The 72,089-nt window shown below is 34.5% G+C and overlaps 5 protein-coding genes and 1 long non-coding RNA gene across 7 annotated transcripts; 3 read left to right on the top strand and 3 right to left on the bottom strand.

The window, feature by feature from the left end:
* The first annotated feature begins 5,295 nt into the window (after positions 1–5,295).
* LOC110934278 (transcription factor MYB26) lies at positions 5,296–8,206 on the top strand. The gene is made up of 3 exons (XM_022177445.2): positions 5,296–5,401; positions 7,544–7,673; positions 7,788–8,206. Exons 1-3 carry the CDS (start codon positions 5,296–5,298, stop codon positions 8,170–8,172), a joined length of 621 nt encoding a protein of 206 aa, XP_022033137.1. The 3' UTR covers positions 8,173–8,206.
* A 25,421-nt stretch (positions 8,207–33,627) lies between these two features.
* On the bottom strand, positions 33,628–36,163 carry LOC110935508 (54S ribosomal protein L34, mitochondrial). 2 transcript variants are annotated; one of them, XM_022177887.2, is made up of 3 exons: positions 35,854–36,143; positions 34,571–34,667; positions 33,628–33,902 (listed from the first exon to the last, which is right to left on the bottom strand). In XM_022177887.2, the coding sequence occupies exons 1-3, from the start codon at positions 36,080–36,082 to the stop codon at positions 33,830–33,832; spliced, it is 399 nt and encodes a 132-aa protein (XP_022033579.1). In that variant the 5' UTR covers positions 36,083–36,143; the 3' UTR covers positions 33,628–33,829. The 2 variants fall into 2 exon arrangements, with proteins under 2 accessions (XP_022033579.1, XP_022033578.1); XM_022177886.2 differs by lacking the exon at positions 33,628–33,902 and adding an exon at positions 33,909–34,046 and having other exon boundaries at positions 35,854–36,163.
* Positions 36,164–37,543: 1,380 nt separating this feature from the next.
* LOC110935507 lies at positions 37,544–40,252 on the bottom strand. The gene is made up of 2 exons (XM_022177883.2): positions 40,105–40,252; positions 37,544–37,954 (listed from the first exon to the last, which is right to left on the bottom strand). The coding sequence occupies exons 1-2, from the start codon at positions 40,222–40,224 to the stop codon at positions 37,754–37,756; spliced, it is 321 nt and encodes a 106-aa protein (XP_022033575.1). The 5' UTR covers positions 40,225–40,252; the 3' UTR covers positions 37,544–37,753.
* Positions 40,253–44,276: 4,024 nt separating this feature from the next.
* On the bottom strand, positions 44,277–44,865 carry LOC110934277. The gene is made up of 3 exons (XR_002588198.2): positions 44,786–44,865; positions 44,594–44,679; positions 44,277–44,429 (listed from the first exon to the last, which is right to left on the bottom strand). It is a non-coding gene; the product is annotated as an uncharacterized LOC110934277 (long non-coding RNA).
* A 5,429-nt stretch (positions 44,866–50,294) lies between these two features.
* Positions 50,295–52,489, top strand: LOC110935395 (probable phospholipid-transporting ATPase 7). Its single transcript, XM_022177784.1, has 5 exons — positions 50,295–50,411; positions 51,637–51,730; positions 51,828–51,939; positions 52,002–52,263; positions 52,397–52,489. The coding sequence occupies exons 1-5, from the start codon at positions 50,295–50,297 to the stop codon at positions 52,487–52,489; spliced, it is 678 nt and encodes a 225-aa protein (XP_022033476.1).
* Positions 52,490–68,143: 15,654 nt separating this feature from the next.
* LOC110935506 (probable phospholipid-transporting ATPase 5) lies at positions 68,144–70,044 on the top strand. The gene is made up of 5 exons (XM_022177882.2): positions 68,144–68,225; positions 69,110–69,319; positions 69,397–69,522; positions 69,635–69,733; positions 69,905–70,044. The coding sequence occupies exons 1-4, from the start codon at positions 68,169–68,171 to the stop codon at positions 69,707–69,709; spliced, it is 468 nt and encodes a 155-aa protein (XP_022033574.1). The 5' UTR covers positions 68,144–68,168; the 3' UTR covers positions 69,710–69,733; positions 69,905–70,044.
* The last annotated feature ends 2,045 nt before the right edge of the window (positions 70,045–72,089 follow it).

The following is a 72,089-nucleotide window of genomic DNA, read 5'->3' as shown; positions in this document are numbered from 1 at the left end:
CTTTCATACTATCTTATCTTAAAGGCAAAAGTCGGTGAAAATTCCACCGACAACCTCCAAAAACTTGATAAAATGCAGTTTTAGTCCCTTGCTTTTTATAATATAACCCTTTAACTTACGTATTTATGCCACCAACCCTCTACTTTTTCATTTATACTACCACCCCCCTCGTCTTTTACCCCCAGTTTTATATTTTGCTACAATCGCCCCATTTACTCTAAATTTCCATAATATAGCCCTCACTTTTCAAACTTTGCTGTTATCACCCTCTACTTTGATTTTCCACCACCCCTCAACTTTTACGTATTTACGCCACCAACCCTCTACTTTTTCATTTATACTAACACCCCCTCATCTTTTACACATTTCCGCCACCACCCCTCTACTTTTACACTATACCTTTTCCGCCACCACCCCTCAACGCTTTTCCGCCACCATCCCTTTACTTTCATACTTTCCGTTTTAACCTTTCTACTTTTATTTTCCCTCAAATTTTAGACTTTGCGTTTTTATCCCTTGCAATGTTACCCTATTTTAACCCCTAGACTACTACTCTTACTTTGCAAATATCAATGCATTGTGTTTTACGAAATGTCTTTGTCATTGTGTTTTACACTTCATGTCTACCTTTGTATTTCACTTTTTTTTTTTTTGTAATTGTGTTTTATTCATTATGTTTACACTTTTTTTAATTGTCTATTACACATTACGTTTTACGAATCATGTGTTGTAAATTTGTGAAAATAGCATTTTTCATAAATATAGAAAAATGATTTTTTCATATTTTTGGACTAGAAAAAATATAATAAAATGAGCGGGTTTTATATATTTATTTGTGGGTTTGTGTTCTATGTCGGAAGAGCTTCGCAACGAACTAAACCACGTCCAAAACGGAGCTAAGATGAATGAGATATCGATGCTCAAAGTTTGGTGTTTGGAACTTAAATGCTGAAATAAGTGGGAAAGTGGCACCTTGTCCCACATCGGATGAGAGATGAAACTTAAAAGGGTATTTAAGTGGGAACTCTCCAATCCTTATTGTTTCATGGAAGCACTCACTAGTGTACTCGTGAAGGGTGCTGAGCACCCTAACACGCACACGCGCGCGCGTGGCGTGGGCAATGAGGTGCAATGTGGCGCTTTGATGGCGCACTTTGCACGGCCGCTTGAGAGCTGGCTTTGTATTTTTGACCGTGTGCGCGTGGTGGAGCACAAGGGTTGCTAGGATCAAGTGGTTGGTGATGTGGCATGCAGTGGCGCATGACGTGGCAGTCATGCGCATGCGAGCATGAGTACACATGGCGTGATGGCGCGACTGTGTGGCGTGCTCGTAGAGGCTACCAGGTGACGTGGCGCACGCGCCCAGGTGCGAGTGGGACTGAAGCGCACGCGCGCATGAGGGTGCAGACCTGCGCGCGCGCGCACAGAAGCTTCCGGCAGCAGTTAATGCTGTGCAGTTACGTTTCAGCATTCGAAACTGACGAAGTTAATGCGTTTGACTGAGAATTTAATGACGAATTAAAGTGCATTGAAGACGTTTAATGCAGTTTAATTCTCCCATTAAATTCGTTTTTCAGTTTCGACCTTCATCTGCAGTATAAATAGAGGTTCGAGCTGCAGAATCAAGTACACCGAATTTACACAGCAAATTCAATCTTCGTCTCTGAATTCTTCTCTCGTCTTCAAGAATCAAGGTACTCGTTCGGGTTGGAGTCAAGACCGGCAGTGCAACTGCTTTGGGTTGTTGTATCCTGGAAACAAACGTGATCTCCTGAGAGACACGAAATTTGTTTTAAGGGACCCGTGTCTAACACGATCCTCAGCCAAGAACCGTTTTCTGTTTTGTAATTCTGTTCTTGTTCTTCATTCATTAGTTGTAATTGTAATTTTACTTTTAGTTTGATTCTGTAATAGTTCAGTAATTCAAGTTAGTAAATTTTATTTAATTTTACACGAACGGATTCTTACATCATGTATTGCCTTACTACATGTTTCCACCCGTCGCGTGCCGCCGCAACGCGCGGCGTGGACAAATACCAGTTGTATCTTAAATACGTGAAGTAAATGACTTTACTTGTTTTATGATCGGCATACTAAACATGTGTCATGGGAAAATATATGTAAATATTTTTTTTTCAAAAAAATTCAAAAATAAAATGCAGATATATAATATATATGCGGAAAAATAATTTGTGTTGAAACCTATAAACTAGGAGTGTTCATCGAATTGAATAACGAATTTTCGAACTATTCGAATCGAATTTTTCGAATTTTTATTATTTTTACATGAATTCGTATTCGATTCGATTCGATTAATATTTGAAACTCGAATTCGAATTGAATTCGAACCGAATTCGAATAAATTCGATTTAATACAAATCGCCCTAAACAATAAATTATTTTACTTTCATTTATTAAAATACTACATACTAATTATATTCAACATAAAATATAATAATCTGCAAATTAATTAACTATCAATATGTCAAAACACCAAAAATTAGAAGATAGGTTGGTTACCGGTAGCGATTTGAGTTAGGTAAAAATATAGAAATAAGTAGCATGGACTATTTGTCAGTAGGTTTGGTAATGTTATGAATAATAAACTTATCACTTATTACGGTAGTTCATATATTTTGACAAGTTTAGAAGTTATATGTGTGTATATATGTTTGTGTGTGTATACATATATCAAAAAATTATATATAAATTGAATTCGAATTTCGAATCGAATCGAATTCAAAGTCATAAATTCGTATTCGATTCTAATTCGATTACTGGACTCGAATACGAATCAACTCGAATTCGAACTTTTTTAAATCGAATTCGAATCAAGTCGAATTTCGAATTTTTCGAATTCGAATCGAATTCTGAACACCCCTACTATAAACGCGATTAGTCGCATGACATGACACACTATTTCCACAAACGCTTTTCAAGCAATGCATTCATCAGTCATCACATGAATATCCTTAACCTTTTCACATTATCAGTACTTTTTACATTTATTTTTCGTAACCAAATAAATATAAATTATTAAATATATGTAGATATACGGAAATTTCAATAAGTTTAATTCTTAATTGATAATTTTTTGACCATTTGATATTCTTCTAATTTAAATTAATCTTTTAATTGTTACTTAGGTTAGTTAACCACTAAAGATTAATTTAACACCTCAATTAAATAATTAGGGTAAAGTTCTTGTACAAATAATCTTAACATACTAAACATACAAATTGAAGGAAAACTCAAAAAGACAAGGTGACATTTTTGTAATTATCAATAACTATCAAAGTTACTCTACAAATACCTCTAAGAAAACCTAACCACTCCCCCACCCCCAAAAAAAACCTAAACCCCCCACCCCCCAAAAACCTAAAAAAAACCTACCCCCCCCCACCCCCCAAAAACCTAAAAAAATCTAACCCCCCCCCCACCCCACCCCCCAAAAACCTAAAAAAAAATCCTAACCCCCCCCCCACCCAAGTTAAAATGCTAAAAACTAAACCCCCAAAAAACCTAAAAAATCTAAAAAAAAAAAAAAAACACACACAAATTATTTTATTTTATTTTTTTAACATTTTTTTATTAAAAATTCGCTACTTTTAGTAGCAGCAAAAAAAAAAATTTTTTTTTTTGCTAACGAAATGTAGCGATTTTTTAATAAAAAATGTTAAAAAAATGTGTTTTTTTAGGTATTTTTGGTTGTAACTTTGATAGTTGGTGGTAATTACAAAAATGCCACCTTGTCTTTTTGGGTTTTCCTTCAATTTGTATGTTTAGTATGTTAAGATTATTTGTATTTGATCTTTTGCCTAAATAATTAAATATGTTGAAAGTAAGCTAAGTAACCATATCTTACAAACTGTGTAAAAAAAAAGGCCCACGCCAGCTGTTCGTATCCATCCGTCCCCTCGAAATTTTATGCAAAAAAACACCCAAAATGAGGCAACGCCACACATAATTCGTGGGTCACTGCATCCATAGGTCTTTACCAGCATTCGTGAGCATTCGCAAGACCCGTTATTGGTGATCTAAGTTAATTTGAAATAAAACCTTTAGCTTATTAAACTTTTGAGAAAAATCTCACGTTTTAAATTGACTTTAGATGGGATCACTCGAACATAGGGTTGTATGTTGTATATGGTTCACTTAGACTCGATTGTTTTCGGTTATTGCTTGATCATATCAAAAGATTCAGTTATTTTCGGGTATTTTTAGTTATATAAAACGGTTTGGTTGTGATTCATTAATCAATTATTGGATATCATTTGGGTTTGTTTTAATTGGGCAAGTTTTATATAGATTTATAAGGTTTAATAAGTGTCAAAGATTGCAAATTTTAACACACATATAAGCTTGAATTTTTAATTTCATCATTACATCAAGAAATGTTAAAACTATGATATTATCAAAACAATAAGTTAAAGATTTTATTTCAAATTAGGGATGATATTGTTATACTACCTATATCTGTACTCGTATAGGTACCAATACCGGTATATAATATATTGGTATGGTGTCATTGCAGGTACTGGTATCGATACCTGCTTTGGTGCCACGTTGTTTTATGTATTTTTTGAGTGCTCGTACGAGCATCAAATAGGTAAAATTGGTACGAGTACCAAACAAGTAGAATTGGTACGGGTACCAAATAGGTAAAATCGATATGACCACCATAATAAGAAAATAAAGCCTAATATCAAATCTCAAAAATAACTTTTTGGAATTTCGTACTTAAATTCAGTACCAATGCCAAATATTACTGAAAAAAGTATATATACCCATAACGTCGTAAGTATTAGATACCGAAATACCAATAACTTGGTAGCAATACATGTATTGAATAAGAAAATTCGATACGGGTATTCGGGAACAAAATCTTATCCCCAAAGCAAATTACAAGGAATGGAAATCAATATTATTCGTAGTGTAACTTTTACAAAAAATTAAATCTAAAAAAAATTATATGTATTGAGTCCGACCCTCTAAATTTTCGGGTCTCGTGGCTTTCGGCCCCCTCAGATTTTTGTGTCAAGCTCCACCACTGGACGAGACCATTTTATGTTTTAAATGAATAGGACGAGTGAATGAAGACTACGAGGCCCCTTTAGATACATCTTACTTTTATCTTTTAAATTTGCCACCTACTAAAATGTATGATTCCTTACATTTCACTATCATCATCATTACACATATGATAACGATATTGTAATGTATCATATATATAAAGACGACATATAACATTGTTTGTTTGTCAATTACCTCCTTCATTTAAGAGAGACAGAAAATATGTTGAAAAGAGGATTATGGTCACCTGAAGAGGATGAAAAACTGGTTAATTACATTTCTACCCATGGTCGCGATTGTCGTTGGAGCTCCATTCCTAAACTCGCCGGTCTCTCTCTCTCTCCCTCTCTCTCTTATGATATATATTTTGAATATATAATGTTTGATAGGGTCTGGTTCTATAGTGAAAACTAGTGTATTTGTGAACTGAGTGAACAGATCCTGGCTATTGATTTACATCATCAAATCGTAAAATACGCTAGTGTATTTTTATCATCAAATCATGACCATTGATTTACACTTGTGTATTGATATTGATAATCAAGGGCTACGATTAGTTCAGTAGTGGTCACAATGAAAGGGGTTGTTCACAAATGAACCTAACCCATGTTTGATATTCTCTTATAATATATGTTTTTAATATATAATGTTTGATATTAAATGATGATAGGTATCACAAGTGGTTTTTGATATCCTTATCGTTTTTTTCTATAAATTTAGAATAAGTGACTTCAGAGACTGCTTATTTACAAATATTTAAGGCACACACTATTCGTATACTGGTGCTGTCTATTTGCACACTTAGGGTTTATATACACTGCGTATAGCTCTATACGCAGCGTATAGGTTGCATAGAATTCAGAGACTACCCAGCAATCATAGGCACAGACAACTAGGGTCTGACTGAGTGGTCGTGTACGAACCCTTTACCTACGCTGTGTATAGACCTATACGCAGAGTCTGCGTATAGGTCTATGCACAGCGTAGGTACAGATAGGATTTAATGTGCAAATAGCCATGTTAGTGTGCAAATATGTAGGCTCATATTTAAATAAACAGGTACCCATGGCATTATAGCCTAGTGGTATCTTGGTGGTGGGATAAGGCTTTTGACTATTAGGTCATGGGTTCGATTCCCACAAAGGGGGTTTTTCCCAAATTTATTGGGTTTCCTCCTGAATTGGTGTATAGTGGAGATGGATATGATCGGGTGGTTCTGCTCGTGGCACGATGATACTCCAGTGGTCCGTCAGTGATCCAAATTTGCCGTTCAAAAAAAAAAAATTTAAATAAACAGGTTGGATAAGTTAGCTCAAACGCCCTTAAAACAAGAGAAAATCCCCAAAATGGCTATGTTGACTTCGTTTTCCTCAAAAACGTCCTTGCAACAACTTATTCGTGGATCAAATTGTGTCGTACTCTTGGGAGAAGGACCCCTTTCTATTATTTATTTCATTTACAAAGTTTATCGGTATCGTACTCTTTAAAAATGCATCACACACGCCTACGAATTTGGTCAAATCATAATATGACTATTTACTTTTTTTTTTTTTTTTTTTTTTTTTGCAATTTGAAGAAAACAAATTCAAACAACATGATATAGCCAAGAGTTTTTTTATTGTTTTAGTAAAATTGGTTATGTATTAGCGTGCGCTCAATACATAACCAATTTTAGGTAGAGAATTTTCAATTCATATAACATTTGTACACGGTGTTTGAAAAATATAGCGAGAAGTAAAGAGTGAGAGGGTTAACGATTATATAACTGTCCTATGTATTGATAGTTAAGAGGTACAAGTGTTGATGCGGTTTTATAAGTTCTTTACTGAAAATTGTTTTTGTATTTAAATTATAGTGAAGTGGTTGTAAACAAACTGAACGTTCAGCGAACAGTTCGTGAACCGTTCGGCGGGAAGTTCGTTTATGTTCGTTCGTTTAGTTAATGAACGAACACCCAACAAGGGAACAAGATATTCCGTTCGATTAATTACATGAACGAACACGAACAAAGGTCTCATTCATTCGAATGCATTCGTGAACGTTTAGTAATATGGTCGTTTACGTTCGTTCATGTTAGTTCGTTTACGTTCATTCATGTTAGCTCGTTTACTTTCCTTGGTATTCATTTGTTTATGTTAATTTGTTAAAAGTTTTTAACGTTTTTTAATGTCAAGTTTAATGTTCATTTGTGTTCGTTTGCGTTTGTTTTTGTTCGTTCATGTTCGTGACCAGCTTTCACGAATTGTTCGCGAATAACTAAAACTCCTTAACAAATGAACAAGAACATAAACTAATGTTCCACATGCGTCCGCGAACAGTTCATGGACATAAGCATTTCCTTAACAAACGAACATAAACATGACCCTGTTCGTGTTAATTTGATTCGTTTACAGCCCTAGTGAAGAGCATGTAACATTATTCGATATGATTTCTAAAACTATTACAATATTTAAAATTGTTTTTAATGCAGGGTTACCTAGAAGTGGCAAGAGCTGCAGATTAAGATGGATAAATTATCTACAACCAGGTTTAAAGAGAGGAAACTTTTCTTTTCAAGAAGCCATGCTGATAATCAATCTACACAATAACCTGGGAAACAAGTATAAGATACTAAATTTTTAGTACATTTTTATTATTATTTTTATTTTTTAATAATATTATTATCGTTTTTGTTTTCTAAATATTGATTTATTTTGTTATTTCTTTGAGAATAGATGGTCAGAAATTGCCAAACACTTGCCCGGAAGAACCGATAGCGCGGTAAAGAACTTCTGGAATTCCAACATGAAGAAGAAGTTTCTTGCTGTTAACCATGAAAATAAAGAGATTGGTGTTACTTATGGCTATGATCACCCGCAAACAGTCAACGGTCAAGATCTTCGGGTCAATGGAATGTGGTCATTGATCAATCATGGCCAAAATATTGAAACTGGTATTAATGTTGATCTTCCTCCACTTCCACCGTCATTCATCGGTGATTCATGTCATCTACCGAATACTTTTGACTCGAGTTTTGGTCGAAATTGGGATATGAATCATCTTACGATGCAATTTGAGTCAAGTGAAATGAACAATATGGAGTTGATTAGTGATAAGTGAGATCTTCGTGTTGATTATTCATCATTATTCACTTAATTATGATCGGATCGCTTTGTAACGAACATATTAGACTAGCTATGTAATTATGTGTCATTACCATAGTCTAAAGGGTATCTATAATCTATGTGTTTTGTATGAGGGGGGTATATATAGAGGCATACATAACCATATCTTAGGAACCCCTCGGTTTGGAAAAAAAATGAAAAAAATTAGTAGAAACCTTGTATGATTTGAAAAAAAAAATTAGTGAGAATCTACCAAAAGGAACATCTGGAAAAAATTTCTGGATTCGCCACTAGTCAGAACAGTTGCTCCGCTCTCAACAGTTCATAAACAAATTTGGACAGGCCCAAAACTAGATACAAGACACCACCAACACCACTATGTAAACAAATTTGGACTGAACCCACCAAATTTCTCAACAGCAAGATAAGTGTCGGCCCATAAAATCACGACGGGTTCCTTTTTTTATCCTGTGTTGCGCGTCTTTGTCACCAGCAACACAGTTGTCTGTCGTCGTCGACCGGTTTCCAATACAGGTGATACAGGTGATCAGTTATAAGTAAACCTATATTCACCATGGATTAAATTGCTGCATTTACAAAAAAAAAAAAAAAAACACTCACAACTCGTAAAAGTTCGCTTCCACTATGTACTGTACCATCTACGGTTACCGGAAGGTTATTGTTCAACCATTCCATCTCAACAATAAATTTCGTTCGTTTATGTTCGTGAACGTTCGGTAACGTATTCGTTTGTGTTCGATAGTTCATTAGTGTTTTTAGTTTTTATATTTATTTAAATACTTCAAAATTCCAACAAATTAAATATTTAATAAGTGTCAGTGTATTATATATTCTGTTTATGAACGATTGTTTGTGTTCCTTTGTTTCCATTTGTGTTCATGAACATTAGTTTGTGCTCATTTGTGTTCGTCAACGTTCGTTGCCTAAAATTAACAAACAAACACAAACGAACACGAACAAGTTCATTTCCTTAACAAACGAATACGAACACAAATTCTCGTTAGATAAGTGTTCGTGAACGGTTCGCGAACACATATATTTCTTAACAAACGAACACGAACAAAGCCTTGTTCGTGTTCGTTCGGTTCGTTTGCAGCCCTATTCACAATCATACCGCCTCTATTGCTTCAATTACATGCATTGTTAGATAACTCCTGATTCCACATGTCTAGATTACCCGGAGGTATATTGGCTAGATACGTAGGACTTTTTGTCTATTCGATATCCTTCATGTACCTGGATGTGCGATAACCAAAATCTTGTTTCATTCAAAAGTCGTCTTAATCTTCACCTTTTTTTGTAAAGGACGAGTCTACATGCACTGCCATGTTCATAAGCCTAATTGATGTAGACTAGGAAATGGGATACGAAATCGGACCTGTTGATTCACTCAGAATACCAGGAACAATTCTTCCAAAATTCGTTGATTCTCGTAGAATACCGAAAATTGGGGGTTTCACATTCAAAACACTCACAAGTGGATTGGGAGAGAAAAATGAATTTTCATAAACTTCAAAACTGATTATCTTCCTCCCATTACATTCATATAAATAACAACGTAAATTCAAAACGGACCTCAAAACACACTTGGGCCAAAAGCTAGAACCAAATAAAAGTCCACGAAAAGCACTAAAAAACATAAAAATATAAATAACTCATAGAAATAAGCGTTTTTTTGGCCTGAACGTTGACCCAAACCACCTACGGTGTTTGTAGAAAGATGGGCTTCGTTCTCACGATCGTTTCGCCTGGTCGCACGCCCAAAACAGACACCTGTAGCCCAAGTTAGAGCCATTTTAGTGAAGCCCCTTTTGTCACGCGATCTTGGGCCTCCAAATACAATATGGCCCGCTCCTTCACACTTGGGCCCGCATCACTAATGAATATGAACTCTACTTGGTTTGTCTTCCTCAACTCCAGTTGGCCCATAAATATTTGTTTTTTTGTACTGATAGTGTATCTTCTACAGTTTGGCATAGGAGACCAAGTCATCCACATCATTGTTTTTACATTAGATGTTTTCTAGACTTTATGTTCCATTTACAAAGATCTGCACATACAAAAAAGTAACAAGAAACTACACAGGGTAGCATGGGTTGGTTTGGATCAATACTCGGCTAAAACCGAACCCAAACTGAATATTTTGCCATTTTGGTTTGGGCCCAACAAGCAAGAGCCAAGAAGTAAAGTTTATGGGTTTTGGGCCTTTGGAAGTTATAAAACAAAGAGTAAACTTCCGTTTTGCTCCCTGTGGTTTGGTCACTTTAACGGTTTTGCCCCAAACCTTTAAAAATAGTCATTTTACTCCCTGATGTTTTGGTTTTGTTGCCAGTTTGCTCCCTGCGGGGAGCAAAATGGAAAAACAAACAATTTGGATGGAGTAAGAGGCGGGGAGCAAACTGGCAAAAAAACCGAAACATCAGGGAGTAAAATGGCTATTTTTAAAAGTTTGGAGCAAAACCGTTAAAGTGACCAAACCACAGGGAGCAAAACGGAAGTTTACTCTAAAACAAATAAGTAAGAGAAATAGCATGATCTAACTTACAATAACCATGAACAGTGAAAAAACTAGGAAGATAAAAATAATATTAATATTAATAAATTAAAAATATATAAAAGGAAAAGAAGTTGCAAAAATAACATTGTATTAAAGGATATAACGTAGTTTGGTTCTTTTGTTTGGATCATATTTTGTTTTTTTTGCAACAATCATTTAATCAATCAGTAATAGTCGATCGTATTAATTTAATAGAGCTTTGCATCAGCGTTGAATTATAAAAGATGAACATAATACATAAAAGACATTTAAACTATTAAAATGCAAAATTCTTCAACAGAAAGATGTTTGTGAATGTCCAACTAAGGATCACAATGCAAAATTCTTCAAAAGAAAGCAGCATTCCACGATTTGTTATGGGTTGACCACTCAACAAGTCAACATCTAGTGATAACATAAAATGCTTAAAAAGGAAGAAAAAGATTTACTTAGTTAAGCTGTAATTCTATAGCGGCCCTTAGCAATCCTCCGTGCAATGACTCGCCTGCCCCCCTTAGTCGCTTTGCTGTATCGCAATAAATAAAAACACGAGTTGAGAACAAGAATGTTTAAGGTTGTTTTGAATAATCGAAATCATATGTAATAGAACGGTCTATTGAATATTGTGTTTGGATGCGCCTTTTGAAAGAGGTAAGGTAGCCTTGTAGAACTGAAATCAAAAGTAATAAAACTTCTATAGGATAAGGTGTTTGGATGCGCTCATGTTGTTTTAAGTTGAAGAATTGTGATTATTTAATGAAGAGTTAATAGCCAAAATGGTCCCTGAGGTTTGCTCACTTTTGCCACTTTAGTCCAAAAATCCAAAATTTTTAAATCTGGGTCCCTGAGGTTTGCATTTTGTTGACATTTTAGTCCAAATTTTAAAAACCCCCTTTTTTGACTGTTGCAACCAACCTATTTGTCCTTTTGCGCAAGGGTATTCTGGGTTCTTGATCTGAGTTTGTTATAATAACTCATAAAAATGACCAAAATACCCCTGCACAAAAGGACAAAATAGGCTGGTTGCAACAGTCAAAAAAGGGAGTTTTTGAAATCTGGACTAAAATGGCAACAAAATGCAAACCTTAGGGACCCAGATTTAAAAATTTTGGATTTTGGACTAAAGTGGCAAAAGTGAGCAAACCGACCATTTTGGCTATTAACTCTTTAATGAATCTATGGCTAAAATGCCTAAAATGGCATTTGTGAAGGAAAAAAAAGGACATTTTTGTAAAATGGATAAAAAGAATCTCGAATTAGATAAAAAGAAAAGATAAATAGGTAATTTAGTTTTACTGATAAAAACACATTAGATGAGGGCGAGAACAACAAATTTAAAAGGAATGCCAAAAAAACATAACCATTAAGAAGCAACAAGAATAGGCATGCACAAAGCATAATATATATTTATGTGTATATAAAAACAGAAAAAAAATATACCGAGCCAAGTATAAATAAAATAAAAAAAAGGGGAGTTGAAAGATTCACTCACAAGTTTACGTTAGCGATTCCTTGCAAAACTAAGCGTATGAATAGGATTTGGAGACTTGGATCAATGAAGATTATCCTATAAGTTATTTTATTTACAGGATTTGGAGACATGGATCAACGAAGACTTGGGTCAATACAATATTGGCGTGCATTCAATACATAACCAATTTTATGCAGAGAATTTTCAATTTGATGCGGTTTTATAAGTTCTTTACTAAAAATTGTTTTTGTATTTAAATTATAGTGAAGTGGTCGTAAATAAACTGAACGTTCAGCGAACAGTTTGTGAACCGTTCGGCGGGAACTTCTTTTATGTTCATTCGTTTAGTTAATGAACGAACACGAAGAAGATATTTCGTTCGATTAATTAAATGAACGAACATGAACAAAGGTCTCTTTCATTCGAATACGTTCGTGAACGTTCAGTAATATATGGTCGTTTACGTTCGTTCATGTTAGTTCGTTTACGTTCATTCATGTTAGCTTGTTTACTTTCCTTGGTATTCATTTGTTTATGTTAACTTGTTAAAAGTTTTTAACGTTTTTTAATGTTCATTTGTGTTCGTTTGCGTTTGTTTTTGTTCATTTATGTTCGTGACCAGCTTTCACAAATTGTTCACAAATAACTAAAATTCCTTAACAAATGAACAAGAACATAAACTAATGTCCCACATGCGTTCGCGAACAGTTCACAGACATAAGCATTTCCTTAACGAACGAACATAAACATGACCCCGTTCGTGTTAATTTGATTCGTTTACAGCCCTAGTGAAGAGCATGTAACATTATTCGATATGATTTCTAAAACTATTACAATATTTAAAATTGTTTTTAATGCAGGGTTACCTAGAAGTGGCAAGAGCTGCAGATTAAGATGGATAAATTATCTACAACCAGGTTTAAAAAGAGGAAACTTTTCTTTTCAAGAAGCCATGCTGATAATCAATCTACACAATAACCTAGGAAACAAGTATAAGATACTAAATCTTTAGTACATAATTATTATTATTTTTAATTTTTAATAATATTATTATCGTTTTTTTTTTCTGAATATTGATTTATTTTGTTATTTCTTTGAGAATAGATGGTCAGAAATTGCCAAACACTTGCCCGGAAGAACCGATAGCGCGGTAAAGAACTTCTGGAATTCCAACATGAAGAAGAAGTTTCTTGCTGTGAACCATGAAAATAAAGAGATTGGTGTTACTTATGGCTATGATCACCCGCGAACAGTCAACGGTCAAGATCTTCGGGTCAATGGACCATGGTCATTGATCAATCATGGCCAACATATTGAAACTGGTATTGATGTTGATCTTCCTCCACTTCCACCATCATTCATCGGTGATTCATGTTCGGTTCTTGACCATCTACCGAATACTTTTGACTCGAGTTTTGGTCAAAATTGGGATACGAATCATCTTACGATCCAGTTGGCCAGTCCCACCTCTACTCTTCATAGAGACCCGGGTTCGAGTCCAGGCAGGGGGTATTCTGCCACCTTCTTCCCAGAGGGAAACGGACTCAGCTCGGGATGGGGTATTCACCGCCAGGCAGCATTGGGACGTTGCTAGCTTGTGGAGTGTGATCACTCCAGCGGCCGGGAGGTCCGTGCAATAACCCCCCCCCCCCCAACAATATGGAGTTGATTAGTGATAAGTCGATATCCAGTTGTTTGATGTAGTACCGTGAGATCTTCGTGTTGATTATTCATCATTATTCACTCAATTATGATCGGATCACTTTGTAACAAACATATTAGACTAGCTATGTAATTATGTGTACATTACCATAGTCCAAAGGGTATCTATAATCTATGTGTATTGTATGAGGGGGTATATAGAGAGGCATACATAACCATATCTTAGGAACCCCTCGGTTTGGAAAAAAAAATGAAAAAAATTAGTAGACACCTTGTATGCTTTGAAAAAAATTAGTGAGAATCTACCAAAAGGAACATCTGGAAAAAAATTCTGGATCCGCCACTAGTCAGAACAGTTGCTTCGCTCTCAACAGTTCATAAACAAATTTGGACAGGTCCAAAACTAGATACAAGACACCACCAACACCACTATGTAAACAAATTTGGACTGAACCCACCAAATTTCTCAACAGCAAGATAAGTGTCGGCCCATAAAATCACGACGGGTTCCTTTTTTTATCCTGTGTTGCGCGTCTTTGTCACCAGCAACACAGTTGTCTGTCGTCGTCGACCGGTTTCCAATACAGGTGATACAGGTGATCAGTTATAAGTAAACCTATATTCACCATGGATTAAATTGCTGCATTTACAAAAAAAAAAAAAAAAAACACTCACAACTCGTAAAAGTTCGCTTCCACTATGTACTGTACCATCTACGGTTACCGGAAGGTTATTGTTCAACCATTCCATCTCAACAATAAATTTCGTTCGTTTATGTTCGTGAACGTTCGGTAACGTATTCGTTTGTGTTCGATAGTTCATTAGTGTTTTTAGTTTTTATATTTATTTAAATACTTCAAAATTCCAACAAATTAAATATTTAATAAGTGTCAGTGTATTATATATTCTGTTTATGAACGATTGTTTGTGTTCCTTTGTTTCCATTTGTGTTCATGAACATTAGTTTGTGCTCATTTGTGTTCGTCAACGTTCGTTGCCTAAAATTAACAAACAAACACAAACGAACACGAACAAGTTCATTTCCTTAACAAACGAATACGAACACAAATTCTCGTTAGATAAGTGTTCGTGAACGGTTCGCGAACACATATATTTCTTAACAAACGAACACGAACAAAGCCTTGTTCGTGTTCGTTCGGTTCGTTTGCAGCCCTATTCACAATCATACCGCCTCTATTGCTTCAATTACATGCATTGTTAGATAACTCCTGATTCCACATGTCTAGATTACCCGGAGGTATATTGGCTAGATACGTAGGACTTTTTGTCTATTCGATATCCTTCATGTACCTGGATGTGCGATAACCAAAATCTTGTTTCATTCAAAAGTCGTCTTAATCTTCACCTTTTTTTGTAAAGGACGAGTCTACATGCACTGCCATGTTCATAAGCCTAATTGATGTAGACTAGGAAATGGGATACGAAATCGGACCTGTTGATTCACTCAGAATACCAGGAACAATTCTTCCAAAATTCGTTGATTCTCGTAGAATACCGAAAATTGGGGGTTTCACATTCAAAACACTCACAAGTGGATTGGGAGAGAAAAATGAATTTTCATAAACTTCAAAACTGATTATCTTCCTCCCATTACATTCATATAAATAACAACGTAAATTCAAAACGGACCTCAAAACACACTTGGGCCAAAAGCTAGAACCAAATAAAAGTCCACGAAAAGCACTAAAAAACATAAAAATATAAATAACTCATAGAAATAAGCGTTTTTTTGGCCTGAACGTTGACCCAAACCACCTACGGTGTTTGTAGAAAGATGGGCTTCGTTCTCACGATCGTTTCGCCTGGTCGCACGCCCAAAACAGACACCTGTAGCCCAAGTTAGAGCCATTTTAGTGAAGCCCCTTTTGTCACGCGATCTTGGGCCTCCAAATACAATATGGCCCGCTCCTTCACACTTGGGCCCGCATCACTAATGAATATGAACTCTACTTGGTTTGTCTTCCTCAACTCCAGTTGGCCCATAAATATTTGTTTTTTTGTACTGATAGTGTATCTTCTACAGTTTGGCATAGGAGACCAAGTCATCCACATCATTGTTTTTACATTAGATGTTTTCTAGACTTTATGTTCCATTTACAAAGATCTGCACATACAAAAAAGTAACAAGAAACTACACAGGGTAGCATGGGTTGGTTTGGATCAATACTCGGCTAAAACCGAACCCAAACTGAATATTTTGCCATTTTGGTTTGGGCCCAACAAGCAAGAGCCAAGAAGTAAAGTTTATGGGTTTTGGGCCTTTGGAAGTTATAAAACAAAGAGTAAACTTCCGTTTTGCTCCCTGTGGTTTGGTCACTTTAACGGTTTTGCCCCAAACCTTTAAAAATAGTCATTTTACTCCCTGATGTTTTGGTTTTGTTGCCAGTTTGCTCCCTGCGGGGAGCAAAATGGAAAAACAAACAATTTGGATGGAGTAAGAGGCGGGGAGCAAACTGGCAAAAAAACCGAAACATCAGGGAGTAAAATGGCTATTTTTAAAAGTTTGGAGCAAAACCGTTAAAGTGACCAAACCACAGGGAGCAAAACGGAAGTTTACTCTAAAACAAATAAGTAAGAGAAATAGCATGATCTAACTTACAATAACCATGAACAGTGAAAAAACTAGGAAGATAAAAATAATATTAATATTAATAAATTAAAAATATATAAAAGGAAAAGAAGTTGCAAAAATAACATTGTATTAAAGGATATAACGTAGTTTGGTTCTTTTGTTTGGATCATATTTTGTTTTTTTTGCAACAATCATTTAATCAATCAGTAATAGTCGATCGTATTAATTTAATAGAGCTTTGCATCAGCGTTGAATTATAAAAGATGAACATAATACATAAAAGACATTTAAACTATTAAAATGCAAAATTCTTCAACAGAAAGATGTTTGTGAATGTCCAACTAAGGATCACAATGCAAAATTCTTCAAAAGAAAGCAGCATTCCACGATTTGTTATGGGTTGACCACTCAACAAGTCAACATCTAGTGATAACATAAAATGCTTAAAAAGGAAGAAAAAGATTTACTTAGTTAAGCTGTAATTCTATAGCGGCCCTTAGCAATCCTCCGTGCAATGACTCGCCTGCCCCCCTTAGTCGCTTTGCTGTATCGCAATAAATAAAAACACGAGTTGAGAACAAGAATGTTTAAGGTTGTTTTGAATAATCGAAATCATATGTAATAGAACGGTCTATTGAATATTGTGTTTGGATGCGCCTTTTGAAAGAGGTAAGGTAGCCTTGTAGAACTGAAATCAAAAGTAATAAAACTTCTATAGGATAAGGTGTTTGGATGCGCTCATGTTGTTTTAAGTTGAAGAATTGTGATTATTTAATGAAGAGTTAATAGCCAAAATGGTCCCTGAGGTTTGCTCACTTTTGCCACTTTAGTCCAAAAATCCAAAATTTTTAAATCTGGGTCCCTGAGGTTTGCATTTTGTTGACATTTTAGTCCAAATTTTAAAAACCCCCTTTTTTGACTGTTGCAACCAACCTATTTGTCCTTTTGCGCAAGGGTATTCTGGGTTCTTGATCTGAGTTTGTTATAATAACTCATAAAAATGACCAAAATACCCCTGCACAAAAGGACAAAATAGGCTGGTTGCAACAGTCAAAAAAGGGAGTTTTTGAAATCTGGACTAAAATGGCAACAAAATGCAAACCTTAGGGACCCAGATTTAAAAATTTTGGATTTTGGACTAAAGTGGCAAAAGTGAGCAAACCGACCATTTTGGCTATTAACTCTTTAATGAATCTATGGCTAAAATGCCTAAAATGGCATTTGTGAAGGAAAAAAAAGGACATTTTTGTAAAATGGATAAAAAGAATCTCGAATTAGATAAAAAGAAAAGATAAATAGGTAATTTAGTTTTACTGATAAAAACACATTAGATGAGGGCGAGAACAACAAATTTAAAAGGAATGCCAAAAAAACATAACCATTAAGAAGCAACAAGAATAGGCATGCACAAAGCATAATATATATTTATGTGTATATAAAAACAGAAAAAAAATATACCGAGCCAAGTATAAATAAAATAAAAAAAAGGGGAGTTGAAAGATTCACTCACAAGTTTACGTTAGCGATTCCTTGCAAAACTAAGCGTATGAATAGGATTTGGAGACTTGGATCAATGAAGATTATCCTATAAGTTATTTTATTTACAGGATTTGGAGACATGGATCAACGAAGACTTGGGTCAATACAATATTGGCGTGCATTCAATACATAACCAATTTTATGCAGAGAATTTTCAATTTGATGCGGTTTTATAAGTTCTTTACTAAAAATTGTTTTTGTATTTAAATTATAGTGAAGTGGTCGTAAATAAACTGAACGTTCAGCGAACAGTTTGTGAACCGTTCGGCGGGAACTTCTTTTATGTTCATTCGTTTAGTTAATGAACGAACACGAAGAAGATATTTCGTTCGATTAATTAAATGAACGAACATGAACAAAGGTCTCTTTCATTCGAATACGTTCGTGAACGTTCAGTAATATATGGTCGTTTACGTTCGTTCATGTTAGTTCGTTTACGTTCATTCATGTTAGCTTGTTTACTTTCCTTGGTATTCATTTGTTTATGTTAACTTGTTAAAAGTTTTTAACGTTTTTTAATGTTCATTTGTGTTCGTTTGCGTTTGTTTTTGTTCATTTATGTTCGTGACCAGCTTTCACAAATTGTTCACAAATAACTAAAATTCCTTAACAAATGAACAAGAACATAAACTAATGTCCCACATGCGTTCGCGAACAGTTCACAGACATAAGCATTTCCTTAACGAACGAACATAAACATGACCCCGTTCGTGTTAATTTGATTCGTTTACAGCCCTAGTGAAGAGCATGTAACATTATTCGATATGATTTCTAAAACTATTACAATATTTAAAATTGTTTTTAATGCAGGGTTACCTAGAAGTGGCAAGAGCTGCAGATTAAGATGGATAAATTATCTACAACCAGGTTTAAAAAGAGGAAACTTTTCTTTTCAAGAAGCCATGCTGATAATCAATCTACACAATAACCTAGGAAACAAGTATAAGATACTAAATCTTTAGTACATAATTATTATTATTTTTAATTTTTAATAATATTATTATCGTTTTTTTTTCTGAATATTGATTTATTTTGTTATTTCTTTGAGAATAGATGGTCAGAAATTGCCAAACACTTGCCCGGAAGAACCGATAGCGCGGTAAAGAACTTCTGGAATTCCAACATGAAGAAGAAGTTTCTTGCTGTGAACCATGAAAATAAAGAGATTGGTGTTACTTATGGCTATGATCACCCGCGAACAGTCAACGGTCAAGATCTTCGGGTCAATGGACCATGGTCATTGATCAATCATGGCCAACATATTGAAACTGGTATTGATGTTGATCTTCCTCCACTTCCACCATCATTCATCGGTGATTCATGTTCGGTTCTTGACCATCTACCGAATACTTTTGACTCGAGTTTTGGTCAAAATTGGGATACGAATCATCTTACGATCCAGTTGGCCAGTCCCACCTCTACTCTTCATAGAGACCCGGGTTCGAGTCCAGGCAGGGGGTATTCTGCCACCTTCTTCCCAGAGGGAAACGGACTCAGCTCGGGATGGGGTATTCACCGCCAGGCAGCATTGGGACGTTGCTAGCTTGTGGAGTGTGATCACTCCAGCGGCCGGGAGGTCCGTGCAATAACCCCCCCCCCCCCAACAATATGGAGTTGATTAGTGATAAGTCGATATCCAGTTGTTTGATGTAGTACCGTGAGATCTTCGTGTTGATTATTCATCATTATTCACTCAATTATGATCGGATCACTTTGTAACAAACATATTAGACTAGCTATGTAATTATGTGTACATTACCATAGTCCAAAGGGTATCTATAATCTATGTGTATTGTATGAGGGGGTATATAGAGAGGCATACATAACCATATCTTAGGAACCCCTCGGTTTGGAAAAAAAAATGAAAAAAATTAGTAGACACCTTGTATGCTTTGAAAAAAATTAGTGAGAATCTACCAAAAGGAACATCTGGAAAAAAATTCTGGATCCGCCACTAGTCAGAACAGTTGCTTCGCTCTCAACAGTTCATAAACAAATTTGGACAGGTCCAAAACTAGATACAAGACACCACCAACACCACTATGTAAACAAATTTGGACTGAACCCACCAAATTTCTCAACAGCAAGATAAGTGTCGGCCCATAAAATCACGACGGGTTCCTTTTTTTATCCTGTGTTGCGCGTCTTTGTCACCAGCAACACAGTTGTCTGTCGTCGTCGACCGGTTTCCAATACAGGTGATACAGGTGATCAGTTATAAGTAAACCTATATTCACCATGGATTAAATTGCTGCATTTACAAAAAAAAAAAAAAAAAACACTCACAACTCGTAAAAGTTCGCTTCCACTATGTACTGTACCATCTACGGTTACCGGAAGGTTATTGTTCAACCATTCCATCTCAACAATAAATTTCGTTCGTTTATGTTCGTGAACGTTCGGTAACGTATTCGTTTGTGTTCGATAGTTCATTAGTGTTTTTAGTTTTTATATTTATTTAAATACTTCAAAATTCCAACAAATTAAATATTTAATAAGTGTCAGTGTATTATATATTCTGTTTATGAACGATTGTTTGTGTTCCTTTGTTTCCATTTGTGTTCATGAACATTAGTTTGTGCTCATTTGTGTTCGTCAACGTTCGTTGCCTAAAATTAACAAACAAACACAAACGAACACGAACAAGTTCATTTCCTTAACAAACGAATACGAACACAAATTCTCGTTAGATAAGTGTTCGTGAACGGTTCGCGAACACATATATTTCTTAACAAACGAACACGAACAAAGCCTTGTTCGTGTTCGTTCGGTTCGTTTGCAGCCCTATTCACAATCATACCGCCTCTATTGCTTCAATTACATGCATTGTTAGATAACTCCTGATTCCACATGTCTAGATTACCCGGAGGTATATTGGCTAGATACGTAGGACTTTTTGTCTATTCGATATCCTTCATGTACCTGGATGTGCGATAACCAAAATCTTGTTTCATTCAAAAGTCGTCTTAATCTTCACCTTTTTTTGTAAAGGACGAGTCTACATGCACTGCCATGTTCATAAGCCTAATTGATGTAGACTAGGAAATGGGATACGAAATCGGACCTGTTGATTCACTCAGAATACCAGGAACAATTCTTCCAAAATTCGTTGATTCTCGTAGAATACCGAAAATTGGGGGTTTCACATTCAAAACACTCACAAGTGGATTGGGAGAGAAAAATGAATTTTCATAAACTTCAAAACTGATTATCTTCCTCCCATTACATTCATATAAATAACAACGTAAATTCAAAACGGACCTCAAAACACACTTGGGCCAAAAGCTAGAACCAAATAAAAGTCCACGAAAAGCACTAAAAAACATAAAAATATAAATAACTCATAGAAATAAGCGTTTTTTTGGCCTGAACGTTGACCCAAACCACCTACGGTGTTTGTAGAAAGATGGGCTTCGTTCTCACGATCGTTTCGCCTGGTCGCACGCCCAAAACAGACACCTGTAGCCCAAGTTAGAGCCATTTTAGTGAAGCCCCTTTTGTCACGCGATCTTGGGCCTCCAAATACAATATGGCCCGCTCCTTCACACTTGGGCCCGCATCACTAATGAATATGAACTCTACTTGGTTTGTCTTCCTCAACTCCAGTTGGCCCATAAATATTTGTTTTTTTGTACTGATAGTGTATCTTCTACAGTTTGGCATAGGAGACCAAGTCATCCACATCATTGTTTTTACATTAGATGTTTTCTAGACTTTATGTTCCATTTACAAAGATCTGCACATACAAAAAAGTAACAAGAAACTACACAGGGTAGCATGGGTTGGTTTGGATCAATACTCGGCTAAAACCGAACCCAAACTGAATATTTTGCCATTTTGGTTTGGGCCCAACAAGCAAGAGCCAAGAAGTAAAGTTTATGGGTTTTGGGCCTTTGGAAGTTATAAAACAAAGAGTAAACTTCCGTTTTGCTCCCTGTGGTTTGGTCACTTTAACGGTTTTGCCCCAAACCTTTAAAAATAGTCATTTTACTCCCTGATGTTTTGGTTTTGTTGCCAGTTTGCTCCCTGCGGGGAGCAAAATGGAAAAACAAACAATTTGGATGGAGTAAGAGGCGGGGAGCAAACTGGCAAAAAAACCGAAACATCAGGGAGTAAAATGGCTATTTTTAAAAGTTTGGAGCAAAACCGTTAAAGTGACCAAACCACAGGGAGCAAAACGGAAGTTTACTCTAAAACAAATAAGTAAGAGAAATAGCATGATCTAACTTACAATAACCATGAACAGTGAAAAAACTAGGAAGATAAAAATAATATTAATATTAATAAATTAAAAATATATAAAAGGAAAAGAAGTTGCAAAAATAACATTGTATTAAAGGATATAACGTAGTTTGGTTCTTTTGTTTGGATCATATTTTGTTTTTTTTGCAACAATCATTTAATCAATCAGTAATAGTCGATCGTATTAATTTAATAGAGCTTTGCATCAGCGTTGAATTATAAAAGATGAACATAATACATAAAAGACATTTAAACTATTAAAATGCAAAATTCTTCAACAGAAAGATGTTTGTGAATGTCCAACTAAGGATCACAATGCAAAATTCTTCAAAAGAAAGCAGCATTCCACGATTTGTTATGGGTTGACCACTCAACAAGTCAACATCTAGTGATAACATAAAATGCTTAAAAAGGAAGAAAAAGATTTACTTAGTTAAGCTGTAATTCTATAGCGGCCCTTAGCAATCCTCCGTGCAATGACTCGCCTGCCCCCCTTAGTCGCTTTGCTGTATCGCAATAAATAAAAACACGAGTTGAGAACAAGAATGTTTAAGGTTGTTTTGAATAATCGAAATCATATGTAATAGAACGGTCTATTGAATATTGTGTTTGGATGCGCCTTTTGAAAGAGGTAAGGTAGCCTTGTAGAACTGAAATCAAAAGTAATAAAACTTCTATAGGATAAGGTGTTTGGATGCGCTCATGTTGTTTTAAGTTGAAGAATTGTGATTATTTAATGAAGAGTTAATAGCCAAAATGGTCCCTGAGGTTTGCTCACTTTTGCCACTTTAGTCCAAAAATCCAAAATTTTTAAATCTGGGTCCCTGAGGTTTGCATTTTGTTGACATTTTAGTCCAAATTTTAAAAACCCCCTTTTTTGACTGTTGCAACCAACCTATTTGTCCTTTTGCGCAAGGGTATTCTGGGTTCTTGATCTGAGTTTGTTATAATAACTCATAAAAATGACCAAAATACCCCTGCACAAAAGGACAAAATAGGCTGGTTGCAACAGTCAAAAAAGGGAGTTTTTGAAATCTGGACTAAAATGGCAACAAAATGCAAACCTTAGGGACCCAGATTTAAAAATTTTGGATTTTGGACTAAAGTGGCAAAAGTGAGCAAACCGACCATTTTGGCTATTAACTCTTTAATGAATCTATGGCTAAAATGCCTAAAATGGCATTTGTGAAGGAAAAAAAAGGACATTTTTGTAAAATGGATAAAAAGAATCTCGAATTAGATAAAAAGAAAAGATAAATAGGTAATTTAGTTTTACTGATAAAAACACATTAGATGAGGGCGAGAACAACAAATTTAAAAGGAATGCCAAAAAAACATAACCATTAAGAAGCAACAAGAATAGGCATGCACAAAGCATAATATATATTTATGTGTATATAAAAACAGAAAAAAAATATACCGAGCCAAGTATAAATAAAATAAAAAAAAGGGGAGTTGAAAGATTCACTCACAAGTTTACGTTAGCGATTCCTTGCAAAACTAAGCGTATGAATAGGATTTGGAGACTTGGATCAATGAAGATTATCCTATAAGTTATTTTATTTACAGGATTTGGAGACATGGATCAACGAAGACTTGGGTCAATACAATATTGGCGTGCATTCAATACATAACCAATTTTATGCAGAGAATTTTCAATTTGATGCGGTTTTATAAGTTCTTTACTAAAAATTGTTTTTGTATTTAAATTATAGTGAAGTGGTTGTAAATAAATTGAACGTTCAGCGAACAGATCGTGAACCGTTTGACGGGAAGTTCGTTTATGTTTGTTCGTTTAGTTAATGAACGAACACGAACAAGATATTTCGTTCGATTAATTAAATGAACGAACACGAACAAAGGTCTCATTCATTCGACTATGTTCGTTAACGTTCAGTAATATGGTCGTTTACGTTCGTTCATGTTAGTTCGCTTACGTTCGTTCATGTTAGCTCCTTTACTTTCCTTGGTATTCATTTGTTTATGTTAACTTGTTAAAAGTTTTTAACGTTTTTAAATGTCAAGTTTAATGTTCATTTGTGTTCGTTTGCGTTTGTTTTTGTTCGTTCATGTTCGTGACCAGCTTTCACGAATTGTTCGCGAATAACTAAAATTCCTTAACAAATGAACAAGAACCCCATAAACTAAGGTTCCACATGCGTCCGCGAACAGTTCATGGACATAAGCATTTCCTTAACAAACGAACATAAACATGACCCTGTTCGTGTTAATTTGATTCGTTTACAGCCCTAGTGAAGAGCATGTAACATTATTCGATATGATTTCTAAAACTATTACAATATTTAAAATTGTTTTTAATGCAGGGTTACCTAGAAGTGGCAAGAGCTGCAGATTAAGATGGATAAATTATCTACAACCAGGTTTAAAGAGAGGAAACTTTTCTTTTCAAGAAGCCATGCTGATAATCAATCTACACAATAACCTGGGAAACAAGTATAAGATACTAAATTTTTAGTACATTTTTATTATTATTTTTATTTTTTAATAATATTATTATCGTTTTTGTTTTCTAAATATTGATTTATTTTGTTATTTCTTTGAGAATAGATGGTCAGAAATTGCCAAACACTTGCCCGGAAGAACCGATAGCGCGGTAAAGAACTTCTGGAATTCCAACATGAAGAAGAAGTTTCTTGCTGTTAACCATGAAAATAAAGAGATTGGTGTTACTTATGGCTATGATCACCCGCAAACAGTCAACGGTCAAGATCTTCGGGTCAATGGAATGTGGTCATTGATCAATCATGGCCAAAATATTGAAACTGGTATTAATGTTGATCTTCCTCCACTTCCACCGTCATTCATCGGTGATTCATGTCATCTACCGAATACTTTTGACTCGAGTTTTGGTCGAAATTGGGATATGAATCATCTTACGATGCAATTTGAGTCAAGTGAAATGAACAATATGGAGTTGATTAGTGATAAGTGAGATCTTCGTGTTGATTATTCATCATTATTCACTTAATTATGATCGGATCGCTTTGTAACGAACATATTAGACTAGCTATGTAATTATGTGTCATTACCATAGTCTAAAGGGTATCTATAATCTATGTGTTTTGTATGAGGGGGGTATATATAGAGGCATACATAACCATATCTTAGGAACCCCTCGGTTTGGAAAAAAAATGAAAAAAATTAGTAGAAACCTTGTATGATTTGAAAAAAAAAAATTAGTGAGAATCTACCAAAAGGAACATCTGGAAAAAATTTCTGGATTCGCCACTAGTCAGAACAGTTGCTCCGCTCTCAACAGTTCATTAACAAATTTGGACAGGCCCAAAACTAGGTACAAGACACCACCAACACCACTATGTAAACAAATTTGGACTGAACCCACCAAATTTCTCAACAGCAAGATAAGTGTCGGCCCATAAAATCACGACGGGTTCCTTTTTTTAATCCTGTGTTGCGCGTCTTTGTCACCAGCAACACAGTTGTCTGTCGTCGTCGACCGGTTTCCAAAACATGTGATCAGTTATAAGTAAACCTGTATTCACCATGGATTAAATTGCTGCATTTACAACAACAACAAAAAAAAAAAAAAAAAAAAAAAAAAAAAAAAAAAAACCCTCACAACTGGTAAAAGTTCGCTTCCTACTGTACCATCTATGGTTACCAGAAGGGCGGAAGGTTATTGTTCAACCATTCCATCTCAACAATAACTTATTTGGATGTGTAGATGGAACATACCTTAAGACGCAACTTTTTAGATTGAGATGAAAGGTGATGAAACCAGGGGCGGTTCTTAGAAGAGCCGTGGCAGGGCCACGGCCCGGGCAAGTTTTTCGGGCGTAGTGCTAATTTTCCGCATTTCGATCGAAATTTTTTATATATAATATGTTTGGCCCGGGCTTGTCCGGGCTTTTTTTAGTGCCCTTGTCTTTCGGCCCTGGCATGTTCAACGGGCAAGATCCGCCATTGGATGAAACTCCATCTACTTATCTCAATCACGTTAGGGACTGTGTTGACACTCTTAACCTCCGATCGTACCTGTTAAAGATAGAGACCTCGTTATGCTTCTTATCTCTGATCTTCGTGAAAAATACTATGGCCTTAAATCTTACAATCACTGCACGCCAATTTCCTACCGCATTTAATGAACTTCATGCTTTTCAACGATCCACGACTACATGTTTGGGAAAACCCTGCTTAACCACTCTCTTTATACACATCATCTGCAACTTTTGGATTCTTTTCACAATAATCCCAACTATTAGTCGCTCTACAACTCACTACGCAACTTGGTTTTCAATTAATACCCACCAACCCATCTAGTTCCCACGCCTTTTATGGTTTCTATCAACCTGGAAACCGTCAACGCAAGAACTCTTGTGGTAACAACTATGGTCGTGGTGATGGACGCCAATTTGGTTGGTCGTCACTCGAAACACAATAGACGTTGAAAATTGCAATGAGTGTGGACGTGTGTATTCTGCACGTCTCATCACCATACCCTAATTGGGACCCCTTTACCATCTATGTTAGGCCTACATCCAACTATGTTCACAATTAGGGCTGCAATCGAACCAAATGTTCGGCGAACAGTTCGTGAATCGTTCGGTGGGAAGTTCGTTTATTAAACAAACAAACACGAACAAGAAATTTCGTTCGTTTATGTTCGTGAACGTTCGGTAACGTATTCGTTTGTGTTCGATAGTTCATTAGTGTTTTTAGTTTTTATATTTATTTAAATACTTCAAAATTCCAACAAATTAAATATCTAATAAGTGTCAGTGTATTATATATTCTGTTTATGAACGATTGTTTGTGTTCCTTTGTTTCCATTTGTGTTCATGAACATTAGTTTGTGCTCATTTGTGTTCGTCAACGTTCGTTGCCTAAAATTAACAAACAAACACAAACGAACACGAACAAGTTCATTTCCTTAACAAACGAATACGAACACAAATTCTCGTTCGATAAGTGTTCGTGAACGGTTCGCGAACACATATATTTCTTAACAAACGAACACGAACAAAGCCTTGTTCGTGTTCGTTCGGTTCGTTTGCAGCCCTATTCACAATCATACCGCCTCTATTGCTTCAATTACATGTATTGTTAGATAACTCCTGATTCCACATGTCTAGATTACCCGGAGGTATATTGGCTAGATACATAGGACTTTTTGTCTATTCGATATCCTTCGTGTACTTGGATGGGCGATAACCAAAATCTTGTTTCATTCAAAATTCGTCTTAATCTTCACCTTTTTTTGTACAGGACGAGTCGATCTACATGCACTGCCATGTTCATAAGCCTAATGAATATGAACTCTACTTGGTTTGTCTTCCTCAACTCCAGTTGGCCCATAAATATTTGTTTTTTGTACTGACAGTGTATCTTCTACAGTTTGGCATAGGCAGCCAAGTCATCCACATCATTGTTTTTACATTAGATGTTTTCTAGACTTTCTGTTCCATTTACAAAGATCTGCACATATAAAAAAGTAACAAGAAACTGCACAGGGTAGGCATGGGTTGGTTTGGATCAATACTCGGCTAAAACCGAATCCAAACTGAATATTTTGCCATTTTGGTTTGGGCCCAACAAGCAAGAGCCAAGAAGTAAAGTTTATGGGTTTTGGGCCCTTGGCAGTTATAAAACAAATAAGGGGCTATTTGTTTACCTCTTAATGAGGCTCTTAATGGTTCAGATCTCTTACTGGTTCAGCACTTAATGGTTCAGACTGTTTGTTTCGTGAGCAGATATCTGAATGGTTCAGACATTTGCCTCTGAATGGTGAAGTATTATACTGAGTCTGAATGGTTAAGACCTCTAATCTGAATTGGTCAGACATTTGCCTCTGAAGGGTTAAGCATTATACTGGCTCTTAATGGTTCAGACCTCTTACTGGTTCAGCACAGTGAAAAAACTAGGAAGATAAAATTAATATTAATATTAATAAATTGAAAATATATAAAAGGAGAATAAGTTGCAAAAATAACATTGTATTAAAGGACATAACGTAGTTTGGTTCTTTTGTTTGGATCATATTTTGGTTTTTTTGCAACAATCATTTAATCAATCAATAATAGTCGATCGTATTAATTTAATAGAGCTTTGAACATAATACATAAAAGAAATTTAAACTATTAAAATCATATTCTCCAGAATTCATCCAGAAAATAAAAAAGATGTTTGTGAATGCCCAACTAAAGATCGCAATGCAAAATTCTTCAAAAGAAAGCAGCATTCCACGATTTGTTATGGGTTGACCACTCAACAAGTCAACATCTAGTGATAACATAAAATGCTTAAAAAGGAAGAAAAAGATTTACTTAGTTAAGCTGTAATTCTATAGCGGCCCTTAGCAATCCTCCGTGCAATGACTCGCCTGCCCCCCTTAGTCGCTTTGCTGTATCGCAATAAATAAAAACACGAGTTGAGAACAAGAATGTTTAAGGTTGTTTTGAATAATCGAAATCATATGTAATAGAACGGTCTATTGAATATTGTGTTTGGATGCGCCTTTTGAAAGAGGTAAGGTAGCCTTGTAGAACTGAAATCAAAAGTAATAAAACTTCTATAGGATAAGGTGTTTGGATGCGCTCATGTTGTTTTAAGTTGAAGAATTGTGATTATTTAATGAAGAGTTAATAGCCAAAATGGTCCCTGAGGTTTGCTCACTTTTGCCACTTTAGTCCAAAAATCCAAAATTTTTAAATCTGGGTCCCTGAGGTTTGCATTTTGTTGACATTTTAGTCCAAATTTTAAAAACCCCCTTTTTTGACTGTTGCAACCAACCTATTTGTCCTTTTGCGCAAGGGTATTCTGGGTTCTTGATCTGAGTTTGTTATAATAACTCATAAAAATGACCAAAATACCCCTGCACAAAAGGACAAAATAGGCTGGTTGCAACAGTCAAAAAAGGGAGTTTTTGAAATCTGGACTAAAATGGCAACAAAATGCAAACCTTAGGGACCCAGATTTAAAAATTTTGGATTTTGGACTAAAGTGGCAAAAGTGAGCAAACCGACCATTTTGGCTATTAACTCTTTAATGAATCTATGGCTAAAATGCCTAAAATGGCATTTGTGAAGGAAAAAAAAGGACATTTTTGTAAAATGGATAAAAAGAATCTCGAATTAGATAAAAAGAAAAGATAAATAGGTAATTTAGTTTTACTGATAAAAACACATTAGATGAGGGCGAGAACAACAAATTTAAAAGGAATGCCAAAAAAACATAACCATTAAGAAGCAACAAGAATAGGCATGCACAAAGCATAATATATATTTATGTGTATATAAAAACAGAAAAAAAATATACCGAGCCAAGTATAAATAAAATAAAAAAAAGGGGAGTTGAAAGATTCACTCACAAGTTTACGTTAGCGATTCCTTGCAAAACTAAGCGTATGAATAGGATTTGGAGACTTGGATCAATGAAGATTATCCTATAAGTTATTTTATTTACAGGATTTGGAGACATGGATCAACGAAGACTTGGGTCAATACAATATTGGCGTGCATTCAATACATAACCAATTTTATGCAGAGAATTTTCAATTTGATGCGGTTTTATAAGTTCTTTACTAAAAATTGTTTTTGTATTTAAATTATAGTGAAGTGGTTGTAAATAAATTGAACGTTCAGCGAACAGATCGTGAACCGTTTGACGGGAAGTTCGTTTATGTTTGTTCGTTTAGTTAATGAACGAACACGAACAAGATATTTCGTTCGATTAATTAAATGAACGAACACGAACAAAGGTCTCATTCATTCGACTATGTTCGTTAACGTTCAGTAATATGGTCGTTTACGTTCGTTCATGTTAGTTCGCTTACGTTCGTTCATGTTAGCTCCTTTACTTTCCTTGGTATTCATTTGTTTATGTTAACTTGTTAAAAGTTTTTAACGTTTTTAAATGTCAAGTTTAATGTTCATTTGTGTTCGTTTGCGTTTGTTTTTGTTCGTTCATGTTCGTGACCAGCTTTCACGAATTGTTCGCGAATAACTAAAATTCCTTAACAAATGAACAAGAACCCCATAAACTAAGGTTCCACATGCGTCCGCGAACAGTTCATGGACATAAGCATTTCCTTAACAAACGAACATAAACATGACCCTGTTCGTGTTAATTTGATTCGTTTACAGCCCTAGTGAAGAGCATGTAACATTATTCGATATGATTTCTAAAACTATTACAATATTTAAAATTGTTTTTAATGCAGGGTTACCTAGAAGTGGCAAGAGCTGCAGATTAAGATGGATAAATTATCTACAACCAGGTTTAAAGAGAGGAAACTTTTCTTTTCAAGAAGCCATGCTGATAATCAATCTACACAATAACCTGGGAAACAAGTATAAGATACTAAATTTTTAGTACATTTTTATTATTATTTTTATTTTTTAATAATATTATTATCGTTTTTGTTTTCTAAATATTGATTTATTTTGTTATTTCTTTGAGAATAGATGGTCAGAAATTGCCAAACACTTGCCCGGAAGAACCGATAGCGCGGTAAAGAACTTCTGGAATTCCAACATGAAGAAGAAATTTCTTGCTGTTAACCATGAAAATAAAGAGATTGGTGTTACTTATGGCTATGATCACCCGCAAACAGTCAACGGTCAAGATCTTCGGGTCAATGGACCATGGTCATTGATCAATCATGGCCAACATATTGAAACTGGTATTAATGTTGATCTTCCTCCACTTCCACCGTCATTCATGGGTGATTCATGTTCGGTTCTTGATCATCTACCGAATACTTTTGACTCGAGTTTTGGTCGAAATTGGGATATGAATCATCTTACGATGCAATTTGAGTCAAGTGAAATGAACAATATGGAGTTGATTAGTGATAAGTGAGATCTTCGTGTTGATTATTCATCATTATTCACTTAATTATGATCGGATCACTTTGTAACGAACATATTAGACTAGCTATGTAATTATGTGTCATTACCATAGTCCAAAGGGTATCTATAATCTATGTGTATTGTATGAGGGGGGTATATATAGAGGCATACATAACCATCTTAGGAACCCCCTCGGTTTGGAAAAAAATGAAAAAAATTAGTAGAAACCTTGTATGATTTGAAAAAAAAAAAATAGTGAGAATCTACCAAAAGGAACATCTGGAAAAAATTTCTGGATTCGCCACTAGTCAGAACAGTTGCTTCGCTCTCAACAGTTCATTAACAAATTTGGACAGGTCCAAAACTAGATACAAGACACCACCAACACCATGTAAACAAATTCGGACTGAACCCACCAAATTTCTCAACAGCAAGACAAGTGTCAGCCCATAAAATCACGACGGGTTGCTTTTTTATCCTGTGTTGCGCGTCTTTGTCAACCAGCAACAGTCTAGTTCCCACGCCCTTTATGGTTTCTATCAACCTGGAAACCGTCAACGCAAGAACTCTTGTGGTAACAACTATGGTCGTGGTGATGGACGCCAATTTGGTTGGTCGTCACTCGAAACACAATAGATGTTGAAAATTGCAATGAGTGTGGACGTGCGGTATTGTACACGTCTCATCACCATACCCTAATTGGTAACTATGTTCACAATCATACCGCCTCTATTGCTTCCATTACATGTATTGTTAGATAACTCCTGATTCTACATGTCTAGATTACCCGGAGGTATATTGGCTAGATACATAGGACTTTTTGTCTATTCGATATCCTTCATGTACTTGGATGGGCGATAACCAAAATCTTGTTTCATTCAAAAGTCGTCTTAATCTTCACCTTTTTTTGTAAAGGACGAGTCGATCTACATGCACTGCCATGTTCATAAGCCTAATGAATATGAACTGTACTTGGTTTGTCTACTTGGTTTGTGATGTAGCGCGTGATACGGAAAATGAAGATCAACACGTTGATTCTACGAATACCCGTGTAGTTCTTCCCCAACCCCCAAATTGCAACCCAAAGGCCACGGAATTTGAAGTGAAAAATTTGATAGTTTCAAAATTCAATTCTGCTTCTTCATATTACTAGAGGGACATATAAATAGAAACCAAAATTCGAAATGGGCCTAAAAAAGATATCGGACCAAATACATGGCCTAAAACAAAAAGCCCAAAATAGTCCAAAAAACATAAAAATGCAAATAAGTAATGGAAATAAGCGTTTTTTGGCTCGGACGACGACCCAAACCGCCGTAGGCCGTTTGCAGCAAGATGGAGCTCGTTCTCACGTTCGTTTCGCCTGGTCGCACGCCTAAAACGGACCCCCGTAGCCCAAGTTAGAGCCATTTTAGTGAAGCCCCTTTTGTTACACGATCTTGGACCTCCAAATACAAAATAGCCCGCTCTTCCACACTTGGGCCCGCATCAGTTTGTCTTCCTCAACTCCAGTTGGCCCATAAAAAATTTGTTTTTTTGTACTGATAGTGTATCTTCTACAGTTTGGCATAGGTACCCAAGTCATCCACATCATTGTTTTTACATTAGATGTTCTCTAGACTTTGTTCCATTTACAAAGATCTGCACATACAAAAAAGTAACAAGAAACTGCACAGGGTAGCATGGGTTGGTTTGGATCAATACTCGGCTAAAACCGAATCCAAACTGAATATTTTGCCATTTTGGTTTGGGCCCAACAAGCAAGAGCCAAGAAGTAAAGTTTATGGGTTTTGGGCCTTTGGCAGTTATAAAACAAATAAGTAAGAGAAATAGCATGATCTAACTTACAATAACCATGAACAGTGAAAAAACTAGGAAGATAAAAAATAATATTAATATTAATTGCAGGATCGTTTGCTGACCCAAACGAGTCGATCAGAAGAGTTTTTGCTCGATACGAAAGGCGGAAACAGACGTATCAAGTCAATTCAGCTAGAAATTCACTTTAAAGTGTCTTTTGATTGATTTGACAAAGATTTACAGCGAGTTGACACTTCGGCAGCAGTTCGGTACTCAAGCCGGAAAGTTACAAATGACAAGGCACCTCAAGTACATATAGTGTTTTGGTTTCGCACGAAATGGCTGGCACGAAATCACTTTTACATGAAATAGCTATTTCGTGCGAAATAGCATGTTGATTTCGTGCGAAATGACATATTGTCATTTCGTGCGAAATAGCCTTAAACACATATTCTGACATTTTTCTCGGACTACGTGCCCTGATCTATCTATCTTAATACAAGACTCGATACAAGACGAAGTCGACAGACGTATGCACCAACATTAATAAATTAAAAATATATAAAAGGAGAAGAAGTTGCAAAAATAACATTGTATTAAAGGATATAACGTAGTTTGGTTCTTTTGTTTGGATCATATTTTGTTTTTTTTTTTTTGCAACAATCATTTAATCAATCAATAATAGTCGATCGTATTAATTTAATAGAGCTTTGCATCAGCTTTGAATTATAAAAGATGAACATAATACATAAAAGACATTTAAACTATTAAAATCATATTCTCCAGACTTCATCCAGAAAATAAAAAAGATGTTTGTGAATGCCCAACTAAAGATCACAATGCAAAATTCTTCAAAAGAAAGCAGCATTCCACGATTTGTTATGGGTTGACCACTCAACAAGTCAACATCTAGTGATAACATAAAATGCTTAAAAATGAAGAAAAAGATTTACTTAGTTAAGCTGTAATTCTAAAGCGGCCCTTAGCAATCCTCCGTGCAATGACTCGCCTGCCTCCCTTAGTCGCTTTGCTGTATCGCAATAAGTAAAAACACAAGTTGAGAACAAGAATATTTAAGGTTGTGTTGGATAATTGAAATCATATGTCATAGAACGGTCTATTGAATATTGTGTTTGGATGCGCCTTTTGAAAGAGGTAAGGTAGCCTTGTAGAACTGAAATCAAAAGTAATAAAACTTCTATAAGATAAGGTGTTTGGATGCGCTCATGTTGTTTTAAGTTGAAGAATTGTGATTATTTAATGAATCTAGAGTAAATTACTTTTTGAGTCCCTGTGTTTTAGTGGTTTTAACCACTTGAGTCCAAAATCTAAAAGTTTAACGCCCTGAGTCCCTAGCCATTTATTTTATAACGTTTTGAGTCCAATTTTGTTCATTTTTATAACGATTTGAGTCCAAAAAATTGGACTCAAAAGGTTAAAATTTGGACTCAAATGGTTAGTGAAAATGCTTATAGGGACTCAGGTCGTTAAACTTTTTGCTTTTGGATTCAACTAGTTAAAACCACTAAAACACAGGGACTCAAAAAGTAATTTACCCATGAATCTATGGCTAAAATGACTAAAATGGCATTTGTGAAGGAAAAACAAGGACATTTTTGTAAAATGGATAAAAAGAATCTCGAATTAGATAAAAAGAAAAGATAAATAGGTAATTTAGTTTTACTGAAAAAAATATACCGAGCCAAGTATCCATGAACCCTCTTGCGCCTGAGGTTGCTAGGCTGGTAAGTTCTCTTAATGCACAACAATGGTTCACTTGATGATGAGCCGTCTCCTACAAAAGGACATATAGGCAATTAGTATAATACTCCTAAGTTTTGTGTCTTTCTTATAAAAATATATGAGCATAATTGTATTTAGAAGCACAGTGTTATAGATATCAAGGCAAAAGATCAAATACAAATAATCTTAACATACTAAACATACAAATTGAAGGAAAACCCAAAAAGACAAGGTGGCATTTTTGTAATTACCACCAACTATCAAAGTTACAATCAAAAATACCTAAAAAAACACAATTTTTTTTAACATTTTTTATTAAAAAATCGCTACATTTCGTTAGCAAAAAAAAAAATAAAAAATTTTTTTTGGCTGCTACTAAAAGTAGCGATTTTTTAATAAAAAATGTTAAAAAAATAAAATAAAATAATTTGTGTGTTTTTTTTTTATTTTTTTAGATTTTTTTAGGTTTTTTTTTTGGTTGGGGGGGGGGGGGGGTTAGGTTTTTGGGGGGTGGGGGGTGGGGGGGTTAGGTTTTTTTTTGGGGTGGGGGGAGTGGTTAGGTTTTTTTAGGTATATTTGTAGAGTAACTTTGATAGTTATTGATAATTACAAAAATGCCACCTTGTCTTTTTGAGTTTTCCTTCAATTTGTATGTTTAGTATGTTAAGATTATTTGTACAAGAACTTTACCCTAGATATCAATTCCACAATCTAATTGATACAACGCTTGTGGTGTGCACATATAATGTATATATGTGTGGGCCCTTGGGGGGCAAAAGTGAAAGTGCACTATTTTTAACGTTATTTCACTAATGTCATGAAAATAACGTTAAAAAGCGAGGGACGGTTAATCATGCATCATGTGGTGACGTTGATAGCCGAAAGACAAGGGGGTACATGCACTAATCGGCAGTTGTCTCAATTGCTGAGTGTCATGTGCCTTATGTCCAAGGCTTGACGCAAAACTACTATCGAGTCGGGGGTCTAACTGGAAGCAGCCTCTCCATTCCTACGGTGTAGAGGTAAGGCTGTCTACATCTTACCCTCTCCTTAGACCCTACCTTAGCTTTGCCATTGATGGGATTTACTGAGTAAGATGATGATGATAATGAATCTAATTGAACTCACACTCATAATCCACATAATCGCATAATCACGTAACTTCAAATGCATTTACACTTTACAGTTTATCAAAGACACATACAAATAAAAAATAATCATAAAAAACGAAAATATACCGTCAGGTAAGAACTCAAGCGAAGGAAGTCCGCATGGATACAAAAACGCTTCCGGCAATGCTCGATTTAGGGTTCCGGCGTCGTTTTGCACCGAATTTGAGGTTTCGAACTTCAATAACGATGAGAATTCCGGACGGATTAGCTGAGATGAGTGCTGGTTACGAATCGGATTCATACAACGCGCGATCAGCGAAGCTCCGGCGAGAATTAGGGTTTTGGATGACGACATTTTCCGGCGAAAAACTGAGGGGGTTATTGGCGGTGATCTTGTTAATAGTAAAAAAGTTGTATTTGTGCCCCCTAAAGTATAGAGATTGTTAATATTAAGCCCCCATCTTCTTTATTTTTCACTTAAACTAGATTGTTGTCATAGCTACGCGTTGCGGCGGCAACGTCTTAGTTGTTTATAGCTGGCGGCACGCTATGTGATACGTTAACCATATGAAACACGTGTTTCAACGTATCCGATCTAAAAACGTACTAACTTACTAAGTCGGCAAAACCAAAAACCATTTTGTATATATCATGTGTGTCACGAAAAGGCAGACCCAAAAAAAAACCTCATATTTAATCATGCTTTCTTGGTCAACAGTAAGCCCATAAAAGAAAATCACCGTTGACTTTGTTTTGTTTCTTTTTCATATTTTTGACATCACAGTCACAACACTAATATTGATGTCTTGTTTCTTTTGGAGTTTGTGTCACCAACCTTTGATTATAAGATATAGTAAATTAGTCAATACTAACATAAAACCTATATTTTGAGACTTTCACATTGTGTATTTATATTATCTCAAGCTGTAAAATTTAAATTTTTATTATTGTTTCAATTATTATTATTTATTTTTTAAATATACCCACTCTTCGACCTGATCTACTTACTCTACTTACTCTACTAAACTTCGTCCCACACCAAATGAGCCCGTAAGGTTTTAACACGTGCGTTTATCCGTATATAAATGACTTAATTCCACTGTAACAAGGGCTTCCTCCTTGTTCTCCACCTTCATCTCTTTTCGTTCATGATTTATTACTTCTAAATTTTAATACAGGTACGTCTTGTGTATTTACGTACATGGTTGTGCTTGTTTATGTTATTGGATATGCATACTGACTTGACTGTCAAAGTGTCTGTGAGACTCTAAGACGTTTTCACTTTTCAGCTTGCTCATGGCTCGAGAATACGACACATGACACAACATCACTAGTGAGACACCAATATTCCACACTATGAGAGAGGCCCTAGTCATGAAGGTTTTGTAGTGATAATAATCATTACTATTACTATTAGTATTATTCTTAGTCTGTGTTAGTATTGACCGGCCCTATTACTTGAAGGCCAACATGGCCGGCCCTGAGGGTGGGCGGGAAGGACCACCGGCCAGGGCCCGATATTTCGAAGGGCACATTATTCTAAAAAATCCGATATACATATTTAAAAAAAATAAATTAATAGCGTATAATACTCATACACACACCAACATATGCCCACCTACAAAACTATTTTTATGGTTTATATTAGTTATTAGCCCATTGACATTAGGTTTAAATCTTTAGTGAGCCCAATACTCAATTTCGTTAAGGCCTAAGGGCAAGTTTTTTCAAGCTAGAACAGGGCACATGAATTCTCAGAGCCGGCCCTGATTAGGCCAAGACTTTTATCCAGTTTACATTTATCTCAAATTCGATAAACTCAAAACAGATAATTTTCTCGTTCGATATTCTCATACCATTTTACAAAAACGGATCGAATAAATGTAAACCAGATTATAACAACTACAAATTTAAGTCACCATTTCATCTAAATGCAAATCATTTCAGAAATGTATGGTAAGATTAAATCCTCATGAGTTCACAACCAAATTATTGATCAACCCTATCTACTTGTATAACAAAAACTTCACTTGGTTGACTTGTTAGCTTCCTGTTTTGACCCCGACATCGTGGCACCAGCGGCGGCTGTCACAGCCACGGCAGCCGCACCCAACTTAGCACCGCCAGCGGCTTTCGCGGCTCCTGCTATCTTAGCAAAGGCGGCAACACCTCCAACCAGCATAGCTCTTAAGGCGACTGTTGGTTTTACGCTCATATTTTCTGCAGCCTGCAATAGGTCTCTACTAAATTAGAACCAGTTTAAGCAGCTTTTGATACATGTTATCACACACACACATAAAAATAAGATAACGAAAGATGTGTTAGCAAATGGTGATAGTTTCACGTAAGCGGTAAGCCGCTGCCGCTCGTGAGCTGCTCGAGATCGACTCATTAAAAGCTCGAATCGAACCAAGCATAAACGACCTTGAGCTTAAAAAAAAGCTTGTTTGATACCGAGCTCATGTATAGGCTCACAAGCCTATTATTATGTATAATATAATCACAAAATAATAATTATTAATAATAAAAAAATATGATAAAAATAATTAATTAATATATATTATGTCATATGTTAAAATTAAAAGGAGTTAATTATTGTTTTCGTCCCTGTGGTTTGTCAAAAATCACTATTTCAGTCCATTAGTTTAGAAAATTGCGATTTCAGTCCTTGTGGTTTCACTTTCGTAACCATTTCAATCCATTTATTCTGTTAGTACAGGGACTGAAATGGTTACGAGGTGGACTGAAATGGTTACGGAAGTGAAACCACAGGGACTGAAATCGCAATTTTTAAACTAATGGACTGAAATAGTGATTTTTGACAAACCACAGGGACGAAAACAATAATTACTCAAATGAATAGTTAATTCTTCAAAAATCTTAATTCGGTAACCCTGAATAACAAGAAATCAGATTCAAGGTCAGTTTATTTCCAATCCTCTATTGGAACAGTACCACCAAAAGGGTACATTAGTTCACCTGTGACACATAGTTGTTAATGGCGACTAGCGACAAATAGAGATAAGGTACCTATATGCTACAGAGCGAATAACGATAAATAGCGGTCAGCTATTTTATAAATAGCGATACACTAGAATTTTTTTTTATATATGTATAGAAAAAGTGTATCGTACAATATGCCTTAACGTACGCGATGGCAAAATCGCACGTTATGTTACAAAAAATGAAAATCGCATGTTGCAAAAAAAAAACTGAAAATCACATGAACATAAAAAAAAGGGAAATCGCATGTACATAAAAAAAAGTAAAATCGCATGTAAAAAATTGAAAGTTGCATGTTATAAACCAAATTTTTCATGTTGATATTGAATCTCGTACGCAGCGTACATCAAGGCATTTTGTACAATAACCGGCCTCTGTATGTATATTATATCAAAATACCCTGGTATATATATGCTATTTTACATGTATATTTAACAAAAACCTAAAATCCAGCTATTTTATAGCGATTAAAAAAACTAAAAAATTAAGTGTCGCTATTCTCGCCATCCATCGCTACATCCCTATACGCTACGTAACGCGTTATAGCGATCGCTCTGATCGCCATCGACAACTATGCTGTCACATCATATAAGCCGTATGATAGGCCAAGAAAAGGTCACACGGACCGTATGACTTTGTCAGGGGTCACATTGATCGTTTCTTTGTCACGCAAAACCTCATACGAGCCGTATGATCTGTTTCTCATACAACCCATATGACTATTTTTCGCCCTACCATACAGCCCGTTTGAATACAGCTGCCCGCACGGGCGTAGCATAGTTGGGGCCCGAGGGCGCCCGACCCCCCCCCCCCCAAACTTTTCGCTCATCAGTGCCCGGTATGTAGTTTTCGTATAGAATTTTTTAGGTATATACGTTTTCGACCCCCCGGTTTTATAATTTTTTCGGTATAATTTTGGTACGGTGACTTCCGACCCCCCGGTCGGAAATCTCAAGCTTCGCCACTGGCTGCCCGAATAGCAGCATCCTTCAAGGTTACTAAAATCTGATTTCGGAAAGCGGATAACCCTAAACTTTCAGATCAGAAATCTACACAATCTAACAAAATCTGATTACAGTAACCCTAAATAACATTCATAACCCAAAAGGGATAAAATCAACGAACCCTAAAACTAACCAAAACAACCCATCTTCAATATCCCTTTAATCAAACAACAAGATTCAATTTTTACAGTAACCATATAAACAAATAGATATATGGGTCAAATAAATCAGATCAAAATGCATACATACAAACAATTGAACACGAATTGAAAAGAAATCAAACCTATTTAATAACTTTAATGGATTCAAATTGTGTTTTGACATTAAGTTGACCAGATAAAACAATGAAAGATTTTACAGAAAAACTAACCGAAAATTTTGTGGGAGAAATTGATAGTTTTGTGGACGCCCTGTAATGCCGTATGGGTTGCAGCTGTTGGTAGTTCGAGCAACAGGCAAATTTGGGGAAATGACCGAATAATATATACATATTTTTTTCTATGATTATAGTTTATTTAAAGAATGAATTTCAATTCAAGCATTGTTCTTTATGTTTAATAATGATGAGTTTTGTTCTTTATGTTTTCATATCATAAACGTTTTGTCCTTTAGGCCTAATCCAGTTAGTTTTTTTAGTTAAATTTGGTTATGTGCTTTGCACATGAGGGCATTTATGTTAATTCAAAGGTTGCAGAAGCTTTGAGTTGTAAATTTGCCGTTGAACCTACCTTTGAATTGACAAAAATGCCCTCATGTGTAAAGCACATAGCCAAATTTAACTAAAAAAACTAACTGAGTTAGGCCTAAAGGACAAAACGTGTATGATATGAAAACATAAAGGACAAAACTCGTCAATTTTGAACATAAAGGACAGCGCATGAGAATAGGTATAAAGATAAAGGACAATCCTTGAAATTTACTCTTATTTAAAATTTTAAATACTGATTAATCTAAAGATAACGAGCCCGAGCTAATCCGGGTTGTTATGAATGAGCTAGGCTTGGTTTCTAGCCGAGCTGGTTGGGTCAGTTTCAAACAAAGTCATATCGAGCGAGCTTTTTCTGACAAGTGAGTTATAAGCCAAGAGCTTTTTAGACATGCCTAGGGACCGAAATGTGCATAGGGAAGTTGTATATAGAGCATCAATATTGGTACCAAATAGATTATTTTATATTTTTGTGGACCAGTATGAAAGAACTAGGGATGAGCTCGGTACTGACCGATACCGGTACCAAAAGTACCGGTACCGAAAATCCCTAAAAGGGGGTACCGGTACCGAATATACCCGGTACGGTACGGTTCGGTACCGGTACCGAACCGGTGCCGAAAATGTCAACCGTACCGGACCGGTACCAAACCGATGCCGAAAATGTCAAAAGTCGATACCGAATGTTTACCGAAAATGTACCCGGTTCAGTAAATTCGATACCGGTACCGGGTACCATTTGCTCATCCTTAGAAAGAACCAACATAAAAGCATTTCGTAATATCTTAGGGGCTGTTTGGTAGCCTCTGAATGGTCATTAAGAGGCTACCTTTTAATGGAACCATTAAAAATTTTACCAATGAGAAGGAAAAAGAATGTGACATATGATGATTTACCATTTAGAGGTTACCTCTTAACCATTCAGACTTGAGGTTAACTCTTATGCATTCAGAGGTTTTAAACCATTAAGAGGTAGTATCTGAATGGTCATTAAGAGGCTACCAAACAGCCCCTTAGTAGAAATGCAATTAAAGAGTCTATACGTGACACAACCTCATTCTTCTAATTAATAATAATAATAACTAGTTCTATAGCCGTCCGGTGACGGCCTTTCCATGTTTTGAGTATTTTTATTTTTATTTTCGTATATGTTATGCTTAAAAACCTAGCAAAGCTAGTTATTTGGGCCCCAAACTTCCTAGGCCCAATTTTAAGAGAAAAAATCTATACTATATAATAAAAGAAACCACTTTTGGGACACTTGTCATTCTCTCATTTAATTGATTAAAATTATTAATAATACTAAAAATAATAATTATTTAATCTAAGTTAATACTAATTCTTATTATTAATAATATTTAATCAAATCTAATTTAAATTTTTATTATCAATAATATATAATCAAATCTAATAAGAATTCATACGAATAAATAGTATATTAGTTTTTAGATTATTATATTACATTATAGCAATGAATCAATGCTTACGTTGTACATTATCTCATTTTTTCCAATTATTGTGTTATATACTATATCAAATTTCTTTCTTTCTCTTTATTAATAATATATATGTTATTAGTGATTTGTTTTATCTTTATTAATTTATATGTTATTAGGGATTTATTGGTTTCTATTTTTAATATATAGATAAAAAACTATATATAATATTATAATATTAATGTAATACACGGGGGGTTTTAGGGTAAATTATTTCATGACACTTTTATAACAACTCATTTAAGAGATGGGCCGTTTTTTTAAAAGAAAAAAAAAACAGGATTTTAATTGCAGGATATTCTAATTAAACGGGGGTTTTAGGGTAAATTATTTCATGACACTTTTATAACAACTCATTTAAGAGATGGGCCGTTTTTTAAAAAGAAAAAAAATAGGATTTCAATTGCAGGATATTCTAATTAAACTGATCATGAGTGTGTACTAGGCACCTTGGGAAAGGTTCGACGTGTGAACTGAGTGGAGCCAACATCAACTTGGACCTGAGCTCATACAATACAATCTAAGCCGGAAGATGAGTTTGGACAAGTCTCTTTTATAATGAACTAGGTTATAACCCCGTATATTACACGGGTTGAATAAATGAATTTTATATACCAAATAATAAAACATTATCTTTTTAAAAGCCTCCTTTATTGCACGGGTTGAAGAAATGTAATTTTATATATTCAATAATAAAATAAGTTATATCTATAAGAACCATATGTATTATACGGGTTGAATAAATGTAATATTTTTATTATTTGGTAAACAATGTTACATTTATTCAACCCGTGTAATACAATGGTTTTAAAAATATTTTTTTTTATTATTTAGTATATAATATTACATTTATTCAACCCATATAATACAGGTAAAATTTTTAAAATAAGAAATGTTGATAGTAACTATATGAAATTATTTCCGCTTATTGTTTCTTAGCTATTTATTATTCTTTATTAATATTTACTTTAAGAATATTTCATTTATTTACTATTTCTTTTTCCAGTGTTTCTACTTTTTTTTCTTATTTAATAATTTAATATTTTATTAACTTAAACCCGTGTAATACACGGGGTTTTAACCTAGTTATACTTATAATTTATATTATATTTGCTTTGATCAATAATTAAAACCTTATTAATAAGCAACTACTTTATGCATATGGTAGTTGTACAATTGCCTTAGGGAGTTTTTCAAAAAAAAAACTAGAATTTTCCTTTTTAACCTTCAACTTTTAGTCTCTAACAATTTAAGTTTTAACTTTAATCTTTGTTTCCTTTTTAACCCTAAACTTTTAATCTTTGATAATTTAAGTTTAAAGTTTTAATCTTTGGTAATTTAACCTTTTTGATTAATTTGATTTTTCCCTTCTAACTCAAAAGTTTCTATCTTATACGATTTAACCCCTTTGATTAATTTGATTTTTCACTTCTAATTCAAAAGTTTCCATCTTTTGCAATTTAACCACTTTGATTTTTTTTACTTATGTGTGGTAATCTTGGCTTTGGGGGTTTTTCAAACAAAAAATGATTATGCGTATGGTTGTTAAAACGCTGGCTTTTGGCGGTTTTTAAAAAAAATTGATTTTTTTACTTTTCACCAAAAGTATTTCCTAAATTACTTTTAACCCAAAACTATTTGTTTTTTATTACTTTTAACACAAAACTTTTTATCTATTGCAATCTATTCTCACAACTTTTTTTTTTACTTTCAGCTTTGGTCCTTTATAGCTTTTGTTTTCCGCAAATTTTTCGCTTTATGCTTCGTTCTAAATTTTGTGACTTAACACATCGCAACGTGCGTCTTTGGTTTAACGTTTTTACGTTTCGTCTATTTTTCCCGTTTGACAGGTTCAACATAACGTCCGCGTCATAAATCGACTTAGTTATAACTAAAGAATCCCCGCCGCATTGCGGCGGGTCATAATTCTAGTTGAAATTATAATGTGATTGTAGTCTCCTCGTACTAATTGTGTACAAATTATTTTATCTTCTTTTGATTGGCAAACAACATTCATTTCATATCACCAAATATGTACAGAGTATTGTCACTAGCAAGTTGCTAGATCGACAAATACATTACATCACCCAGCAAACCTACAGGGTAAGACCAAATTACATTCACATTGTCGAAATATTAAACGCCACCCAATTAGCCAACTCTATGTCGTTTCGCCTTGCTCTATTCTTGACCCAAAGGTATGTCATTGCTTGAACTTCTCCAAAATCCTGTTGATGTTGACCCGTTTTCCGGCAAAATTAACTTCATTTTGTTCCTTCCAAATCATCCTACATGTGGCTAAAATCACCACTCTAATCAATCTCTTTTTGTGTTCTGATACATTTAAGCTTTAAAGTGCTGTGAATTTGTAGTAGATGTAGATCCCTAACATTGAAACCAAATAGTTGGGGAATGTTGCACCATGAACTAATCTTTTGCCGTAGTACCGTGGATACAACACATGATGGCATCTTCGTCTTGAAACCACATAACCTGCAGCTCGTTTCACCAAAATTTAAGAGAATTACATAACCTACAGATGTAATATAAGGGTGAATTCATACACAATACGTTAGCTGCAAATTCCACTTCAAATATAATTTTTTAGTCAAAATTTTATCTAAGGTGTAAAATAGGGTTGAAGGCTTTCCAAGTACCAATAAATAGGGTCGAACACTTCCCAGGTCGCGATTTATATTCAGGATGAACTGTACTCCCACATAGAATGGATAGCTTGGAAGTTCTAACATATGCATGACATAATAAGAAAAAAGTAAGTAGGTTTTAATAATATGAATGATATTTGTCGTCTATAAGGTATGGTAATAAATATCAAGTATAAAACAAACCTCCATTGTCAAGCACTTTCATCTTTTCCCACAAATCTTAAGCCAATTTTTTTATATCTCCAACAACCTCAGGATTCACCTACATCCCAATGAAAACTCCTCAAAAGTGTGATTTGTTTTTACCTTTTTAATATATATATTTACTAGGTTAGAGCCCGTGTATTACATGGGTTGAATAAATGTAAGTTTATATATTAAATTATAAAAAATTATATCTTTATGAACTCCGTATATTGAACGGGTTAAGTAAATGTAATTTTATATATCAAATAATAAAAAAATATATATTTAAAAACCATATGTATTACACAGATTAAAAAATGTATTTTTTATATTAAATACTAAAAACGCCGTATCTTTAAAAAACCCGTGTATAGTCAGGTTGAAAAATCTACCAAATAATAAAAAAATTATATCCTTAAAAACCCCGTGTATTACACGTGTTAAATAAATCTAATTTTACATAGCAAATGATAAAAAAGTTATATCTTTAAAACTTCGTGTATTACACGGGTTATATAAATGTAACTTTGTATAGTAAATAATAAAAAAAGTTACATTTTTAAAACCACGCATTTTACACGAGTTGAATAAATATAATTTTGTATACCAAATAACAAAAAAAAGTTATATTTTTAATAAATTAGGATAACATTTAATATTAATTTATTATTTATATATTTAATATAAGATAAGTATGAAAGAGAGGTATTTGTTTTAAAAATATATTAAATTAACAATTTAGATTTAAGGATAATATTTTATTAAAGTATGATAAGATTTAATATTAATTTATTATTTTTTATTTATTTATTTGTTTGGATGGGAAGGGGGAAACACGCTTGTGTAGATCTAACTGGGATCTCCCCCCTTGTCGGGCTCAAGGACAAGGGCTTTGTCGTAGGGCAAGCGGTGCTTAAGGCAGAGGCAAGCAAAGTGGCAAAACATGAGAAACCCTGCCTGGAGAATCAACATGTGTTTGTCCCGTTTGCGTGTGATACATTTGGTGGTCTCGCTCCTGACGTTGTGCGACTTTTGAATCGGGTTCAAAAAGTCGTTAATAGTAATTCTTCGTCGCTAAAGGTTTCAAACTTTGTATTTAGTAGAATTGGTTTTTCTATTCAAAAGGGGTGACGGCGCAACTTGTTGTCCGACTACCTCGCATTGTTTTGTAATTACTCTTTTTCGTGTGGAATGATATTGGAAAATTTTACTAAAAAAAACCAAAATTTGGTTTCTTGGATAAAAGATTTTAGGTTTAAAACAAATGTGATTTTTCCGTTCTTGATAGGCTGTTTTAATAATAAGAGTAAACTGCCATTTTGGTCCCTGTGGTTTGGCCAGTTTTGCCACTTTAGTCCAAATCTCAAACTTATTACATCCAGGGCCCTGTGGTTTGCATTTTGTTGCCATTTTAGTCCAAAATCCAAATTTGACCAGATTTCCCATTAATGACCTGCTATTTTGTCTTTACCCTCAGGGGCATTTTGGTCATTTTAGATTTATTATCTCTTTATTATAACTCATTTATAATAAAACCCTTGATCATCATCATCTTCAACCTCATCTCAGACCCTCATCTCAGACATCTCTCTCTCTCTCTCAACATACATCTTCATCCCCACCAACATCCCACCGCCGCCATCATCTTCATCCCCACCACCATCCCACCGCCGCCATCATCTTCATCCCCACCACCATCCCACCGCCGCCAACTATGTTCTCTCTCTAAAATACCGCAACGCTTGAAAACACATGGTAAATCGAAGCTCAAACGCTCGAAATCGAAGCTCAAACGCTGCTGGTGCTCAAATCGAAGCTCAAACGCTCGAAATCGGAGGACGGTGATGGCGATGGCGGAGGAGAGGTAGCGGTGGGTTGATTTTGGGGGTCATTTGGGGGTTTTTGAGGGTTGTTTGAAACAGGGTAGAGAGAGAAGAGAGAGACAGAGGGGGTTTTGAGAGTGAAGATGATGTTCTTGATGATGAACTTCGATTTGTTGTTGTCTGTATTTTGAAGATGATGTTCTTGATGATGAAGTTTGATTTGTTGTTGTCGGAGAGAGATAGGTGGTGTTATCAGATTCAATCGGAGGAGAGTAATCGGAGTTTAGGGGGTATCGTGTCGCGGCAGACGGTGATGGTGGTTTGTGGCGGCAGGAGGAGAGAGTAATCGATTAACAGTGTTTGGGATTTATAATCTGGGTTTGAAGATAAAGAGGTGGTGTTTGGGATTTATAATCAGAGTTTAGGGGGTGTTTGGGATTTATAATCAGTTTAGGGGGTGTTTGGATTAATAATCATTTACAATAAAACCAAAATGACAAAAATACCCCTGGAGATAAGGACAAAACAGGGGGGTTGAAATTGGGAATTCTAGTCAAATTTCATTTTTGGACCAAAATGGCAACAAAATGCAAACCACAGGGCTCTGGATGTAATAAGTTTGAGATTTGGACTAAAGTGGCAAAACTGGCCAAACCACAGGGACCAAAATGGCAATTTACTCTAATAATAAATTAATAATTCACTTTTTCTTGTCCATTGGTAACATTTCCTTGAAATTAATATCGTTACTTCGCAAAAAAAAAAAAAAAAGATATTTATTGTTAGTAATTATTACAAGTAATTTAAGCACTTGGAAAGTAATTTTTGTCGAAGTGTATACATCAAATATTGTATTTTTTTTTTGGGTAAAGCATTGATGTAATCTTATTATCTACAAGCTATTATTGATAAGTTATATGTGTTGATAAATTAATATAGTTATTATTATTATTTAATTTAATAAAAGAGATAAATAAAAAAATAATGGTGAGAAATTACCAGAGAATGACACGTGTCAAAAAAGGATTTTTGTTTATTAGTATAGAAAGATTCAACCAAAATCCTTTATACCTCAACCACATAATCTGGATTGTGATACCTGGCAAAAAAAAAATGAACATGATAACTAAAGAGAAGAAGATCCCCTTATATTAAAATGTTAAAACACTAAGTAACAGATTTGAAAAGGGTGTGGACCATAAAAATACAGATACACCGCATACCCAAATAATATAAATATAAATAAATAAAGAGAATATACTTACCGAACCATAAAAAATACATCTTATGATAAAGGGCTCGTATAGATGTCGGTTCCGTGTAATTCAGAAGATGCCTGTAAATGTGAAGAATTGCCAAAGCAATTGCCCCCAATTGTGCATAACAATGCTTGTAACTGAGCCAGAATGAGCGTTGTTTGCAATTTTGATTAATTTGCTTCAGAACTGAAAAAATAAGTCATAAACAAAAGACCCAATTTTGTGAGTTAATCATCATAAAGAGATTTGAGAGAACAGTTCTGCACCTTGGAAGGATCAGATCAAGGCCTAAATAATCAACCGAGCTCGTACCATCGATTGATGCACATATACGCGATACTACTGAGGATGATAGTGACAATGAAAACGACACGCATACAAAGGACAGTAGCATGAATTATCCCCTAATTGACCGTATATAGGAATCAAATGGTACCTCTCGGTCTTGCTATTCCTCTTCTGATTCTGTAGAACACTCTAATGGTAGTTTCTTGTATCACGGTAGTGGGGTTATAATAGTGGAACTGCTGTAACCTCTTGGAACCGTCCTCAACCTCCCCTTCTAGAAGGTTTAAATGAATTTAAAGGGCTAAGATTTAAAGATAAAGAATTTGAATGGTCAGGATCATCCTAAAAAGTAGTTAGGGAACATAATAATAATAATAATTGGTAGAGGATCCTGTAAAAAGTGCTCAAAGTGTGAGAAGTGTATTATAACACTATATATAATACTATATAAAACCATATAAACACCGTATAACAATATGTAACACCATATAACACTATGTAACACTATATATCATTATATAACAAATATAACACTATACATCTATCATAGACATGCTATCAGACAACCTATAGTGTTATATTTGTTATATAACGATATATATTGTTACATAGTGTTATATGGTATCATATGGTGTTACATATTGTTATATGATGTTTATATGGTGTTATATAGTATTATATATAGTGTTATAATACACTTCTCACACTTCTCACACTTTAGGCCCTTTTTACACTATCCTTACCCAATAATAATAATAATAATAATAATAATAATAATAATAATAATAATAATAATAATAATAATAATATAATTACAATAAACACCCTTTATTACATCATCAAAACAAAATAATCTAACAGCTTTGAGTCACGTTAATGCACATCAACGTGAGCCATAAATTGAGAATGTTGATATTGATGGGCTGCACTATGGAATTAAAGAAGCAACAAGGATCATGGGTCGGTGGGCTTAGGGATTAACAAAACGAAGTCGGCTATATGATTAAGCCCAGCGACATGCGGGGATTGAGTGTTTGGCTCCGTGACGCGCGGCTAAAAGGTTTTACGGGAAACGTGTTTACGTCGGCTAAAACTAGGTTTTTAAAAGATGCTTTTCATAATTTAAAACATCAGCTGTTACATGCAGGGGCGGATCTACGTAGTAACCTACGGGTTCCCGGAAACCCATTGAGTTTCGAATTTTTAATAGAGAGTATAGATAAAAAAAATATGAGGGAACCCATAAATAAATTGGAAGTGCACCCATAGAGCAAACTGTTCGACTCTTCCAGTAGGTAAAAGTTATTAGTTGGGTCTTTATAGGTCGCGTGTTCAAGTCTACCTTCTGCCGTGTTTTGCTATTTTTTTGGTAAACATGATATCTAATAAAAGTCCAAATGTACACATTAATATGAGTCGATAAAACAAATTTAGTTGCATAGGGAATTGTTAGATAATAAATGGAACATTAAGATGTAGATAGGGAACTGTTGGATAATTAATTTTTTTTTGAGGAAGGCAATATCATTGAAAAAAGAAGTACATGAACCTGAGCAAGGTGATCAAGGATTAAACATAAAACAAATTATACCCTTATACAATTAGCAACTTGAGTTATGTCCCTTTTTTTTTAAGTCACACCCTTTAATGCATTTTACTCACACCCTTTCATTTTATTATATATAAATAAAAAAGTAACTTAAAGATGTGGAGGTTTGTTTTGCAAAGGCTACGTCGGTTGAGTTTTGGATAAATTATTTAAATTATATTATTATAGCCTAAGATATAAGCGGTTGCCGCCACCGAATTGATACATCCTTTCACAAGGGATATCACAATTCACAACCCTACGATTAGTATAAATAGGGAACAACGTTTCCACAGCAAACCATAAAACGATGGAATTGGTATTGAATTAATCCATACAAACAAAAAACCAAACAACAAAATATATATTGAATTAATCCACAGCAAACAAAAAACCAAACAATAAAAACGGTATTGAATTAATCCATAGCAAACCATGAAACAATAAAATTCAAAACTTACCCGAATATAAAATACAGATGAAAACAATGAAATAATTTGCCAAATAAGGGACGGACAGAATGAATTAATGAACGGTAAAAGAGGAATATGAAGGCGAATAAGATTGCGGCGGATTGTTGTTTGCGGTTTCCGGTGGATGCAAATGGCCGTGGTGGGTGTTCGGAGAGAATATTATTGGCGTTTTGTTGCACGTCAATGGCTGTGGTGAATGTTCGGAGATATTATTCTTGGCGGTTATCGTGAGATGTAAATGGCGGTGGTGAATGTTTGATACCTTATAAATGGGAAAAAAAATTATTATAAAATAATTAAAAAAAAATCTATCTTCCATTGAATACCAAAAAAATTTGTTCATACATTTACAATATACTTCTTTGATTCAGTGAGAAACTGTATACCACACTATTCTTAATTACATGTTTGTTAGTGTATATCAATTGTTTGGTATTTAAGTTTATTGTATTTAGGGAATTATAAGTGATTTTATTACACTATGTATGATGTCGTTTGATTCTAAATCCGGCCGATACTACTGGTAAAATAGAAGGCCTTAAACAAGCACATTAGTTGGCACGCAGCCAAAGAGAAGGAAGTTGTGTCAAAGCGCAACACATTAATGATTATTTAGATAATAGTAAAGAAATAATAATTAACGAAATAGCCTTTTATGAACCAAATTTAAAAGTTCTCTCTATCAATGGCGGAGCTTGAGGGGGGCGGGTGCACCCCCGGGTTCCCACTAAGATGTGCCACTAATAACAATGTTTATAACGAAATAACACATATTGTAATAACTTATTCCTAAACTAAATAATTTTTGCATCTAATATAGTGACGGCGATAACTTTAATAATCAACATCCCGCTGCAACGCGCGGGTAACGTTAACTCGTTGCAAACAAAATACATCACCTAAAACAACTGTAATCAAGACATTAAGGTGCAGCCGGTGAAGTCCATACCTTAAAAAAAAAAGACACTAAGGATCTACGTAGTAACCTAGTGGTGTTTTCCGCACGGGGGAGTTCGATCTTCACGGGAGGAACATTGGTATGATACATTCACAAAACTTCATGGTTTAAAAAGGAAAAAATATATAAATAATAAAGGTTCAACGGATGGTTCCAAGTCCTAATTTGTTAGTTCCGTGACCTGACCCGACCCAGTCAGAAATTTCTAATGTATGGTTGTGAAAACTTTGAGCACCACAAAAGTGAACCCATAGAAAAAAAATTCCTGGATCCGTCACTGGTTACACATGCGTATAAGGGCGGACTCCTCCATCACTCGTGGAATGCAAGGGAACACCGCCGCCACCCCTTTTTATCACTCGTCAACTTTATAATGCGTTGAGATTTTCACGCGTGAAGAACATGCAATTTAGTTTAGTTTTTTTTTTAAATGATTTTTATAGTGTATGGTGAGTGAAGAATTCGGGTTTGAATTTTGTAGAAGAACGCAATCGAGCATATTTGTTCGTGAGAGGAATCCTTCTTCTCAAGAACCCAAAAGAGGATAAAAACTGTAAGTGGGTCAACATGACCCGTGTTGACCCGTTACGCCCCCCCCCCCCTTTCCACTTTTAACTTTTTGTAACATTTGATTTGCATGTTCTTTCCAGGGAGTTTTAAACTTCTAAATCTTTTGGATTTTACAAGTAAAAGAAAACGGATGTCAGTTATCGTTCAGGACGAGACCGGACAAATTCTTTTATTGTGCAAAGGCGCCGACAGGTCGGTTTCTTGATTTCAATTTCAACACACACTAAATATATTTTATTTATTTATTTTTGCAGCATAATCTTTGAACGCTTAGCAAAAAATGGAAGAAGGTTTGAGGAGGCTACTACAAAGCATTTAAATGATTACGGGGAAGCCGGTTTACGTACGCTTGCGCTTGCGTATAAAAAACTCGAAGAATCCGAGTACATATCGTGGAATGAGGAATTTACAAAAGCAAAAACTGCGATTGGTGGTGACAGGGAGGCGATGCTTGAACGCGTTTCGGACATGATGGAAAAAGATTTGATTCTTGTTGGTGCAACGGCTGTCGAAAAAGTTCAAAACTAATGACATAATGGTAAAAAGAATAATTTGATACGTATCAAATTATTCTTTTTACCATTATGTCATTAGTTTTGAACTTTTTATTATTTTGTTAGTTCTAAATAAATTCTTTTTACATGTATAGGTGCCTCAATGTATCGATAAATTAGCACAAGCTGGTCTTAAGATATGGGTATTAACAGGGGATAAAATAGAAACTGCAATCGACATAGGGTAACGTCTCCCGCCCTTTTTAACTTGATTATGTTAGAAATAACCCGTTGATGTGGCCTTAGGGACCATTTGGTAACATTACCAATATGACATAACTAGTCCCCGACAATTACTTGATGGTAGTAATTGTAATTATTGATTAGTATTAAGGGGCAATTATGATTTCCCTTTAGGTACCATTAATAGAGAAAACATAGAGTTTTATAACGGATTACCATTCATGACCATTATTCATTGATCTTTATATATTGATAACAAGTGGTGATCAAAACTCTAGAGTAGAACACCAATACTAAGAATTCTCTCTAAGGTGATCCATCAACCCATGTACCATAACGGGAATTGTCACACCCCAACCAATGGCGGAAACATCGGGATGAGACGAAGTGTGAAGATTGCTCGAGACATCATAACGCTATTTGTGCCAATAATTTAATAATCCAAATTTCATTTCCAAAATAAATGTCAAAACATTACAAGAAAAGCAAATAACAACATTGTTCAACATAACATAAACAAAATTGATACAACACTTTAAACCTAAACGTCTAAGTGAGTATTTAGGCATCTTTGCTATCCGTTTTCATTTGATCATCATCAACCTGTAACATGTTTAAAAATACAATTCAATGCAAAGCAAAGGCGAGTATACAAGTTTGGTACATACATAGCATAAGATAAAAGTGTGAACAATTCCTCATGGCAAGCATATGATTCAAGATAAACCTTAAATATGGCATGTGTCTAACATATCAAACCAAGAAAACGCAATATGCTCAAGACATAACCTCAAGTTTACGGGCGGGTCGTTAATCCTATAGCGCTACATATGTCAAGGTTTGGCTCATACGAAGTTAATGATAAGTTCAACACATAAGAATAACCCAAGTTTAAAGTATCAAGTCATCACGTATACAAGCATGTTATAGGAACGTTCATGTGTTTAACAAAGTGTTCATGTGTAAGTTAATAGGTAAACATGTTACACCCCAAAAGTGGTAAAAGTAAAAAGGGGGAAATACGAGTATACTCACAAAGTTTGCATATGTTTTCCGATTATCCAATTGTTGACGAGTAGAGATTTAGAGTCCGAATGTATAAGGGTTAAAGTTCAAGTATGTTTAGAGTCGAGATTCGGTGTTTAAAACAACATAAAAATAAGATATGAGAATAACATGGAAAATAATCATTTAGTACATATGATGCTTGTTCTTGACACTAGGAAACTCGAAGGAGTTTAAATGTTTTCATGGAACAAGGTTCCATTAGAATCGTGACAAGTTATCATAGTCTAGGATGATGTAATCTAGTACCCCGACATATGAACACTAGTTCATCATCAAAGATTCGATTATTCGAATAATATATTTAGGTTATATAATATATGTCCAATAGTTCAAGCATGAGGTAGAAGATTAAAATCTTCATTTTGGTACCTCTAAATGTCATAGAAGTCATGTAGGAGGTAGGAAGATCAAGTCTTCCATTTAGGCACCTCTATGTGTTCACCACTACACTTGATGTAAAAAAAAACAACCAAGGAGGGTCATGAACATACAATAAAGAATAAGAAATATACACACTAATTAAGAGAAATCATCAAATCATGTGAGGATTGTATGTTTGGACAACCCAAGTTGTTCCATAATCACTCATGTATCAAAGACAAAGTTTGACATGACTTGTGGGTTAAAAACCCTAAACAAAACACCAAGTTTATGAGGTTTAATCCTCTGATTTTAAATGTCTCAACCTTGTTTTTAAGCTTAACCAACCATGGGATAAGTTGTAAGCATTAGGACATAGGTATGAGATGTGTTAGACACAAGTTGCATAGGTTTAAACAAGTTTTTGATGAACATAAAAACAAACAAAAAGTTTATGGACTATTTCGGGGCATTTCCAGGTCTGATTTCTCCAAGGAGAAGTCTAGGAATCGAACCCCATGATTATACAAGCAAGTAGGAAAAAGAATCGAGTGAATCGGATAAGAATTGAGTGAGTTATGCTCATTTTCGTGAAGGCGTGTCAATCTACTCGAACCCTTGCTTTCAGCTACGGTTTGGTGGATGTTTTGTGAGTTTTTAGGGTTGCAAAAGTGGTAGGGAGGCTGGTTATAAGGGGTATTTATAGGGGGAAGGATTAGGGTTTCAATGGGTTGGGCTTTGGAAGTGTTTAGAAGGGGTTACACCTTGAAACTAGCCCACAAAACCCAACTATATGGGCTGAATTTTGCTGAATTGGGGCTGCCATATTTCTTTATTTTTTTATTTTTTTAAAACAGTATAATGAGTAATTTTGTTAGTTAAGTTGTGTAATAATGTGCAACAATGTTTCCCCTAACTTGTAACAAGGTGAAATGTGAAATAAAACATGATTTAACTAGGTAAAAAGTGTAATGTACAAGTTTTATTTACGAAGCAAGTTCCGTATTTTACAACGATTACAATGAAAGAATGGTTATAAGAACACAAGATTTCCAAAGTTAGAATTTCACGTAAGGTTTCTAAATGTAGGAAGTTTGAAAACGCAGGGCGTTACAGTCTCCCCTCCTTTAGGAAATTTCGTCCCGAAATTTATTCAAGAGGAAGGCTTGAAAGAGTTTTTGGCATAAAGGTGATCATTAAGAATTGAAACTTGGGAAGTTTGAAATGTACTAAATTTTGGAGAACATCAAGGTAGATTTGCAAGGGGAAGTTTTTAAGGATAGTATAAAAAAATCATACTTTCGTAAAACCTGTTTATTGAGAGGAACGAAAAGGTTTGTTACTTTAAATAAAGCAATAGAGAGATACTAAGTATAGTTACACAAGAATCAAGAATAGGGAGGCTATTTTATAGGTAATGAGGTAAGTTAGGACTCAAATGTTTAAACAAGCTGGATTGCGAACGAGTTTTGTATAAAATAATACGAGTATAGAATGAACGAATGGCTCTTAAAGAGTACAAGTATGTGAATAGCATAAGTGTTGGATAGATGAACGTAGTGTGTTAAGGATGAAGTCTCGGCATGAATAATCGGATATAATGCGTTTGTGAGTTGCGTGAAGTTGTATTAGGTCCAAAAGGTCTGCAACACACTGAATTTCTCATGGCACGTTTTACGAAAGTTTGGTAACATGGTGAAAACACTTATATATAGGAAGTACCAGCGGCGTATCCACCATGTTTTAACCACATTACGTCCGTTTCGTTACTCGGGGTCATGTTACGTTCCGTGTCTTACCATACACAGTAGTACACTCTATGGTTCTCATACGCCTATCACTATAATCCCGTGTGCACCCGCGATTATACTGATCGTCGCATGATCCACATAGCTTGTACTAGTTATGTATGAATCAAGGTATACATGAATTTGAAAATAAGAATGTGTACGTAGAAGAATGTCGTATGTAAGCATGTTTATGTTTAAGCATGTATGGGACCTACGTAAGCGAATCCCTCGGATTACGCTCGCGTATAGGTACGAATGTACGAATCATGAGTAAGGATGAAAGTATGAGCATAAGTTTAAGTATGAATACGCATGAATGTATGAGCATAAACATAAAACGTGTAAGTAGTATGTGTACAAGTAGAAGCGTAAAACGTATAAGTAGTATGTGTATGAGTACAAGCATAAAACGTATGAACATAGGTGTAGGTATGAAAAATAAATATTGCGTATATGGTGTACGTTGAGACATTGCGGAGAAAAAAAAAGGTTAAGTATGTAGATACGAACGATATAAATGATGTTATCACGAGATATCGTCTAAAATGTGTATGATGATGTGCATGTATAGTTGTTTAAACAAAACGTTGAGTTTGTTGAATCAAAATTAGATTGAGCTTGGTTTGAAAGGTAGAATATAGTTTGTATATGTAAAGGAACATAAAGTACTCATTGGTAATGCTTAACGTATTTTGTAATGATTGAAATGCTACTTTTGTTAAAAAAAAAAGGAGTTCACGTATGTTGAAAATTGTCGGTCCCCATGAAGTCTTCTAGCCCACGTGTTTTGAAATTTGGATGACGAGTTAAGCGTTGTAGAGAAGGTTTTTTTTTTTTTAAATAACGGGTTTGTTTCATTTGCATCAAAACATGAAATTTTGAACTTTGAAAGTTCTTGTGAAAATGTCGACCCTTAGAAAAGAAATCTAATAAAAGAACTTAGTGATTGTTTAAAAATAATTTTAACAAAGGATTTATTGATGTTGGAAAGAGTATTTGGTAAAACGATCATATAACATCTATGAGGTCTTATAAGTAATTGAGAAAGGTTAGTTTGATTTCGATTAAGAGTGGAAGTCTCTAGTATGATGATATAATGTGAACGTGTTTCAGTTAATAAATCAGATGTGAAGTTCATGGGCAAGAGATTCATTAGACCGATTAAATTGATAGGTAGCATTTCGTAAGGTTTGGAAATTCATGTAGTAAAACGGTAAAGACATGATTAAGAATCTCGTGTATATGATTTTAGTGAAAATGGATGATAGAATAAGAAGTACGTTTGATAAACAATGTATTTTGAAATCGGTATAAGTAGGTATTTTGAATAATGATAAATGATTTAGGTATAAAACATGATTGGGTTTGCATAATAAAATATTTTGAAAGAGAAGTTTTGGGTAACGGTCACCTAAGTAAGGGAATCACCCCTAACTCGTTGGTGAGGTCGTTTTAAGGGAAGAGGGGTGGAGTCAATCGTCAAGGTAAGGAAGTCACTCCAATCTCGATGATACCTCTCCACTAGTTGTTGCAAGGAATATGAATTTAAATTATATGAAAATCATGCATATATAAATGTATCAAAAAGGTTCGATATGTTGTGCGTGTGAAAAGAGAAATCAAAGGTAAACTCGAGGTTGAAAGATTGCATCGTATAAAATGAACAATAGAAACACATGTTTGACCAAAGTTTGGAGTGTTCCAAATGGAACTTTGACTAACCAAAGTGGTCGAAAAGTCTTTTGAATTTGAGGAGCATGCTTTGGCCTAATAGGTAAAATACTCTCGCCGACAAGTCGGTTAACGGTATTTACCCTTCCGGTTACTACATGTCCCAAATCAATCGAAATTTCGAGACTTGGCGGGATTTATGAAAAATCAAGGAGTGGAACTAGTCGACAAGGTGCGGGTTTCACCCCTATCTTGACGATTTCGTATCCTAAGTGTGGTTGGTACTCGTCGGGTCAAAATTTAAATTTCGACATGTTGACGAGGGTCCACTAGAATTTGAAATTTGAGATTTGCCATTTAGATGTGGATTTCACTCCTAGCTCAATGGCGATATCTCGTGTAAAAAGAAGGATAGATAGATTGAGAGTCGTTCACTAAATTGTGGGTTTCACGCCTATTTTGGTGAATTCGTCTCATTTGTACAATATGAGTGTTGTCGGATTTAGAATAATCGAGTAAAATGCATGAGGGAAGTGTGTGTTGAAGGAAATACACAAGCAAGTATAAACACATAAGAAAGCATCTCAAGAATGGTACTTAAATAATGAAATGATAAAACAAGTGTTAACACATAATAGAACAAGCTTTAATGCGTACGAATAACATGTCAAATATTACACATGAGTAACATACATGTTTAAAAGAGCATAAATAAGTAACAAATAAGGTATCATGTAGTAGTCCAAGCAAAGCATACGAATAAGGCTCTAAAACTATAGACTAGGTGAAAGCATTCCTACTTTTCCTAATTCCCTATAGTTATGGCTCTGATACCAATCTGTCACACCCCAACCAATGGCGGAAACATCGGGATGAGACGAAGTGTGAAGATTGCTCGAGACATCATAACGCTATTTGTGCCAATAATTTAATAATCCAAATTTCATTTCCAAAATAAATGTCAAAACATTACAAGAAAAGCAAATAACAACATTGTTCAACATAACATAAACAAAATTGATACAACACTTTAAACCTAAACGTCTAAGTGAGTATTTAGGCATCTTTGCTATCCGTTTTCATTTGATCATCATCAACCTGTAACATGTTTAAAAATACAATTCAATGCAAAGCAAAGGCGAGTATACAAGTTTGGTACATACATAGCATAAGATAAAAGTGTGAACAATTCCTCATGGCAAGCATATGATTCAAGATAAACCTTAAATATGGCATGTGTCTAACATATCAAACCAAGAAAACGCAATATGCTCAAGACATAACCTCAAGTTTACGGGCGGGTCGTTAATCCTATAGCGCTACATATGTCAAGGTTTGGCTCATACGAAGTTAATGATAAGTTCAACACATAAGAATAACCCAAGTTTAAAGTATCAAGTCATCACGTATACAAGCATGTTATAGGAACGTTCATGTGTTTAACAAAGTGTTCATGTGTAAGTTAATAGGTAAACATGTTACACCCCAAAAGTGGTAAAAGTAAAAAGGGGGAAATACGAGTATACTCACAAAGTTTGCATATGTTTTCCGATTATCCAATTGTTGACGAGTAGAGATTTAGAGTCCGAATGTATAAGGGTTAAAGTTCAAGTATGTTTAGAGTCGAGATTCGGTGTTTAAAACAACATAAAAATAAGATATGAGAATAACATGGAAAATAATCATTTAGTACATATGATGCTTGTTCTTGACACTAGGAAACTCGAAGGAGTTTAAATGTTTTCATGGAACAAGGTTCCATTAGAATCGTGACAAGTTATCATAGTCTAGGATGATGTAATCTAGTACCCCGACATATGAACACTAGTTCATCATCAAAGATTCGATTATTCGAATAATATATTTAGGTTATATAATATATGTCCAATAGTTCAAGCATGAGGTAGAAGATTAAAATCTTCATTTTGGTACCTCTAAATGTCATAGAAGTCATGTAGGAGGTAGGAAGATCAAGTCTTCCATTTAGGCACCTCTATGTGTTCACCACTACACTTGATGTAAAAAAAAACAACCAAGGAGGGTCATGAACATACAATAAAGAATAAGAAATATACACACTAATTAAGAGAAATCATCAAATCATGTGAGGATTGTATGTTTGGACAACCCAAGTTGTTCCATAATCACTCATGTATCAAAGACAAAGTTTGACATGACTTGTGGGTTAAAAACCCTAAACAAAACACCAAGTTTATGAGGTTTAATCCTCTGATTTTAAATGTCTCAACCTTGTTTTTAAGCTTAACCAACCATGGGATAAGTTGTAAGCATTAGGACATAGGTATGAGATGTGTTAGACACAAGTTGCATAGGTTTAAACAAGTTTTTGATGAACATAAAAACAAACAGAAAGTTTATGGACTATTTCGGGGCATTTCCAGGTCTGATTTCTCCAAGGAGAAGTCTAGGAATCGAACCCCATGATTATACAAGCAAGTAGGAAAAAGAATCGAGTGAATCGGATAAGAATTGAGTGAGTTATGCTCATTTTCGTGAAGGCGTGTCAATCTACTCGAACCCTTGCTTTCAGCTACGGTTTGGTGGATGTTTTGTGAGTTTTTAGGGTTGCAAAAGTGGTAGGGAGGCTGGTTATAAGGGGTATTTATAGGGGGAAGGATTAGGGTTTCAATGGGTTGGGCTTTGGAAGTGTTTAAAAGGGGTTACACCTTGAAACTAGCCCACAAAACCCAACTATATGGGCTGAATTTTGCTGAATTGGGGCTGCCATATTTCTTTATTTTTTTATTTTTTTAAAACAGTATAATGAGTAATTTTGTTAGTTAAGTTGTGTAATAATGTGCAACAATGTTTCCCCTAACTTGTAACAAGGTGAAATGTGAAATAAAACATGATTTAACTAGGTAAAAAGTGTAATGTACAAGTTTTATTTACGAAGCAAGTTCCGTATTTTACAACGATTACAATGAAAGAATGGTTATAAGAACACAAGATTTCCAAAGTTAGAATTTCACGTAAGGTTTCTAAATGTAGGAAGTTTGAAAACGCAGGGCGTTACAGGAATCATGGCCTTATCTTCGTCTTCAAAGATGACCACTCCCACAAGTAAGTGTCTCTAACTTGGTATCTATATTTACGTTATGATTGAATAAACATGATTAGGTTCTATATTTTGACCCATATTTATAGATATAATCAACATGTGGTATCAGAGCAGTGTTAGTGTTGATTATGTCAATTCAATCAAGAAATTTGATGTTGATAATTTGTTCTTGATGATCGTTTTAAGTTCCTTAATCGTACCAAAAAAAAGGAATAAAATTACCACTGCCATAAACATATGTTTCCTAATTATCAATTCATATTGTTTTCTGGTTTTAGTAATATAATATATGATGATGGAATCTTACATTATTTGATCGTCCATTATATAAATCAATTTAATAATATCATAGGTAAAATTAGATGGAACATTTTAGTTTCCTGAATTCATTATGTGGATTCATGAACGTTTTATTTGAGTTATTTTACAACTAATTCCATTGATTTGACATGAGAGTTTTATGTAATATTGGATTAATGAAAGTAATGCAATTTAAAATCTTTTGCAATGAGGATGAACTTATAATTAATAATTTTCAATGCACTTGATTATGTATTCATGCATTCTTGAATTAATCGGTTACAAAGTCCTCATGAATTAATGTTTGAATTTAATGATTGCAATTAATGAATTGATTATAGAAATTCTAGACTATAATCCATGAACTGAATAGTTGATTTTGTGCCTAAATGTTTGTACACTTAAAGCCCTTTATATGCAACTTTTATGTGAGATTCTTATTTTGCGAATGGCCCAACTTTAATTTATACCATTTTATGTGATTATGTGTATTGTTGGATAATGAAACCAACAACGAATTGTTTGATGATGCACATAATAAATTATCAGCCTAATTTACATAAATATTTCATTTCTGGCCCAAAGGTATTATGTTATATTTATGTGCTTTACGTTATTATTTATGTGTGTTCATGATACATGAATTTTGGTCAAAGCCAAAGCGAAACTAGAGTTCATGTAGAACATTGAGACAGTCTATATTTATGTGTGTTCATAATATGTGAATTATGGTCAAAGCCAAAGCGAAGCCAGAGTTCATGTAGAACACTAAAGACGGTCTATTATTTATATCGTTCATAATGCTGAATTTTGGTCAAAGCCAAAGCGAAGCCAAAATTTAGGTAGAACATTAAGCCGAGGTTTATTATTTTTTCATCGTTCATAATGCGTGAATTTTGGTCAAAGCGAAGCCAAAATTCAGGCAGAACATTAAGTTGGTTTTATTTATTTATGTTCATAATACATGAAATTTGGTCAAAGCCAAAGCGAAACCAAATTTCATGTAGAACAATAAGTCAGTTTATTATGTATGTTCATAATACATAAATTTTGGTCAAAGCCAAAGCAAAGCCAGATTTATTATAGAACAGCAAGACAATTTGTTATTTATGTACGTTCTCTGAATTTTGGTCAAAGCCAAAGCGAAGCAAAAATTCAGGTAGAATCTTAAATTAATCTGTTGGTGTTATAGTAGACTATATCTTCAATATAATAATTTGTGTATGCCTTACTTGATTACCTCATAATGTAAATCACTCCAAGCTTCTTCTTAGGTTTGTATCTCATCTATTTCATCCACTCTAATTTCAAAACCTAAAATGTTTTGCTTACTAAAGAGTTTCAACAAAATTTGCTCTTGTTGAATTGTTAATTATTTCTTAAGATATGATAATCCTACTGCTCTTTCTGATAAAAAGTATTACAGAAGAAAACTAGAGCATGACTAGTGGGATAAGTCAACCATTATATCTCTTATGATAATCAAGAACTCATTTCATTATTGCTATCATAGGAGCTATTCTAGATTCTAAATTTCCTAAGACTAATTTGTTTTTTTTTGGAAGAATCAAAATAACTCTTAAGCCGCATGCATTACTCTAGATTCTTACTATAAAGTTTGTGGCATATGTGAATACATTATAATGTACAATACCATGACCCATAATTTAAAGGTTTACACATGGAAATCATTACACTTTTCCGGTGCATTACATATAACTTTTCCATTAATACCATAAGTTTTCTTAAGAATCAACTATAACACTCAAGAGTACCAAAGGAAAATGAGTGTGTTGATTAGCAGCATATGTACAGGAAAGGGAATGCATGAAACTGGAAAATTAGATGATGTTCATCTCACCGCCACTAAACCTGAAAAGAAGATACTTTTAAGATTCAGAGATAGTGTACAACTACTACTTCCAGCTATAAGTTTCTTCAAAGGAAAGTCTCACAGCAGGTTTATGCCATTAAACTAGGCATGAGCATCGAGACTATCCATAATTTAATGAAACAGCTAGCTAAGATAAGTAGTAAGATATTTATGATATTTAAGTCTGCTAATGGTAATATTCTAACCAACATATGACCGGTTGATTCTAGTTCTATGTGTTTCCTTACCAGAAATCAACAAATAATTAATATGAAAGTTAGTGGCAAAATTTTATGTTAAGACTATAAGAACCATAATAAATTGTTATATAATTGGGCTTAATGATACCTTATATATTCTGTAGATTATTCGGAATTTAGTATCAATATAAAAGCTGCATTATGACAGTTGTGAGGTTTGTATGGTTAAAACAAAGTCACTTTTACCTTAAACTCTCATATTATTTGTTATCTCAATCTGGATAGAAACCTTATAAGATAGAACTTGATGATGCTACATTTTTCACAACCTTTGTTATCATGAAAATGAAAATTTAACAAAAGAAAAATGAGACTTACAAATTCCATCCATTAAGACCACATTTCATGAGAAATCATGACTAGGTTAATGAAGGATGAAATATTATCAAATCTCATTCTTAGTGACTTATGAGCATGTGTTATAAGCCTTAATATTTAAATGGCTAAGGGAATAAATTAAGTTCCATTAGAAGTTATATTTCATTGGAACTTATCCCAAAATGGAATATTCAGACATAATTCATTTATCATAATATTTACTTGTATTGTCTTATATGAATTAAGGTATTAAAGAAATTAATTCATATATACTATGTTTCCTTCTAAATATGTCCCCAAAATTTTTTATAACATATGGACATTAAGGAAATCAAGTCTAACATATATGACATGTTCCCACAGCACATACATCATTGAAACTTATCTTGTAGCATTCCTACAGATCTAAAAGGTTAGTGGGAGTATTAAGTGTCTTAATCTTAATTTGCGAGAGTTGCAAGAGGTGGGGGAGTGAAAACTTGTTATTACCTCAATTTGCACCTCTTGTACAAGACATTGCTCCTTCACAACTTTTCTCTTTAAGAATATACTGCTACTCTAACAAAAGTTTCATTGTTGCTTAAACGTGGGCACACTCAGATTTCTTGCCAAAATTGTAATCCTCAAACAGAGAAACTACAACATTTGTTTCTTTATTAGAATTTATTGGTCTTTTAATGTTGACCATAAGCATACTAAATTGTTAAAGATTTCTAAGTCAGTGGAAGCAGTAAAAGTCCTTATCAGGACTTGCCAGAAGTGCAAGAGGCGGGGGGAAGAGACCTATTAAATTTTACTCCGATTACACCTCTTCCACACTATACTGCACCAACTCTTACACACTTAGAATCTTGAAAGTGATAACAACTTAATAAAGAGTTAATCCATAAAACTGAAACTCATAATACAACCCAATAATCAACTTCGGAGGTCATCTAGGTTTAACTTTGATGATTATGTATCCTCCTTGACTTAAGTTGAAATGGATATTGGAAGGTTTATTGGTCCTACTTCCTCTAATTAAGCCATCAGCATCAATCAATTTTCTAAATGGAATAAGAATTGTTATTAGCAAATTTGATTTTAACGTTTAGGATTTGGTTGAATTACCTAAGGGTGTTCATCACTAAACAAAATCTGAATGCAAACGTTAAGACGCTAAAAGTATGATTGATTGTTAAAGGTTATGCTTAGAAGAAAATTATTTATCAAAGAATCATCTTACCTTTCTTACAAAATGTTTATTTGAGAATCAATGTTGTTCTAGTGGCTTATAATCATTTAGAGCTACATTATATGAACATTAAAACAACTTTCCTTAAACAAAAACTTACATGTTCATAAAACAATCTGAAAGTTCTAAAATGAAGGCCAAGAACACTTACTTTGTAAGTCAATTAATTCCATGTATGGGTTTAAGGCGAACATAAAAAATGTGATGAAATCTTAATGCATTTTTTCATCAAGAATTAAGTGGATTTATGTACCTACCTCAAGATGAGTGGGAGCAACTAATGTAAACTTGTCCTTATATAGATAGCACTTTTTGGATAAGTATAAGTTGCACAAGTCAAATAATTTCTCACACATATTTTGATATAATGAATCTCAGAGATATCACTTACGCGAGAGATATCAAAATATACCGAGATAGACTCAACGGGACATTAGTTTCGTCCCATAAGATTTACTCTAAAGCGGGCTCTTACATGTGTAACAAACAATATAGCTCTCCTTTAGATGATAAAATGATAAAAGATATTACTTCCTTATGCTTCGTTAATTAGAAGCCTTACGAAGGTTCAAGTCTATACTCGTTTAAATATTGCTCACATTGATGAACATTAAACCACTCTAGATTATTGTGAAGCATCTTACGATATCTTTAAGAAACGAGAAAGACTATAAAGAAGAGGTTGATTATTCTTACCTTGATTTTGTAATATTCAAAAGAACCTAAAAGTCAATTTGGGGTAATCCTTATGTTTGCAGACAAATTTATCTTATGGAGGAGTCATAAGAAACTGTTAACAACAACCTAAATTATAATGACATATTATGTTGTTAATTAACAACGCAATTGTCACTAAATGTTGTTGAAATTTTATCAGTAGACTCATAAACTTATTAACTCCATATAAATACTATATTGAAGACTTACTGTGAAAAGTCAGCTACCTTATTTCCTCGAACAGTAACAGTTCGAGAGGTACTGCATTAAACTTCGATACAAAATTATTGTTCGTTTATGAACAAGAAGAGGAAACTAATTATTTGTATCGAATACATTACATTCATGATATGCTTGCGGATCCGATAACTAAGGTCTACACCCAAAGTCTTTTTAAGAGTTCATAATAAAGACGGGTTTTACTAAAGGCCTTACATAATAGCATATCGTACATATGAATGATTAGTAATTATTTTTCCTCAATTACACAATTTGTTTGTCTATAAATACGTATGTGCACCTGATGACGTATAGACAAGAATTATACAAATTAATTTCAAAGGGCTTACCTTAGTCATTTTGGTCTTAAATTTACGTATGTTTTGATTTGGGGTTGTAACATGATTAATGGGGGTCTTGAGTTGACAGTAACTCAATGACTGTATTTTTCTGTTGCAATTTCAATTTGAAACATTGATTAATGTTTTAACTTGGCCAAACTTACTTATACTTATCACAAATCATCACTCGGCCAAGTGGGAGAATGTTAGAAATAACCCGTTGATGTGGCCTTAGGGATCATTTGGTAACATTACCAATATGACATAACTAGTCCCCGACAATTACTTGATGGTAGTAATTGTAATTATTGATTAGTATTAAGGGGCAATTATGATTTCCCTTTAGGTACCATTAATAGAGAAAACATAGAGTTTTATAACGGATTACCATTCATGACCATTATTCATTGATCTTTATATATTGATAACAAGTGGTGATCAAAACTCTAGAGTAGAACACCAATACTAAGAATTCTCTCTAAGGTGATCCATCAACCCAAGGTACCATAACGGGAATCATGGCCTTATCTTCGTCTTCAAAGATGACCACTCCCACAAGTAAGTGCCTCTAACTTGGTATCTATATTTACGTTATGATTGAATAAACATGATTAGGTTCTATATTTTGACCCATATTTATAGATATAATCAACAGATTATCTTATAATGTCTCTCGCCCTTTTTAACTTGATTATCGTGAATAAAAGTTGTTTTCGAGTATTTTTGTGTAGGATTAATTTCATAATAATGTCTCTCGCCCTTTTTAACTTGATTATTGTGAATAAAAGTTGTTTTCGAGTATTTTTGTGCAGGATTAATTTCATAATATTGTATCTACCTTTCAAAACTCTAAATATATCATATTGACCCGTTCCATAGTGAATAAAATCATATAAGCTGCTTAAAACAATCTGTTTTACTGAATGAATGAGTTGGAAAACGATGTTATTACTGTGAATCATCTCAATGGTATATATAAGATGTTTAGCTTACTTATGTTTTTTTAGAGTAAACTGCCATTTTGGTCCCTATGGTTTGGGCACTTTTGCCATTTTAGTCCAAATTTCAAACTTTTTAAATATGGGTCCCTGTGGTTTCACTTTTATTGCCATTTTGGTCCAAAATTCAAAAACTCTCATTTTTTACTGTTCCAACATGCCTATTTTGTCTTTTTATGCAAGGGTATTTTTGTCCAAGTGTTTTTCATTTAAAATTTTGTTAATTATAAAACTAAATTAAATACCCTTATTAATTCCCGTTTCCCTATTTACATCATCTTCAACCCCCAAATCTGAACTCAGTCTCTCTCTCTCTCTCCCATGTCTCTCTCTAAACTCACCAGCTTAACATCCATCATCTAACACAGTATCATCTCCGTTAATCACACCTCTAAACAAAAGACCCAAATGGATCGGAACCGGACGGAGAGTCCGGTGTACACCCGACAGTGGAGCAACACCGGTTCATCTTCTCCGGCGATGTCACCGGTGAACAGTTAGAGATATAAACAAAGAGTTTCGTTTCTCCGGTGAACAGTTAGAGAGAGAAACGAAGGGTTCCGCTTGTACTGGAATCACCCACCACCACCGTCTCCCCTCCACCACGACATACCCACCACCACCGCCCCCCTCCACCACCGTACACCCTCCACCACCGTACACCCACCACCACCGTACACCCTCAATACCACAGCCTCTACCCTCAGCCGGCATTGAAGCCCTAGTACGCCGCCTATATCCTCAGATCTAGTATCAGAAACCGCATAAATCCACCTAAAAACGCACAGGTAGTTGTCGTCATCTAACAAACCATTATTTTCACATCGAAACTCTTTCAATCCCTGTTTTCTCTGCCAAATAAACCCCCATTGCCGATAAAACCATGATTGCTGACAGTTGCATATCTGTTTGTTATCGAAAATTGAAGGATTGCAAGTCTGGGATCTTTGCGATTGAACATTCAGAGATGAAGTTGTTGCTTGATAGTAGTTACAAAGAGAGAGAGAGAGAGAGGATGTGTATGAGAGAGACAGGTTTAGTTGTTTATATATAATTTGATTAGTTATATATTTATTTTTAATTAATAATTAATAATTAGTTATAATAAAAATATAATGACCAAAATGCCCCTGAAAAAAAGGACAAAACAATCAGATTTCAACAGTCAAAATAGAGGGATTTTGGATTTTGGACTAAAATGTCAATAAAAGTGAAACCACAGGGACCCAAATTAAAAAAGTTTGAGATTTGCACTAAAATGGCAAAAGTGCCCAAACAACAGGGACCAAAATGACAGTTTACTCTTTTTTTTAATATATAGAAGTGTATATATTAATATATAGACAATAAACACTATGAAATTGCCCCTTGTGTAAAACTATTTTTTTTAAGATTAACCATAATACCTTATCTTGGTTGGTGTAGGTTTGCATGCAGTTTACTTCGTCAGGGCATGAAGCAAATATGTATATCAACAAATGTCGACATTCTAAAACAAGATTCCAAAAAGGTATGTATTATAGTTATTAAATTAAATTGCTGAACTGATTGAAATAAGAACAAACTTTACAATTTTACTTAACTACATAGGTAGTTAAAGAAAAACCATCTTTTATGTGATTTTATATTAAGCGCAGTTAATAGTTATTATCATTTACTGACTAGACTATAAAAAGAGTAAATAGGATATATTTAGGGGTAAATATAATAGGGGAATTGGCCTATAATAATCTCAACTAGAGGTCATTGGCCATTGACAATCCCACCTTTGAATATTCCCCACACCAGTCCCACATTTAACCTATTTTTCCTACACTGATCCCCCGTTAAAAATAACTTAACGGAGTGAAGCTTTTTTTCCAAATTACAAATAGATTTTTAGGGCTTTTGATCAGAATGACGATACAGTCCATTGATGTAAAACTTACCTTGAAATGGTGCTCCAAATGACTTGATTTTTGTTAATTGAAAATTTAAACACCCGAATTGAAGTGCTGTTTTCATCGTTTGGAGCACCGTTTCGAGGTAAATTTTACATCAATGAACTCGTATCGCCGTTCTGATCAAAAACCGTAAAAAAACTGTTTGTAATTTGGAAAAACACATAACTCCGTTAAGTTTTTTTTAACGAGGGACCGGTGTAGGAAAAATAGGTGAAATGTGGGACTGGTGGGGGGAATATTTAAAGGTGGGACTGTCAATGGCTAATGACCTATAGTTGGAATTATTACAGGCCAATTCCCCAATATAATATTATAATATGATGAAATTAACATAATATTTAGATGGATATATACTAAATTTTGAACTTTAATAAGGATATTTGCAACTTTAATTTGATTTTTAGAATACAGTTAATTCTTAATTTCTTATTGTTATTTTTATTATGATCAGGCTGTGAAGGAGAACATTGAATTGCAAATCACTAATGCAACTCAAATGATTAAGCTTGAAAAGGACCCACACGCTGCATTTGCGTTGATTATCGATGGAAAGACTTTAACTTACGCTTTAGAGGAAGATTTGAAACATGATTTCTTGAATTTAGCCGTTGATTGTGCTTCTGTTATATGTTGTCGTGTTTCTCCTAAACAAAAAGCCATGGTAAGATCATGATACATAGATGCGTCATTTTAAATTATTATTTTTTTCTTAGTCTCTTATTGTCGTCTTGACATTAGGTTACAAGATTGGTGAAAGAAGGCACGGGGAAAACGACTTTAGCTATTGGAGACGGTGCGAATGATGTTGGAATGATTCAAGAAGCGGATATTGGTGTCGGAATAAGTGGTGTTGAAGGAATGCAGGTCTGTGTACGATGCATACACGCTTGGTTTTTTTTTTTTTTTTTTTTTTTTTTTTTTTTTTTTTTTTTTTTTTTTTGCAATTGGCTTACAAAGTTTATGATTATATGTGCAGGCTGTGATGGCTAGTGATTTTGCTATTGCGCAGTTTCGGTTTCTTGAGAGACTTCTAGTTGTACACGGTCACTAGTGTTATAAAAGAATTGCTCAAATGGTATATATCTACAGTTTCGGTTTCTTGAGTGGGACCCACAGTCACATCTTTGTTTCTTTAATGCTAAATAACGGTCACAAGAGAATGAGTTAAATGCCGAACAAAATGTGACTGTTATTTGTTAACGTATATATATTTTTGTTTATTACTAACAACGATTCTTTGCAACAGATATGCTATTTCTTCTATAAAAACATTGCGTTTGGGCTTACATTGTTCTACTTCGAGGCATTCACGGGCTTCTCGGGCCAATCAGTGTACGATGATTGGTATATGCTTTTATTCAATGTCGTTCTTACATCATTGCCCGTGATTGCACTTGGCGTTTTTGAACAAGATGTTTCTTCCGAAATCTGCTTACAGGTTAGCTTTTCATTCCTAAAGTACAATTAAAATGTCTCGTTAATTCGTATCCACACTTTTTATTTTTTCCCCTCAACTTTCAATAATGATATGTACACTCCCTCAACTTTCTAAAACTTCGTAATATGTCATTTTGACCCCTTTGAGTTTCTAAAGATTCATGTTTTCCCCCGTACTTTCATTCTTTAACTTGAAAATTTTATGTACGAGTCGGTATAAATTCAACTTGGTTTAACTTTATGTTCAAGTTGGTAAACTTTTTTCCGGAAACGAGTCAGGTCAAATATTATACGTTTTCATGCTTATAATACACACGTTTTTTTTTTTTTGGGAAAATGAGCTGGTTGAAATATAATATGTTTTCATGCTTTTTATATACCTTTTCGGTTGGTTTGCGTTTTGAGGTAAACTTTTTCGAAACAAGTCTTTTCAAATATGATACGTTTTCATTCGACGGTATAAATTCGAGTTACTGTCTGTTTCAACATCGCCGCAAATGAAACATGCTAAATGGGCCAATCATTTTATAAGTTTAGATACTCAAAATCAATTTACACGACTTGTTGTTGTTGTTATTATTATTATTATATAATGCTCGAATTAAATTGTTATTATCGTACAAAGTTGTTGTAACAGTGTAAAAATTTTATCATATATGTACATACTTACGCTTCTTTATGACCACTGCAGTTTCCAGCACTATATCAACAAGGACCAAAAAACCTATTTTTCGACTGGTACCGAATATTCAGGTGGATGGGAAACGGGCTGTATTGTTCGCTAATCGTCTTTTTCCTCAACATAATAATATTCTACGACCAAGCTTTTCGGGCAGGCGGGCAGACAGCCGACATGACCGTGTTGGGAACCGCGATGTTCACATGTGTCATCTACGCAGTAAACTGCCAAATCGCGCTCACGATGAGTCACTTCACTTGGATACAACACTTTCTAATCGGTTTCGGTATCATTGCATGGTACATGTTTCTAATACTATACGGTATGATGCCTCCGGAAAATTCTGGAAACGCTTTTAGAATCTTTGTGGAAGCACTTGCACCCGCCCCGTTATTCTGGTTGACCACGATTTTAGTGACGGTTGCGTGTAATCTCCCGTATTTGGCGCATATTTCTTTTCAAAGATCTTTTAGTCCAATGGATCATCATATTATTCAAGAAATTAAATATTATAAAAAAGACGTTGAGGATCGACATATGTGGACCCGCGAAAGATCAAAAGCTAGACAAGAAACGAAGATCGGGTTTACTGCACGAGTTGATGCAAAGATTAGACATTTTAAACAAATGTTGCGGAAGAAATTGTCGGTTTTGAGTCCTCGTGTTGCTTTGGCTGCAACAAGAACATAGTATTTTTTTTAATTTCTTTGGTCTTTTTTAAAGGTGTTAATCATGCTTATAGTTAAGTGTAGGGTTGTCTGTATTTTTTTTTTTAATTTTTTGGGTGATTCTGGTTTTTTGATTTGTTCTTGTAATATGGGCAAAGTATAGGGTGACATTGGTATGTTAGAATTTTACAAGGGCTGTTTTGCAAAGTGGAAATGGCTATTATTCACATGCGTTGACTTTGACTATTTTTTGCATTATTTCTTCTCTTTAACTATTTTGGAATTCTTTGAAAATTGTTTTGGACTTGACTATAATTGTTATAAGAGTAAACTGCATTTCCAACCCTGTTTAGAAAATTCGTCAATTTAACACCACGACGATTCATAAAAGCATCGATGTACCCCCTGCTGCATAAGCAGTCCACATCATCAAAACTTGACTTGCCACATAAGCTGTCCATTGTAGCAATACCTTGACTTTTTGCCACACAAGTAGTCTACGTCAGCAAAACTGATTGGGTTAACTTTTAGTTAGTACAGAAAAATAAGTTAAAAGTTGGGACTGTTGTCAGCCAATATATAAAAGTTGGAATTATTTAAATCTAATTTTTAATAGAATTTCACACGCAAATCTTTTGGGCCAATTG

This window comes from Helianthus annuus, chromosome 4 (assembly GCF_002127325.2).
Source record: "Helianthus annuus cultivar XRQ/B chromosome 4, HanXRQr2.0-SUNRISE, whole genome shotgun sequence".
Classification (NCBI taxonomy): Eukaryota; Viridiplantae; Streptophyta; class Magnoliopsida; order Asterales; family Asteraceae; genus Helianthus; species Helianthus annuus.
The sequence above is the reverse complement of the archived record's forward strand: the minus strand, read 5'-3'. Positions and strand labels throughout refer to the sequence as shown.

Excerpts from the sequence above, each read along its gene's own strand:
- LOC110935506 (XM_022177882.2), top strand. The coding sequence starts at position 68,169 with ATGAAGCAAATATGTATATCAACAAATGTCGACATTCTAAAACAAGAT. Across the intron at positions 68,226-69,109 it reads TAAAACAAGATTCCAAAAAG|GCTGTGAAGGAGAACATTGA; the intron begins GTATGTATTATA and ends TATTATGATCAG. Across the intron at positions 69,320-69,396 it reads CTCCTAAACAAAAAGCCATG|GTTACAAGATTGGTGAAAGA; the intron begins GTAAGATCATGA and ends TCTTGACATTAG.
- LOC110935395 (XM_022177784.1), top strand. The coding sequence starts at position 50,295 with ATGAAGGCGAATAAGATTGCGGCGGATTGTTGTTTGCGGTTTCCGGTG. Across the intron at positions 51,731-51,827 it reads CCCAAAAGAGGATAAAAACT|GGAGTTTTAAACTTCTAAAT; the intron begins GTAAGTGGGTCA and ends TGTTCTTTCCAG. Across the intron at positions 52,264-52,396 it reads GTGCAACGGCTGTCGAAAAA|GTGCCTCAATGTATCGATAA; the intron begins GTTCAAAACTAA and ends TTACATGTATAG.
- LOC110935507 (XM_022177883.2), bottom strand. The coding sequence starts at position 40,224 with ATGTATATATTATTCGGTCATTTCCCCAAATTTGCCTGTTGCTCGAAC. Across the intron at positions 37,955-40,104 it reads TTTCTCCCACAAAATTTTCG|GCTGCAGAAAATATGAGCGT; the intron begins GTTAGTTTTTCT and ends GACCTATTGCAG.
- LOC110934278 (XM_022177445.2), top strand. The coding sequence starts at position 5,296 with ATGTTGAAAAGAGGATTATGGTCACCTGAAGAGGATGAAAAACTGGTT. Across the intron at positions 5,402-7,543 it reads CTCCATTCCTAAACTCGCCG|GGTTACCTAGAAGTGGCAAG; the intron begins GTCTCTCTCTCT and ends TTTTTAATGCAG. Across the intron at positions 7,674-7,787 it reads CACAATAACCTGGGAAACAA|ATGGTCAGAAATTGCCAAAC; the intron begins GTATAAGATACT and ends CTTTGAGAATAG.
- LOC110935508 (XM_022177886.2), bottom strand. The coding sequence starts at position 36,082 with ATGTCGTCATCCAAAACCCTAATTCTCGCCGGAGCTTCGCTGATCGCG. Across the intron at positions 34,668-35,853 it reads GCTTGAGTTCTTACCTGACG|GAGACGGCTCATCATCAAGT; the intron begins GTATATTTTCGT and ends GTCCTTTTGTAG. Across the intron at positions 34,047-34,570 it reads GTTCATGGATACTTGGCTCG|TTCTACAAGGCTACCTTACC; the intron begins GTATATTTTTTT and ends TTTTGATTTCAG.